The 70,355-nt window shown below is 55.5% G+C and overlaps 2 protein-coding genes across 2 annotated transcripts; both read right to left on the bottom strand.

The window, feature by feature from the left end:
• Positions 1-10,588: 10,588 nt before the first annotated feature.
• RPL13 (ribosomal protein L13) lies at positions 10,589-12,795 on the bottom strand. Its single transcript, XM_079723488.1, has 6 exons — positions 12,758-12,795; positions 12,461-12,581; positions 12,198-12,339; positions 11,824-11,997; positions 11,298-11,354; positions 10,589-10,772 (listed from the first exon to the last, which is right to left on the bottom strand). The coding sequence occupies exons 2-6, from the start codon at positions 12,562-12,564 to the stop codon at positions 10,614-10,616; spliced, it is 636 nt and encodes a 211-aa protein (XP_079579614.1). The 5' UTR covers positions 12,565-12,581; positions 12,758-12,795; the 3' UTR covers positions 10,589-10,613.
• A 5,479-nt stretch (positions 12,796-18,274) lies between these two features.
• Positions 18,275-48,766, bottom strand: SPG7 (SPG7 matrix AAA peptidase subunit, paraplegin; the record flags this gene model as incomplete). Its single annotated transcript, XM_079724170.1, is given in 18 exon segments — positions 18,275-18,445; positions 18,448-18,598; positions 20,110-20,187; positions 20,695-20,861; positions 21,387-21,543; positions 22,674-22,789; positions 24,028-24,138; positions 24,730-24,832; positions 25,963-26,087; positions 32,228-32,401; positions 32,636-32,798; positions 33,053-33,178; positions 34,285-34,387; positions 35,390-35,529; positions 37,767-38,008; positions 45,044-45,133; positions 46,302-46,404; positions 48,584-48,766. Coding segments are annotated over 18 exon segments (2,379 nt in total). The 3' UTR covers positions 18,275-18,398.
• Between the last annotated feature and the right edge of the window lie 21,589 nt (positions 48,767-70,355).

Raw genomic sequence — 70,355 nt, forward strand, 5'->3', positions numbered from 1 at the left:
GGCGCCCGAGCGCGGCTGAGAGCGTCTTCTAAGTGTGCCCTTACCTGCCCGGTCAGCTCCCAGCGCTACTCTGGGGGTCAAAGGTGACTGCGGGACCCGCCGGAAGGCTGCCCCCGAGCGGCAACATCCAAGGGGTGTTTTCCGTAGCTCCCGCGCATTTGCCAGGCAGGCTGAACTTGAACGTCTCCCCCTTCACACGGGGCACCGCCGCCCTGCCCCCACGCACCTGAAGACGAAGGGTCTCCAGGCAGCGTCCACATTTCCTTGGCCTCGATCGAGGCCCCTCGGGGTGGGGTGAGGTTTCCGGGAAGCCCGCGAGGTGCGGGCAGGACTCAGGAATCCGCCAGGAGGGCGGAAGCCGCCGCTAGCCGGCCCGGAGCTGCCCATGGCCTGTCTCCCAGTCTGCAGCCAGCTCCACGGGCGAAGAAGGCCCCAGGCGGAGCAGCGGCGGGACCCCGGGGCCTGCCCAGCACGCACGCCCCCAGTCCTCACCGCCCCCCCCACCCCCCGCCGCTGCTGGACCCTCCGGACATCGCCCGCTCACTACCCACCGCCAGCAGGGCCCTGGCCCTGCTCTGCAGGAGTCCAAGGCTGGGGAAGGGGCCGGCCTCCGAGCGGCCCAATCAGAGCCGAGTCTGGGGGTTCTGGGGTCTCACTTCATCCACAAGTCCCCGAAGACAGGGGGTTGGGGGGCGAACATGCATAAACCTGACCTCAGAGGCAGGGTCCATGCAGGAGCCCCTGCTTTGGCTGCCAATTCATTGGGTGGGGTGGGGGTGGGGGTAAAGGCCTGAGTCACTTGTCCTGGGAAAGGGATGGTTCCAGTTCCCAAAACTGATGTCACCTGTGAGATTTGGTGGCTTTCATGTGGTTCACTGTACCTTTTACCATTTAATAAAACTCAAGTTTATTAATGATATAAACTTTCAATCCCAGTTTCTTACATTCAGTCTACGAAGTTTAATATTCTGTTTATTCATCACTTTTTTTTTTTTTTTTTTTTTTTTTTTTTTTTTTTGCGGTATGCGGGCCTCTCACTGTTGTGGCCTCTCCCGCTGCGGAGCACAGTCTCCGGACGCGCAGGCTCAGCGGCCATGGCTCACGGGCCCAGCCGCTCCGCAGCACGCGGGATCCTCCCGGACCGGGGCACGAACCCGCGTCCCCTGCATCGGCAGGCGGACCCCCAACCACTGCGCCACCAGGGAAGCCCTGTTTATTCATCACTTTTAAAGTCTTTGATTCACGTTTGATTCCATTTATAAACCTAGACAAGCTCCTATAAACATGTTTAATTGCATTAATACATTCACTCCATTTGACTTTCTTTTTAGCAGTAGAGGGTGGTGGCCAGGGACTGTGGGGGAGGGGAAACGGGGAGGTGTTGGTCAAATGGCAGAAATTTCCAGTCATAAGCTCTGGGATCTGACGTACAGCATGGTGACTGCAGCTCACAATACTGTGTGTATAGCTGAAAGCTGCTCAGAGAGTAATCTTACGTCTCATCACCACACACAAAGAAGAGGTGATTGTGGGAGGTGATGCTGGTGGTAACTAGCCTTGTTGTGGGAATTGTCCCTAAATGTGTTAAGTGTATCAAATCATCACATCGCACGCCTTAAACTCACACATATTACCTGCCAGTTGCGTCTCAGTAAAGCTGGGGAAGAAGCTGCAGATTTGCTGTCAGCGCAGAACGGGGTCCTGTGAGCGCCTGGTTTGGGGCGCCCCTAGTGGAAGCCAGCGTCCTGACACCTCGCGCCCTGTGCAGCGTTGAGTGTAGGGGTGGACGGAGCTCCTGAGACACCCCAGGCCCTGGACTCCAGGAGGTGGCCGCCCCCCAGGGCCGGCAGGGCTGGGAGGGAGAGTCCGTCATAACTGGTCCACATCACAGCTCCGTGTGCCTGGTATGAGAAACTAGTGTATCAAAACAAAGTGCGGTTATGGAGTCTTTCTGTTTAAACAATAACTATTTTAGAAAATTTGAAAAATAAGACAAAACAACACATATGTCCCTCGACGCCTCTGACGCACCAAAGCCCAGGCAGCCCCTGGGTCCCCAACCTCCCCACCTCCTGGGAGCTGCTGCACAAAACCACAAGCAACAGGAGTTCACTCTTTCCCGGTCCTGGAGCCGGAAGTCCAAAACCAAGGTGTCGGGTCACGCTCCCTGCACAGCCTGCTGTGGGGGGGGGGGGGGGGGCGGGGATGGCACTTTCCTCCTCTTATGGCGACACCAATTTCTGAACTCAGGGCCCATCCCATGACCTCATTTGACCTTGATCACACCTGCAAAGATCCTATTTCCCAAGAAGGCCCCATCCGCGGGACCGGGGTTAGGACTTGAATGTGTCCCCTAAGGACGGGGGGGACGGTTGCCGGCCTTCCCCCCGAGGAGCCCAGGGCCCCCAGGACCACATGAGCTTTCTCCTCCATCTGCCCTCCCTCCCGCCTCTGTGCGGACTGAACACATTACTCCAGCACAAGCTCGAAACTCAGTGCTGTCTAAAGGCCGAGATGGACGACCCGGCCTCCACCTCCCCTGGACGTTAGACTGACACCGTCCCTGACCCTCAACCTGCTTCTTCCTAGCCTGCCCCTGGCCACCCAGCCAGGGCCTTCAGTGCTGGCCTGCACCTGGACCTGACAGTAAGAGGGGAGGCCGGCTCTGAGGACCCCACCCTCCCCACTGTCACCCATGGGAAGCTCACCCCTCATGGAACCAAGGCCGAACCTCTTTTCTGCAGGACAGGACACTGTGGCGATGTCACCTTCAAGCTCTGGGGCCACCAGTACAGCCGCGTCAGCCTGGAGGCATGTAAGGGGGAAGAGCCTTTATTCTATTATGAGTTAATCACTCTGAGGGACATTGCCAGACTTCCCTGGTGGCACAGTGGATAAGAATCCGCCTGCCAATGCAGGGGACACGGGTTCGAGCCCTGGTCCGGGAAGATCCCACATACCACAGAGCAACAAAGCCCGTGCGCTACAACTACTGAGCCTGCGCTCTAGAGCCCACGAGCCATAACTACTGAGCCCACGTGCCACAACTACTGAAGCCCGCGTGCCTAGAGCCTGTGCTCCGCAACAAGAGAAGCCACCAGAATGAGAATCCCACGCACCGCAACAGAGGGTAGCCCCAGCTCGCCGCAACTAGAGAAAGCCCGTGCACAGCAACGAAGACCCAAAGCAGCCAAAAAATATACATATAAATAAATTTATTTTAAAAAAAATAAAAGAAGGACATTGTCTATAGCTTAAATTATACATGATGGCCCATCTCAGGGAACCCTGCCTCCCAGGTAATGAGCATTAAGGTAAAATACCTTTGTTCAGCTCTCAGGAAACCTCCTGACCGGCCCACCTGTGAGGAAAGAAATTCACATCCCTCCTGAGCCTGGCCAAAACCAAGGCTTTCCCCGCTTCCCCCCCTTTTACTATAAAAGAAGCCTGAATTCTAAGTCAGGGAAGATGGTCCTTTGGGACACGAGTCCACCATCTTCTCAGGCTGCTGGCTTCTGAATAAACCCCCTATTCCTTGCCCCTCACCTCGCCTCTTGATTTACTGGCCTGTCAAGCAGCGAGCTTGGAATCAGTAACAGGAGCCATGGGGATCGGGGGTCGGGGGGGAATGGATGCTTGAACATCAGTGCCACTCCCTGTGGGCCACGCTCGCTGTCTTATTTCATCCTCGAAGCCCTGCAGGGTCAGCCCACTCATGCCACAGACAGACACGGGTGGGGGACGGTGACAGGAGATGCCCACGTTTGCACATAGAGTGAGGAAGCAGGTGAGAACCTGGAGCCTCCAAGTCCAGAGCTTGTAGCCACACCCACTCTTTCTCGCAGAATGAAAAGTGGGGTCCTGAGGGGCCCATAGTTGAAAAACCCACCGACTGGGGCGGGTGGCGGTCATGATACCACAGGTCTGCCCCACCCTGCCAGGGCTGACAGCTGGTGGCTCACACCCCAGCCCCAAGAGGCAGGTCTGCCACGTCCCTGGTTTGTGGCTGACTGCCAGGGTGGGATGGGAGCTGGGGTCCTCTCTGGGACCACCTGAGCCTGCATGTGGCCGGCTGCCCTCTCTCGGGGTCCCAGGCTTCCAGGAGCCTCCATGGAGCATCAGGCGTGAGGGCCCCTGGAAGTTAAATCCCCAGAGAGAGGCTGCCTAGGGCGCCACAGCGCGGCGTCTCCTCTGATTTTCCTGGGCGAGAATTCAGATATAGATTCCTGTCCGGCTCTGCTGGTCCAGCTGAAGTGTCAGAAGGACCAGACTGCAATGTCCGGGGATAGGGCCTGGGAGGGGGTTGGCCAGCACCCAGGGCTGGGCCGTGGCTGGCAGGGAGTGACTTCTGTTCCTTAAGAAGTAACCTGCAATTCCCTGGCTTGGTTTGACCTGGCATTGGGCTCTGTCCCGTTTCCGAAGCCAAATCCCTGGGTCTCACCTCAGCCACATGGCAAGGGAGGGAGGCAGTGCCCGTCATAAGGAGCTGAGGATGAGCTGACAGCAGCGACACATACAGGACCCTGACAGCAGCACAACCGCCTGGACGGGCAGTCCCACCCACGGCTCTGAGTGCGTCCCACTCCTCAGCCACCTGTCTCCCTGTGGACACAGTGTAGCTCTGTCTACACCTCCTGACAGGAGGGAAAGCTGGGCCCCAGGGGGGCGCCCCTCACCTTGTCATCCAGCTTCCTGGCACAGAGGGCGAGCTCCGCATGGCCGTTATTCCCAGAGATGTCCCCGGCTAGCACCTGGGCGGAGGGAGAGTGCCAAGGCTCCAGGCTGGGCAGGAGGGGCCTGACCCCACCCTTCCGTGCCCGGCTGCAGCCCAGCCTCGGGGGAGGTGTCTGGATGGACGCACCGGCCTTCCGCGAGGAAGGGGCGGGGTCTGCAGGGGGCGGGGCTGGTGGAAGGCGGGGCCTCACTGTGATGGGGGACTTGCCGGCGTTCCTGCTGACCTTCAGCAACAGGGCTGGGGTCACCTTCTTCTGGGACACGATCTGAAATCAGAGGCTCAGGGAGGGGTCCGCACCTGCTCCCCTGAGGACCCTAACCCCGCCCTGGGCCTCCCTGTCTCCTCCCCAACGCCCCCACTCACCCTCGGTGGCCAGGTTGCCCAAACCTACCACCCAGGGCACCACGCCCTTGGCGCCTGGCAGCGGCCAGCCCGTGGCCCTCTCGCTCCACCAGGCCCTCAGCTCAGCGCACCTCACCGCCTCCTGGGCCCTCCCACCGCCCGCGCATCAGGTGAGGAAAGGGAGGCTCAGGGAGGAGGGAAGCCGCCCAGAGCCACGGTGGTGAGCGTGACCTGCAGCAGAAGCCGCGCCCTGGGAAGCCGTCACCCTCCACAGGCCAGGCCGAGGACAGCACAGCCCCTACCACAGCCTAAGGCCAGAGAGCAAGCGCCATGGGGGTTCCCAGCCCCATCCAGGACCCCCAGGCTGCTCCCTCCCTGGGGTCTCAGCCCCCTGCCCAGGCCTCCCCCTCCTCTCAGCAGGCCCCCCAGGGCTGCATTCCCCATTGGGCTATGAGCCCCGGACTGGGCTAAGAGTTGACCCGGGTATGCTGTGTGCAGCCAGCAACACCGGCTCACCAGGGGCAGCTCTGAGACTGGTCTGCAAACAAGATAGAGGACCACCACCCTCGTGGCTGCTGGAGGACCAGGGACTTCGTATGTGTGGGGACTCCCCGCCTTCCACTGCCTAGCGAAGACAGAGTCCTCAGCTATGGCCGTGGTGGGTGATGGCAGTGCTGACCCTCTTCGCCTTGCTCCACACAGGCTCCTGTCTGACAAGCTGAGACACAAGGGACAGAGGACCGCCCCCCCCCCCGCCCCCAACAGGATGTGCCTGGCTAACAGCTCCGAGCACACAGGAACATTCTGTGCAGAAGAGAAACCCATCCCAGGTGGGGGAAGCGGAGGCCAAAAAGGGCCACGTGCCAGGCCCCCCAGATTCTCCCATTTGCAGACTCACTTGTGGGCTCTCCTGTTAGGAGTAATAGGATAGTTGGTTTACCTGGTTTGACAAGTGACCATGCTTCCTGTGGGTCCCTCAGCTCCCACGGAGGTGGCCTTGTCATGGTCCCCATTTCCCAAATGAGGAAGTAGAGGTTCAAGCAGAGATCAGGGACTTGCTCAAGGGTGCACCACTGGAATCTGAAGACAGGGTCCTAGCCTTTGGCCACTGACAGTAGCACCCCTGATGGCCCCACAGACCTGGGAGTCCTGGGGGGGGCCTTTCCATAATCTAAAGTTTACATGTATGTCCAGATGGGTGTCCATGGATCTGCACCCACATGTGCATGTTTGTCCGTGCATGCAGGCCGATACACGTGTGTCCGTGCATGTGTGTCCCTGTGTGTTCCTCTCCTATGCTCATGAGGGCAGGTAAGAGGCCAACACTGGGTAGAACCCTTCCCTGTTGCTTTCACATGGGGCTGTGCCCTGCCTAAATCTTGGTCCTCTTATCTGATGGAAGGCTCTACCCTGCCGGCTCCGACCCAGGCAGCGATGGGGATGAGTCACACAGGCTTCATGCTGGGTAAAAGGAGTCGGACACAAATGAGAACACGCTGTGTGATTCATGGACATGAAATTCTAGAACAGGCAAAACGACTGGGGGAGGGGACTGAGAGGAGCAGGGGACCTGCTGGATGACAAAAATGTCCTGTGTGATCTGGGTGATGGTCAGGTGTATACAACTGTCTAAGCCCATCAATCGCAACCCTCAAGGTCTACACATCTTACTGTATGTAAATTACACCTCAACAAAAAACAAGCACCCCCAGAGCACTCACGAGAATCTAATGTGTGGCACACTGAGTGTTTGGCCCAGAGCCTGCGCTAAGCAGTCTGGCTGGTGGCTGGCGGCAAGAGCTCCCGTTACACTGACGACGGGAGAGCTAACTGGGAATGACCTCACCAGAGAATGCAGTGTCCCTCAGGTGGCAGCTGGACCTCAGACCGGTCACTGCCACGGGGAGAGACAAGGGAAGGGCTCCCTTATGCCATGGAAGTGAAGAAAAGCAGACTGCAGAACAGTAGATGCCGTTTGTGTTTTTAAAAGTATATCTACAGAGAAAAAACTATGTTTCTTTGCTAAGAATAAATCTCTCCAGAAGGATGTAACGAACCTGGGAACGGGGCACGAGGGAGATATATGGTCCAGGGTGTACCTGTTATACTTGCTGAATTTAGATCCATGTGAACGTATTACCCAGTTCAAAATTACATTTTTTTAAGTAAAAAATTTTTTAAGAGAACGAGCTATGGAGTCAGAGCACCTGGTACACAGTCTGTGTGTCATCACGCTGTCCCCAGGCCACCACTGCCATCAAACCAGCCCCCAGAACCAGCTGAGGCCTCCATGCTGCCCTCCTCCCTCTCCCTCCCAAGGGGACGGGCGCCCACCTGCCCCGAGGTGCACTCCATGCCCCCCAGGAAGTCGTCATCCTGGCAGCTGAGGCTGCTGGGCCCGTGGGTGTCGTAGACCTCAAAGCACAGCTCCTGCACCTCCTCAAAGTAGTAGTCCAGTATGAAGACCTCGGAGAAGACCGGATGCAGGCTGCTCCGGACCGCCTCGGTTCCGTCCACCTGCAAGCAGCTCTGGGTGAGCAGGCCCCCGGGGTGGGGGAGGGACCTGCCCACCTGAGCGCTCCCCGAAGCCCTGTGCCCCGGCTCTAGCCCTCAGGGTCCCCCCCACCCACCCATCTGCCCTCGGGTGGTCCTGAAGGACCTGCTTCCAGGCCCTGCTGTGGGGAGACAACCCCTCCCCCTGGCCCCGCCTGCCACCTGCTGCTGCTGCTGCTGCTGCGAGGCATCTGGACACCCCAGGGGGTCATTGCCCCACCCCTGGGCACCTCCCTCCCTGAAACAAGGGCAGTCCTCTGGCCCCCACAGAGGACCTCCTCATCCCCACACCACGGATGGGCAGGCAGGCTCAGAGGGGAGGGGGTGTCCAAGGGCCTGTGTGAGGCCACTCACTCAGCAGGGGGATTCCACCTGGACCCCAGTACTCTCACCTCCCTCGACCCTCCAGGCCCCACGTGTCTCCGCACCTTTGCTGCACCAACCCCTGCTCACAAGTTGGCAGGGCCGCCCGAGCCCCTGTGAAGTCAGTCAGGACACCTGCCCAGGGCCAGATGGAACAAGGGACACTGTCCAAGTCTGCTGTCCCCCTCCTGGGTTCCCCTGACCAGGAGCCACTCTGCACAGGGCTGGCCCTGGGCACCCACTACTGCTGCTCCCAGGATGGTGGCCTGCCTCCCTGGGTGAGTGAAATCTTTCATAACCCAACCTCCGCCCACCAGCCTTCACTTCTGTTCCACTCCAGCAGAAGCAAGCTGATGGGTCCAGCCCACACTTCACGGACAGCACAAACAAGGACACAAAGGTGGGACCTCGGGCCAGGGCAGGAGGGAGAGACCACGAGGACAGCTGCCCAAAGTCCCCAAAGGGCTGGATGGCAGTGCAGCCAGGGAGGCAGGTGGCAGCAGTGTCCACCGGATGGGCCGTCCAGCTGAGGGAAGCCTGGTTCTACTCGTGCCTGGCTCATCTGGGGGCTGAGGATACCCTTGGCAGGAGCCACCTGGATGGTGCTCCCAGCCCCTCCACCCTCAGTCCCTTTCAAGAGTGACCCAGCTACACCTCCTCTGCTGGAAGCACCGTCCTTCCCGGGGAAATTTTCAAAAGGGCAGGACCTAACCACACAGTTTCATCAGTTCGTCCCCCAGCACTGTGCAACCGGGGCTTACAAAGGAGGGGAGCCCAGCGGAGGCACCACAGCTGGATGGGGGGGACCAAGGCCTAACACACACCTTCCCACCGCCCCTCAGGCTCCCCAGATGTAACCCCCGAGAAAGCTCTGAGCCCTTCCCTGGAGGGTGGGCCCAGGGATAATCTGGAAGGCCAGGCCTTCACCAGGCCCTGGACCATGGTCCTTCCTGTTGAGCAGTCCTCACTGCTACCCAAGGCTGACATACACCCAACACGCTACAATCAGAGCTAGAGGTCTTTCAAAAAGAAATCTCCACAAAGACAGCTTGTTTTGGTTACTGCCATGTCCCTGCAGCCTGTGACTGTGCCTGGCACACAGTAGATACTCAATAAATACTTGAGTACCCATTCTCTCTTCATCAATTTATTCTTGGACAATTCTCCGCACATCACTTTCCACCTTCCCTGGCCCACCCACACCTGCGCCATCATCAGCTTCCACCGTCCAGGTCCCCAGGACGGTCCATGCCAGGCAGGCCCTGGGCCAGAGGTGGGTCAGCTCATTCAGTTTCCTCTGGTCTAGTTCTAAGCAACTGAGAACTGATTCTAGCTGAGGGAGCAAAAAAGAACAAGGACACTGGGAAATTCCTGGAATTGGGCATTAACTGCTCTGGACAGAGCCCGGGGTTAGGGAGGGCAGGTCGTTGCCTCTCCTCTTCTCTGAACTTTTGTGACGCAAAGACCGTATTTTTCTCCTGTAACACCCAGAAAACATACAAGGAAAAAAAAGGAAAGTGCAACCACCTACACGAGATATCAAGAAAAGAGGATCGTTCGCACAGCTGCCCCTTGGTCTACTCTTTGGCTTTAAGTAAGTTGAGTAAAGTGGGAAAAAAACCTAAACAACCTAAAATGACTATAGTTTCCCTGTAAACTACAACAATTTGAATCAACTGGGGATTAGAATTTCAATTTTTTAAAAAATATCACAATTATCTACATTTTAACAAAGCTACAGGATACAGAATCAAATTAAAATTCATTCTGGAGGGGTGACACTCCCATGGGTAAAAATGCAGAGATGTATACCTTCCCTCCAAAATAAAAAATACCATGTAACTTGAATATTAAGCAAAAATTATTTGTAACTACCCAGACCAACACTTGTCTCCTACAAATGCCCCAGCACCCCCTGGTGGCCACTGCAGACACTGGGGGTGACACCAGCACACATACTTTGGTTATCTGTCCAGGAGATGCACCTACAACCCAAACAGTTCTGCCCAGGTGGACACTGGCACAGTGGACCGCGGCCCTGCACACGCACCCAGAGGCCTCTCTGCCCCCCAGCCTGTGAGCACCTCAGCCGGGGCTCCGGCAGACGGGCAGCTACCCTGCCCTCGGGTAGCTTCTTAACTCCTTGCCAGGTCTCTGAGCACAGAGCAAATGAACCAGCGTCTCCAGGCTGTCCAGAGGCAGCCCCCCATGTGCCCTCTCCCACAGATGGCGCATCAGGCTCCGACCCCCAGGCCTCCACACCAGCTGACCTTTCTATGGGTCATGACTTCCAAGTACACAAAGTGAGCATGGATGTCAAATCAGCACCTTATAAACTGTCTGAGAAATAAAAAAAGTGGTTTAATAGTCCTCCAAATTGCCCGAGGTAGTTGGTACCGAATGCACAGCACCTGCAGGGCTGGAGGGTTCCGACAAGGAAACTCACTAAGCACAAGCCTCCCAGGCCCCGAACCTGCTTCCCTCAGAGCAGGCCTGCTGTGACGAGGGACAAGGACGTGCTCCAGGTTCCCCTCAAGAAGGAGGCTCCCCAGGCCCCGGTTCCTTACACAACGAAGGTCACATGGACACTGCAGGTTTATCACAAGTTGCCAACAGCACTTTATTTTTTCTTTTCAACATCCTGTTCTGCAGCTTCCTTGGCCCTTTTTGCCCGGATGCCAAAGAGCCGGGCGTTGGCACGGGCCATGCGGAGACTGGCGAACGCCTTGAAGTTCTTCTCTTCCTCTGTGATGACTCTGGCTTTCTCCTTCTTGTAGACCTGGAAGGGAGCACAGGCCCAGGAGCAGCTGTCGGCAAACTGAGACGCCTTGGAGGGGCATCTGCCCACCCAAGAAAGGCTACATGGAGGCCACCAAAAGATTATAGCAATCCCGTGGATTTAAAACAACCCCAAGTCATGTGAAGGGTGGGCGGGGCACTGTGCTTGGACACGACCTGCAGAAGGGGAGGCTCAGGCCCATGCCCCACTCGCAGGAGCCTCAAGGGCCTGGTCAATTGCCACTCAGGTTACAGGATCACCAAACACGCCCAGAGTTGCCTACAACTTGGCCTTTCCAAACAGTGAGGAGAGAAAAAGGACCCAACAGAGGGAGTGGTAACAAGTAAGGGTCCACAAAGCTTCCCTCGAGAATTCCATCTGTTAAGATGCAGGAGGCTCTCCCCAGGGTGGAAGGAAGGTCCTTTCCACAAACTGTAAATCTCAGCACGGGCCCAGCCGCCAGGCTGACCCCCTCCACCCCCCAACCCGGTCAGTCAGCTGCCCCCTCCAAACACGCCCACTTACGTTCCGGATGGGCATGACTGGTCCGGTCAGCTGGGTGGCCAGTTTGAGCTCTTCAGCCTGTGTGCAGTGAGAAGGGAGTTGGGTGGGTCCAGCTCATCTCCCCAAGCCTGTAACCCCTGGCTGGGTGCCCCCGTCTGCCAATGGCAGGCACAGGCAGATGAAAAAGAGCCACCCACGTGTGAAGCAGAGACACAGGTAGGACAACTCGCAGAAGCCCATACGGATGGACTGTTAATTTCACACAAAGGTCAGTTAACAGGAAAAACACTTTCCCAATTTTAGAACAGCTGGCTCCAAGTCCCACCGCTCTAGCCCACAGTGCATCTCGGCAGTCCTAGCCATTAGTTTGTGGATTCTCAGAAGCTTTCTTCTAGTTGTCTACCACCTCTCTACTACCCTGCATACAGACCCAGTTTGGGGGGATAAAAAGCTACAGACAAATACGTGTTCTTCTCAGCCCAGCTAAACCCACAGTGAGACCTCCACGCCCTCACCCGGCTGGGCACAGAGGAACCCCGGTACTCACAGAACTGTCTCCCTTCTTGGGGGCCGAGGGCTTCCTGGGGAAGAGGATGAGCTTGGAGCGGTACTCCTTGAGCCGCTGCACGTTGGCCTGCAGGGACTCCGTGCACTTGTTCCGCCGCCTCGGGTCCACCGAGATCCCAATGGTCCGGGCCACTTTTTTGTGGATGCCGGCCACCTGCCCCGAGACAGACACAGATAAAGCCCCGAGAGCTCCCCGGTCCCCACCCCCTGCCGGGAAAGCCCAGCCGTCAGATGGAAAAGGGTTCAAGCACACTTTCATCACAGCGGTGCAGCGATTCCGGAGAATGTCATCACTTGGCTGTGGGCCACGAGGGACAACCCGTGGGACTCAGGAAGCGGGCTGGCGACACTCACCCTCAGCTCCTCCAGGCTGAAGCCCCTGCCGGCGCGCACCTTGGTGTGGTACCTGACCGTGGGGCATCTCACCACCGGCCGGAGCGGGCCGGACGCGGGTCGCGGGGCGATGCGGCGCGCCTTGGCCTGCCGGGCCTTGCGTCTGCGCAGACAGAAGCCGAGCGGCGGTCACCGGCCGCCCCTCCCGCAGCGGGCCGGGCGCGCGAGTCCCGGCCGCCCTCCGCGCGCGGGGAAAGGGGCGCGCTCGCCCCGGGGCGGCTCACCTGCGGATCTTGCGCGCCGGCTGGTTGAACCACGTGGCCACGCGCCGCTGCCAGTCCTTGTGGAAGTGGGGCTTCAGGATCATGCCATTCCGGCTGGGCGCCATGGCTGAGGCCGACTGGCCTAAGGAGCAGGGAGGACGCGGAGCGAATCAGGGCCCGGGCGCGGTGGCCCGCCGGCGCGCGCACAGAGCCCGGGCCACGGCCCGACGCCGTGCGCGTCGGGCGGACCCCGGGGACGGTAGATGGGGCCGGATGGTGTCGGATAGCAGCGATGGCGCCGCACTCCGGTGTACTCACCTCCTCCGCCGGTTCACGGACGCGGAAAGGAAAGGGCACCGCAGAGCACCCTGGGATGGTTCTGGACCCGGCCAATCAGAAGCGACGGAGCGTTCTGACCAATCAGAGCCAGGGACGCCGAGTGACGTACAGCCCCCCCTCGGCGGCCCTTGCTGCGCGAACAGACATGGCGCCGCATTTCCCGTGCTACGCTAGTCCCGCGCCGCCGCGCCCCCCGCGCCGCCCGCGCCCCCCGCAACGCCCGCGCCCCCGGCCCGCGGACGGTCTGGGTCCCGCGAAGCCCGGGCTGGCCGGCCTGCTCGTGCACCACGGTAGGCTTCCCCCTCCGCGTCCTGGTCTGCGGCCCCGGCCACCACGTGGAGCCTGCTTGCCCTCCCTGTGGGCGGAGCACACACTTAGGAGCGGGCCTTCCAGAGCGCCCTGCGCGTGTCGCACGGCGGTCGGCGGTCGGGCCGTTGGTGGCGAGTGCCCGGCAGCGAGTGTGGAACTAAGAACCGCGTGGCGGATCGCGGCTGTCCCGCACTCCGCTGTGCACACTGCCACCCACGCAGCTGAGCGTCGTAAAAACACCAAGTAGCCAGGCCACCTGGGCTCTGGCGCCTCCAGCTCCCGGGACAGCCTGGGACGACGCCAACACATCCTGCCATCTGTAAGCCTTGACACCCAGCAACCCCTTTTCTTTCCCAGCCTCACCCCAGTCACCAAGCTTCCTCCCCTGAAACCTGATCAACGTTTTATGAATTTCATGACACAAAATAAGAAATTTGGAGGCCTGTGTCCTACACTGAGTAAACAGGTAGCTGATACTGATGCTGATAGCTTTCTGCCCTGTTGAGACACCCTCGGGTATTAGAAAAATCAGGTTGGGACTCATTGAGGAATTACAGGGTTATGGTTGGGGAGACCAGAACATGTGGAAGGGCAGAGGAGGTCTTTTAACACCTAAGTGCCAAGGCCGTGTGGAAGGCTGGAGCCCTGCCATCTCGTAGGTACCCGCTCAGCTCTGAAGCAAGGGCGGTGTCAGTCCTACTTGGCCGACAGTTGTTAGCAAATGCAAGAAAGCACTTTTCGGTAAACTCGGAAGTGGTGTTTATCTGTGAAGTTAGGGTCATAAACTTTTATTTTTGAATACTTTTAGATATACAGCAAAGTTGCAAAAGTAGTACAGAGAGTTCCATTACATTCTCTACCCAGGTCCTCTTAATATCCTACGTAGCAATGGTAAGGTTGGCAAAGCTAAGAAATTAGCATTGGGACTTCCCTGGTGGCTCAGTGGCTAAGAATCCGCCTGCCAATGCAGGGGACACGGGTTTGAGCCCTGGTCCGGGAGGCTCCCACATGCCACGGAGCAACTAAGCCCGTGCGCCACAACTACTGAAGCCCATGCACCTAGAGCCCGTGCTCCGCAACAAGAGAAGCCACCACAATGAGAAGCCCCCGCACTGCAATGAAGAGCAGCCCCTGCTCGCCACAACTAGAGAAAAACCCACGCACAGCAACGAAGACCCAATGCAGCCAAAAATAAAAATTAAAAAAAAAAATCTCTGCATCCTTTCACAGACACAGATGGCTAAACCGGAAGGTCAGTGACCCACAGTTAAGTGGCTGTGGAGTTAGCTAGTATAAAATCTTTGTACTAGTTTTGAGACTTTGGGCAAGTTATTGGTGTGAAATGGGAGAAGCTGCTGTTAGGCCACAGAACACAGCGCAGTGCCCAGTGCATGTAAGTCAAGGTCACACAGCTCTGCTTCCAGGTGACAGGGAAGGGAAGGCAGTGCAGGCGAGAAGGGCAGGGGGGAGAGCAAGGGGTCATCATCTGCCTCTCAAATCACTTTGTCCACTGGAACTGAACCCACACTCACTCCACCTGGCAACCTAACTGCAGCAGAGAGGCCCTGGAGATGTCTGTTGAATAAACGGTTGCCTTGGCCTGGGACGTATTTCTTCGGACACAAACGTTAGCCCACACCTCCCATGTCTATCTCAGACACCTTTCAGTTATCCCGCCATGGACCAGGATACCTTGCTATTTTCTAATCTCAAACACATTCCTGTCCCCATCCCCCCTTTCAGACCCACAGACTCGTGCAGCTCTGTCTGCTCATAGGGTGCTGCCTGGGGTACCGGGGAGGGTTTGAAGTCTGGAGTTAGTGGTAAGAAATTGAAGCTGCAGTTCGAGGACCTCGGTCTGCTGCACACAACCCGGCAATCCGGCCACACAGTTTTTAGACGCCTGAATAGTCCATACTTACATCTTTGGAGAATATGCAGAATAGCAAGGCCAAAAGTTCCCATGTGACATTCTGCTGAGAGCTCAGTTTCCCAGCTGGGAAGATTAAAGAAGTGAACTGTTATGTAGGCATCCTTCTTGACACACAGACTTGTTGGCTCAGGGTTTTAAAAGTCTTCAGCTAGGGACTTCTGTGGTGGTGCAGTGGTTAAGAAGCCGCCTGCCAATGCAGGGGACACGGGTTCGATCCCTGGTCTGGGAAGATCCCCTGTGTGCCACAACTACTGAGCCTGTGCTCTACAGCCCACAAGCCACAACTACTGAGCCCGCATGCCTAGAGCCCATGCTCTGCAACAAGAGAAGCCACTGCAATGAAAAGCCTGCGCACCGCAATGAAGAGTAGCCCCAGCTCGCCGCAACTAGAGAAAGCCCGTGCGCAGCAACGAAGACCCAACGACGAAGACCCAACGGAGCCCCAAATAAATTAAAAATAAAAAGGTCTTCAGCTAGAGGGACAGCCCCTGCCTCACTGCTACAGAACTCGACGGCACAAGTCTGCCAAGGGGCTTTTGTCCCGGGCTGGGGCCTGCAAGGGCCCCTGAAAGGACTGGCTAACGCCACTGGACTCAGCACTCACTGGGGTCAGGGTTCCTGGAGGAGCGCCCTGGAGGGGTGGGGTACGCACAGCCTCCCAGAATTGCCTTGTAATCGTGCCCCACACCTACACCTGACTGGCCCCCTCCAAAGACAGTCAACACTAGCTCCTGGAGCCCTTTGACACACAGTCTTTATTTATGTATTTATTTGACAGCACCAGGTCTTAGCTGTGGCACACGAATTCTTAGTTGCAGCACGTGGGCTCTAGTTCCCTGACCGGGGATCGAACCCAGGCCCCCTGCATTGGGAGCACGGAGTCTTAGCCATTGGACCACCAGGGAAGTCCCTGACACACAGTCTTGTTTTTTAAAATTAATCTCAGGGAATTCCCTGGCAGTCCAGTGGTTAGGACTGTGTGCTTTCACTGCCAAAGGCCCAGGTTCAATCTCTGGTGGGGGAACTAAGATCCCACAAGCCACTGGGCACAGCCAAAAAAAATTAGTTAATAAAAAAAAATTAATCTCACAGCGGCAACGTGTTTTTATTGTGTTCTGACACACACACGTCACGTTCCTAGAGCACTTTGCAAAAATTAGCACACTAACAGTGTCATAAATACGGGCTGCTGGTTGAATTAGGAAAAGCAGGAGCCGAACAACTCAGCAGGGGACAGGATAATTTTACGGTGTTTCATCACAGAACTCAACCACCCGGCCTCTCAACTTACCTAAGTCGCAGCCAGCACGTAAACCTGATAGAGGCTGAGAGAGTCCTGTAATATGAGGGACACGTAATGTAAGTGAGCACCTGGAAGTACGTTATTATAATCACAAATATCTGAAAGTTGCTAAGAGTGGATCTTTTTAAACTAATTAATTAATCTATCTATCTTTGGCTGTGTTGGGTCCTCACTGCTGCGCACGGGCCCTCTCCAACTGAGGCGAGCAGCGGCCCCTCCTGCTGCGGAGCACAGGCTGCAGGCGCACAGGCCTCAGTAGTTGCAGCACTTGGGCTCAGCAGCTGTGGCTCGTGGGCTCCGGAGCGCTGGCCCAGCAGTTGTGGCACACGGGCCCGGCTGCTCCGCGGCATGTGGGATCTTCCCGGACCAGGGACCGAATCCGTGTCCCCTGCTTTGGCAGGTGGACCCTCAACCGCTGCACCACTAGGGAAATCCCAAGAGAGTGGATCTTAAAAGTTCTCATCACACACAAAAAAAGCTTCTGTAACTATGTGTGGTGACCAGTGTTAACTAACCGTGGTGATCATGGCACAGAACAAACAAACAGGAATCATTGTGGTGTGCACCTGAAACTAACATGATATACCTCGACAAAAATATTTAAAAAACAAACTTTTAAAAAGCGTTAACAAAAAACCCATGCTTATATGAGCATAGACGAGAGTGGAAAACAACTTGTATTATGATGTAAGAACTCTAAGTTAATTCATCTAATAGTCTTTGCTGTTCTTCTGGAGCTCTGATTGTACTAAATGTACATTTACCATCAGGCCACGATGTACCCGCTCTGCTGGGCAGGGGCAGGTTGCCCAGCGCGGTCTGGCTGCTCCAGGGGACCCCGAGCTGCTGTTGGGAGTATCCCCTTCACCTCCAGGAGCCCTGTAAGGGAGGCGTGAGAGGCAGCAGAGGTGCACAGGCCCTGTGCCCAGTGTGCCCCCCGGGTGCCATGTCTGAGGACCGGGAGGTCACGTCACCTAGAACAACTCCCTTCTGTCCATCAGAGCACCGTCCCCGCAGCCCTCCCTGCTGGGCGGCCGTGAGCCCACTCGCTGGCCAGCCCTGGGAAGCCAGGCTGCACCTTCCTCCACTATAGCAAGGCAGCCCGCTTCACACCACTTACATCCTACTCCTGGCTAAACGTCAGCAGACGTGGGCCATTTTAATGGTAAACTACGAGGGGCTGAGCACGGCACATCCGTGTGAGATTACAGAGGCGGCTGCCCCATGGCGAAGACGCCAGCCTCACCCTCTGAACCCTCGGCCGATCTTTGGGAAGGAAGCTGGGGAACTGGGGCAGATGGTGAAGCATCTCTTGGGCTGCCCCGCCCCCATGAGCTTCCTCGGGGCGCTGATGCACGGGGGAGGTGGAAGCAACGAGGAGCAGGGGGGAGCCCCCAAGTGGGTCACACTGCCGGGGACTCGGGGGCCGACTGCAACCCGTCCGTCTGTCCCACGCCCTCCCTCCCAGAGTCCTACAACAGGGAGGGGTCCCAACTGGTCACCTCGCAGCTGACATCACACCCTGTGAATACAGTATCCAGGACGGCCCTTGGGGCAGAGCTGACCACGCAAGAAACACAGGCCTCCACCCACAGCATTTATTAGTGAAGTGTCACAGTTCCCGGGTGTCCCCCCAGAGCCCCTTGTGTGCACCCGTCCACGCGGCAGCAGGTGACGGTGCTTTACTCCTCCAGGCCCAGTGCCTGTCCCTGTGACCCACTGATGAGCGAGCCCAGAACAGGGGCCCGCGGAGGACGGGCAATGAGGGGCTTGGAAGCCCTGTCATGGCGGAGCCCTGAGCATCCTGACCAAGTCACAGGAGCCGGAGGAGCCCGGCCCAGGCCCCGCACCACGAGGCCATTCAGGGCCCCCACAAGATGGGGCCGCTCCGTGCACACCGGTGACCCTCCCACAGGCGAGAACGACCCACAAACACGAATGAAACTGTACGTCTCTGCAGAGACATTTACTTGTCCCGGGCAGGGAAGTCAATAAATAGATCCCAGGGGCCTTGAGCTGAGACCTGCGAGGGCTGAGAGGAGGGACCGTCTCAGGCGGCCAGCAAGGTGGTCCAGCTACCGCGGCCAGGATGGCTCCTCCCCCTGCAGGGGCTGCTGCCGGCCGCCTCCGCCTCCCCCGCCTCCTGCTTCTCCCTCTGGGCATCGCTCCACCTCTGCGGCGCAATCCTCTTCTTGGGCCCGTGGGGGGGCGGGCCGATGAGGGCCTCGATGTCCTCATAGTTGATCACTTCCTTTTCCAGCAGGGCGTTCGCCAGCTGGAAGAACAAGAGGGCAGTGTGAGCGGCTGACGAGCGCCCGGACAAGAGCCCTTTGAGAGCAGAGCGCAGTGGAGGGAGGGCCCAGCCCCCAGACCCCCCGGCCCGGGCGGGCGGCCGAGCGCAGAATCGCTCCCTGACTCCACCTTAAAGACAAAGCCAGCTGCCAGCCTCATTAAGTTTTCTACTTCCCTTCCCAACGTGTTTATTTTGGGCAACTTCAATTTCTTTCACAAACACGTGTGAGCGTCAGCATGTGGGCAGTGGAGCTGGCGTGCGGGACCGCCTCGATGGGACCAGGGGAGGGACCCATGAAGAGCTGCCACGGCCGCTGCTGAGGGGTTCCCATCACTCCCAGGCCGGCTGCTCCGACAGCTGGCCCTGGGACAGCATGGGCTTGAACTGCGCAAGTCCGCTCCTACGCGGATTTCTTCAGTGAACGTGACTGCAGGACTATGAGACCCACAACCCGCAGACGCAGAATCGCGGGCAGGGAGGGCCGGCTGTGAAGGCGGCGCTCAGGGCCCAGCTGTATGGTGCTCAGCCCAGGCACGCCCGGACGGCGCGAGCAGGTCCCAGCGCACATGGGAGCCCCGCACAGCAGCGGGCTGGTCCCGGCGGGTTCCGCACAGCTCCCGGCTCCCGGCGGGCAGGCGCTGCTGCTCTCGGGACGCCACGACACGATGCCCACAACGTCACGCTGAAGGAAGGACAGCCCGTTCACAGAGAGCTGCCCCGCCTCCGGGTCCACGGAAGCTTCACCTCTGCGGTCGCCTCCAAACCCAACAGCCCAGGCTCGTGATAAGGACACCAGACAGAGCCCACCTGGGGGACGTTCCACACACACCAGACCAGCCCTCCTGCACTGCCATCAGCAACAGGAGGGGCGCCGTCCCAGCCAGGAGGGCCTGACGGACGTGAGGACCGACCGGAAGGCGGGGTAAGCGCTGGGCGAGGCGGCTGAAGCATGGACTGCAGTTAACGCCGCCGTGTCCGTGTCGGCTGGTCACTGTGTTGTGGAAAACGTGCCCCACTGATGGGAGGTGTTAACACGAGGGGACCAGCTGGGGGCAGAGGGCTCTGTGCTATATCTGGCGCTTCCATGGGCACCTAAAACTATGCTAAGCTTTACAATTTAAAAGTTTAAAAAGTTTAAAAGTTTAAAACTTTTAAAGTTTAAAAGTTCCAGGAGAAGTGTAAGAGCTGGAAAAGGACTAAACAACATTGACCAGACCCCACTACTGGCTGAAACTGGGTAACGGGCCCAGGAGGGTTGGCGATGTCCCTCCGTCTCCTCTGAAGGAGCTGGCCTGAGAGGTTCAATGGTACAGAGCTGAACGAGGCACGAAAGGTGCTACGCTCAGTTGAGCTGGGTGGGCCTCGCCGGTTATGTCGTTTTCTGGAGTCCTGTGCACGGGAGGGGTGAGCGGCTGCGTCAGCAGGGCAGTGACGGCAGGCCCAGCTCCTGGTGGGACAGGCAGGCGCAGGGCCCGGGGGCGGCAGGGGCTCACCGCCTGCAGCTTGTCCAGGTTGTCCCGAAGCACCTTCTCGGTGTGCCTGTAGGCCGCGGCCACCAGCAGCCTCGCTTCCTGCAAAGGGAAGAGAAGAGTCTGTGATGGGCCAGAGCGGCTGGCCACCGCACGCGGGGTCCCCTGCGGCCCGGCCCTGGCGCTAAGGTACACAGAAGAAACACAGGTTCAGGAACACGGCCTTTTGTGTCTTACAACGAACAGGAGAGCAAGGCTGTCAAGGGCCTCCTGCCCCCACCCCAGCCCCGGGAATGCCCTGTTCAAGGGGCCTGCCCAGCAGACAGCCCGCCAGCTCCTGGAGCCCCGGACCCGCATCTGTCGTCCACGCCCACGGCTGCCTACGTGCCAGCGACACTGCGGCCGTCTCCCGTGGGCGGCGGCAGGGCTCACGGGTGCTGTGGCTCCGTCACTGGAGACATGCACTTATTTGACGTCCCTCACAGTCCTGTGTCGTCCACGGTCCCACCAGGCGCCGGCAGGCCCTCGCCCAACTCCTCTGGGCACACAGCCAGCACACACGAGGCCCGTCTCCCACCCGCACGCAGCTCGGGACCAGGGAGGACTCACATGGTCCATCATCTGCTGGAGGCCCTGGCTGAAGGGACGCCGTCCGATGCCTGGGATGCCATCCTGGGCCTCGGGGAAGGAGATAGGCCCGATGCTGGGCGCCATCCCGAACTGCTTCACCATGGAGTAGGCAATGCGCGTGACCTTCCTCAGGTCGTCCTGCGCCCCTGGAGTGAGGGGTCAGAAAGGGGGGTTCTTTCCTGGAGGTGCAGGTCAGGGCACCCGGGGCCCTGCCGACCCCTGAGAGCAGAGGAGGGTACCCGGGGACAACTGTATCCTGTCACTGGTCCTTAAAACTTAAAAAAATGCTCTTTTGTTTAAAAAACAACTCCTCGGGATGCATCTCTGAATTCAGGGCACCGGCAGCGACCCGGCACCACCCAGGCCCGCGGGGCAGCTGACAGCACAGGCCCCGAGTCTCCCGGACCTCCTCCAGCTGCTGGCGGCCCAGCGAGACCACAGAGCTCCGCTCCAGTCTGCACGTGGGGAAAAGCTTTTGGAACAGCTAAGTCGTCTGGAAAGTCTTGCTTAGTTCCAAACCTCCTCTGACCACAGCTCATCTTTCAGAAACACTTAATGAAATTCAGAACTGCATCTGCACCTGCTACTCAGACCCCTCCATCGGATTCACCCCCCCGCCCCACGCAGAGTGGCTGAAGGGCGTGGAAGCCGTGTGGGCGCCAGCCCCTCACCGGAAGTAACCCTGTTGAAGGAGATGGACTCGGACGCGCGGCCGCCCAGGGCCATGCACATCCGCTCAAACAGCTGCTCCCTGGTGAAGAGGTGCTGGTCTCTTGGGAGAATCTGAGTGAAGCCCAGGGCCGCGTTGGTCCGCGGCGCGATGGACACCTGCACAACAGAGGTGGCCCCAGTTAGTGGGCAGGACGTAGGCCTCAGAGATTGGGGGGTAGAGTAAGACAGTCCTCAATCAGAGGGTTCAAAGCAGGGAGCACACGTGACCGTCCCCATGTTTCTAACAGCACCAGGGAGAAGGGCTCCCACACGGTCGGGGCGCGAGGCCCCTGCACACGAGCACGCGTCCGCGAGGGCAGGAAAGGTGACGAGGACGGGACGACCCGCCGAGGGCCCTGCGCTGCCCGCGCCCCCGCCCACAGCCCGCGCCTGCTGAGCACACGGGGCAGGGCTCTGGCAGCAGGCGGCCACCCCGAGGCTCCGAGCAGGACGCGTCCCCGCCTCGCCTGGCAGAGTGCCCAGCACGGGCACGGGGGCTTTCTCGGCCCGGCTGGTCTGCCTGACTCCCTGTCGTCGAACGGAGAACCCGAAGAACAGGCGATTGTAAATCAGGGCATGTACTTCACCGTGGGCTTTCCCACGTTAATGTTTCGAGATACTGCATGAAAGTATTTATCTTGATCACTGGCTCTTCTCGGCGGGCGGCTCCTGCACACATGGGTCTTCGCCACAGCCCTCTGCCCAGGACACAGCGGGGACCGGCCTGAGCAGCAGGACACCGGCTGACGGAGCCCGACTAGCAACGCGCTGCTGTAGCCGTCACCCCCGGGAAGCACCACACGCAGGCTGCAGCTGCCGCACAGCCCCGTCTTTGGGGGTCACGGAACAAAGCAGCTCCTCCTCAGCCGGGGGGACCAAGCCCCCGGCTCAGGCCCACGTGGAGGGCACAGTTACAACCCTCCACACGGGGCACCCACGCCCCAAACACGGGCACCGTCCACAGGGGCCACTCAGGGACCCCCGGGCACGAAAGCACACAGCTGAGGAGGTGTTACGATGGTACACCTGCCAAATACACAATGTGTGCTCACCTCACTGCTTTCTAGACTCAGGAGTCACGAAATCAGCACGTCCCGGAGCCGACGGCAACTCTGGCAATCCTCAGCTCCACGGGCGACCGCGGCCACCCCGCCCCGTGCCTGGGCCGCCGACCCTGCACCCCCTCCAAGCACAAGCGCGTGGGCCTTCCACAGCGGGCTCGGCCAGGCCCAGGCCGCCGCACCCACCTTCCCCACAGCCTCCGTGTGCTCCAGCAGCCAGCCCACCAGGGCGTGGCCTGACTCGTGCAGAGCGACCACCTTCTGCTCTTCCTTGGAAAGCACCTGGCTCTTCTTGGCGGCCCCTGAAAGAACACCCGGGAAGGTGAGCTCAGGCGCACGGCCACCCCGGATACGCGGCCAGGTGCGTGCTCGTGGCACCAAAGCGAGGCCTCGCTCGCCTCACTTGTGTAAACGCTGCCAACAGCAGCCCCTCCGGCAAGGCCCTCATGGGGCTGGGGGGCCGACGGCACGAGCTCGGGTCTCCTGCCGGCTCGACCTGGCAGGGCAGCCGCAGCCCCCGCTCTCCGGTCCTCCGGCCCGAGTAGCTGACCCCTTATCTTGCGACCTTACACGCATCCCCCTCAAGTCACTGCTGAGGTCCTGTCCGCTGTCCCCAACCATCCACACAGCCGCATGTTTCCACCTCTGCACCCTGAACAAGCTCTAGGTTCAGGGTACTTGGTAAATCACGCGACTGGGACCACCCCCAGCGCCTGCTGTGAGGGGACACGTCCTGAGACGCACTAGCTGTGGCAGTCGGGTCGCCCCACCCAGAGCCAGGCCCAGGAGCGGCCGCTGCAGCTCGGGAGTGCCCCGCTCGAGGCAGCACACACCCAGCAGGATTCTGGACGGGTTTTCTCTAGTCTTTCCTGTTCGGATACTCTCGCTGTAAGCGCATCACTTTCCACGTAGAAGAAATGGCTTACACAACACGAAATTTACAGTGAGAAACCGTGACGCTGGCTTGTGCCCAGGCGGCAGAGGCACCTGTCCTAGGTCTGAACTCAAACTGAGGGCGGCGGGCCCATGTGTGGGAGGGGCCTGCTCCTTGGGGTCACCCTCACTGACTTGGTCTAAACCCTGTGGGAGGACGAGGCGCACTGACGGCCTCTGGTGTTGCCCCCGGGCTACGGGAGCTCGTCCTGCTCTCCTCACAGAAGGCCAAGGACCCGGCGTGCAGCGGCATCAGGTGAGCACAGCCGCAGGCGCCGGCCCCAGCCCAACACAGAGCGCGCGGAGCCTCCCGCAGAGCAGGCCTCCTCCTCGCCCGGGGGGCAGCTGCCAACCCCTGGCGACGTGGGCAGGGGCCTGTCCGGCGCTCAGGCCCCGCACGTTGGCCGATGGTCTGAGGACACTCACATGTGAGCTTGTGACACCCTATTATATTTCTGTTTGCACAGTATCTTAAACTAACGAGAGTAGGTCACACTGTTAAGGCCTGACGTAAAAACGGGAACACGTGACCTGTCTTCCGTCTTGGGCAATAATTCCGTCGCGTGGCGTCTGGGTCTGCCACCCCCCCGCGAGCGGGCCCGTGTACCGGCCAAGACGCGTTCCACGGCGTAGTCCAGGCTGGACGTGTGCACGGCCGTGTGCCCCTCCCGCGCAGCGTGCAGTGCGGCCTCGTTACAGATGTTGGCGATGTCAGCGCCTGTGGGCACAGGGTGGCACTCAAGCAGACGCAGCGAGATGGGGGCGGGAGGAGGGGCCGCCCCACCCCCTCGAGCGGCCGCAGGGCTGAGCTCAGCCGCCTCTCTGGACCCCGCTGCTCCCTTCCACCCAGTGCTCCACACGCAGGTCGAGGGATGAGAAGGCTCTCTGACACCCGAGGTTCTAGTTCAGGACGTTAAAGTCCAAAGGGAAGAAAGGTATCCCACGATACAAGGGGTTTCTACTTGTATTACCCTGTAAAACGAGAGCCATACAGAAAAGGAACCAGATTTGTGACAACACGGAGACCGTGGGGGAGGGCAGTGGGAGGCCCGGGAGGAGACGCGGCCTTGCAGGTCAGCCCCCAGTGGGGAGCAGGGAACAAAGGCAGGACCACCAGGCCTAACGGGGTGGGGGGGGCGTGCACAGGCGACAGAACCTCGGGGAGGAGAGTCCTCTCACCTCTGCCTGCTGCGTGTGCACCTCACTCCCACCCCGGCTGTGCTGGCCGTGGGCCCAGAGCAGGGGTGGAAGGTCCCTGGGGAGGCCCCCTCCGCCCTCTCCAGCCCCAGACACAGACCAGTGCCCCTACCGCTGAAGCCCGGCGTCAGCTCCGCCAGCCGCTGGGAGTAAAAGCTGCTGGCCTGCGTCAGCTTCAGGCTCTTCAGGTGCTGCTCAAAGATCTCCCTCCTTTCCTGTGGGACACGGGACAGGGGACACGGGTCAAAGGACACGGGTGCAGGCTCCCGCCAGCTGACACTCGGGAGCCCACAGGCCTGCCCTGCAGGCAGGAGCCACCGGCCGTGAGGTCAGCTTCTGCTCCAAGAAACCAACTCAGGGCTGCAGGCGGCGTTTCAAAACCGGAAGGAAAAAAGGAGACAAGAGAAGATAAAGCACGTCACACATCACAGGTAGCAAAGGTTATTTTGTATCCTGTGTGACACGTCAGGAAGATGGGAATCCAGGCCTTCGGAAGCAGTGGCAGGGCACAACCTATGACAGGACAAGGCTGGGTGTTCCTGGGCCCAGCCCTGACCCCCACGTCGGTCTCTGCGGGAATGTTAACCCACCAGCCACCTGCCACGCTCACCCTCCAAGCCCTCCCATGCCTCTGCTGGGCCCTCAGCCACGCTAGGCTCCTGCTCCCTCGGGGGCCACCACGAAGGCCAAACCCCTGGAGGTGGACGTCCAAGCAGAGGCCTGAGGCAGTGGGGCCAGAGGGGCCGAGAGGTCCCTGGGGCTTTCACCCTCCACCCCATCAGGGCAGCCATGCAGCTCGTGCTCCAAAGCCACGCAGCACATGGTTCTGAGGCTCTGCAAAGACTGTGCCGCAGAACTCGGCCCAGACGTTTCAGGACAAAGAGGAAAACAACAAGGATCAAAACCAGGAGAAGAGGGACTTCCCTGGTGGTGCAGTGGTTAAGAATCCGCCTGCTAATGCAGGGGACACGGGTTCGAGCCCTGGTCCAGAAGATCCCACATGCCGCAGAGCAACTAAGCTTGTGCGCCACGACTACTGAGCCTGCGAGCCACAACTACTGCGGCCATGTGCCACAACTACTGAAGCCCGCCCATCACAACTACTGAAGCCCACGCACCTAGAGCCTGTGCTCCCCAACAAGAGAAGCCACCGCAATGAGAAGCCCGTGCACCCCACGAAGAGTAGCCCCCGCTTGCTGCAACTAGAGAAAGCCCACGCACAGCAACGAGGAACCAACGTGGCCAAAATATATATATATATATATAAACAAACAAACAAACAAAAAAAAAAAACCCAGAAGAGCAGGGAGCTGAGGCCCGGAAAGACCAGCCAGGCCGCACTGACCTGCAGTGTGGGAAGGTCGATGAACACGTGTCGGTCCAGTCGGCCTGGCCTCAGCAGAGCGTTGTCCAAAATGTCAGCTCGGTTGGTGGCCGCAAGGACAATGACATGGTCGGTGGTGCCCATTCCTGAAGGAACAGACAGCAGCTGTTAGGGTGGGGCCCCGAACCCGGCAGCTTCCCCACGGACCCCCTTGAGGGACATGGGGAGGGAGAGGCGGGGCACCTGAACGCAGAGCTGTGGACCCACCCGGGCCCGTCCCTCCTGAGCGCTTCCACCAAAACCACAAGAGCAAGAACCCACCGCTTCCTTCCCAGGCCGCGGCCCAGACGCAGAACCGGAGGTTGGAACCCGGTTCTGCCCTCCAAGGCTATCCTCCACATCCAGACAGCAGCCCTGCAGGAAGAGTGTTCCCGGGGTGCAAGGGGCACCTCCCCACACCACTGCCAGGGACATCGGGGACATGTCCCCTCCAACACTGGGACTGAGGGCCCCAGGTCTCTCATGAGAATTTAAAAGCAAGTCCAGAAACCATCACTAACGGCCCACACCTATGTGTGAACCTGGGCTGGATGCTAAGTTGAATAAAGCAATTGCAAAAATGCCCCACGAAGCAGCCGGGGGATCCGACCCCGACTGGACGTTAGACACTAGTAAGAACAAGTGTCACAATGACATGGAGGTACTTCTCCTAGTGCAGGTGCAGAACTCTGGGTCTGCTTTACCCACGGGGGAAGAGGCCGGGTGCTGGCAGACAGAACTGGCCGTAGTCACGACGGGCACCGAGGCTGGGCTGGGGCACGGCACTCAAAGCAGGCTCCCCCCTGCTTCGGAAAAGTTCCATAACACAAAGTTTAAAAAATAAAGATGCCACGATCCATCTTTTGCTAACTTAATCTGTAATAAACTGACATTGACAAATACAATTTCAAATCACCTGTACAAAGTCTTTCAACGGAAGACAAATCAGAGTCCTTCACTCCACTGCACGATCCCAGGACAGTGGCCAGGGGCCCAGCAAGCCCCGACCCAGGGAGGGCACCCACCTCGCCCAGGGGCTGACACCACCAGGACAGCCCAAACCACACCCAGCCCCAAGGAAATCACTCCAGAACTTCAAAGAAATGTCTCCCAGAGACCAGGCTCCCAGCCTGGGCTCTGCATTGTGGGACGTGGTGAGCCCAGACACCTCATGGAGCCTGGGCCCACTCACGGCTCGAGAGTGGACAGTGCAGAAAAGCATCTGCTTCCCAACACAAAGGCGGCATTTTAAAATAACTCAGACTTTTGAAATAAACTCGGACAAAAGCAAGCACCACCCAGCATACGTGATGCAGCAGGCCCTCTGCCCCGACTGCCTACGCTCAATTTTAGGAAAAGCGAAACTCTGATATGGAAATGACAGGCTTGCTGGAGGGAGGGGCCCTGGGCAGAGCTGGCCGGGTCCACTTGCCGGGACACCTGGGGATGGAGGAACCCCTCTGCCTCGAGTCCCAGAGCGCTACCTGGGACACCTGCCGGGAATCCCCACTCAGATTCCCCAAACGCCTGCCTGCCACAGGCCGGGGCTGTGAACACAGAATCCTGAGATTATACAACAGTGCGAAAACGTTGAAAAACAGTAGGAACAACAGGTGAGAAGAAAGCAGCAGCTGGGCCAGGGTGAGCGTGAGCTGGGAGCTCCAGGTGGGGACTCCCGCAGGACGGCGATCACCTCTGTGTCGGCAAGTGGCCCACAGGGCTTGTTTAGGGACTGGCATAGCTGTGGGCACACCGCAAGTGGCAGAAACTGTACAGATGTCCCCGTGGCTGCGTGTCAGGTGACTCCCTCGTGGAGCCAGAGCTGCCGCAACCCCGTCTGCCGGGCACGCATCTCTCTGTGCGGTGCCTGGCCTCCACCCCGGACTGAGGCAGATCCCACCTCCACAAAGACCTCCCTGCACAGCCCCGCCCCCTCCCCGCCACTCGCGTGTTCTCCTGCCCAGAACTGTCATTTGCACGGTCTCATATAAATGGAAGCATACAGTCTGTAGCCTTTTGAGGCTGGCCTTCTTCACACAGCATAAACCCCGAGATCCAGCCAGGCAGTCGGGCATAACAACAGCGAGTGTCCGTCTCTTCCCTGCTGCCTGGTGCTCCTGTGAGAACACGTCAGGGCGCAGCCACGCACCCACCGCAGGGCACACGGCCTCTTTCCAGGTTTCAGCCGTTACAAGTGAGTGAACACTGGCGCACGCATGTCTCGTGGACAGCGGGTCAACGTGCCGTGTGTGCTCGGCGTGTTCAGAGCCGCCCAGCTGTCTCCCGGGAGGCCGCACGTTTTCCCTCTCCCGCCGCAGGGGATCAGGTTCACTTCCCCAGCTGCTTCACTCAGGTCAGAGCCCAAGTTCACGCACAGACCTGGGATCCAGTCTCTTCACATCCTCACGTCTGCTCTTGCCACTATTTTGAATGAAGTGAGAGGAATGACTCCACCTTCAGGGCTGAGTGCACAGCTAAGTAACAGGGACGTGTGTGTGAGGGGGACAGTCGCGGGCCAGCATCCGGGGGCCGAGAACACGCTCTCCAGAGGCGCCCGGCTGGGCTCACGCAACGGTGAAGGCTCAGCGCAGGAAGGACGGCACTTCAACAAGAGGTGCTGGAGCGGCTGGACGTCCACACGCAAAGCGAGCTGTGACCACGCCTCACGCCTCACACAGACATTCACTTAACACGGGTCACAGACTAACACGGAAAAGGCCGTGTGAGCGCTACCTGCAGTTTCCTCTTTTTCCTTAATTTTTACTTTCTTAATGAAGTATAGCTTATTTATAGCGCTTCAGGTATAGCACTGAATCACAGCGCAGGGATTCAATTATGCTTACGTATATATGTATACACATTCTTTTTCAGATTCTTTTCCATCAGAGGTTGTTACAAGATACTGACTACAGTTCCCTATGCTGTCCAGGAGGTCCTTGTGGGTTAGGTACCCGGGGCTTTCTACAGGTTCCAGGCAGAATCGAGGTCACAGGGGTGTGGATGGAGACGCCCACGGCGGGGGGCAAGGAGCGAAGGCCTCCTTGCGCCCACTGGGCTGAGAGGGAGCGCAGGCGCCCCGCCCTGCCCGTGCAGTGGGCCTGCTCCCCGCCCCGGCCGGCTTCCCGCTGCGGCACCAGGTCCACGGCATGCTCTGTGCTTGGATGAGCAGACACTGCTCCTCCCAGAGGGGTGACAGAGGCTCCTCAGACGCTCAGCTGTGTCTGTGCACAAAGGCCCGCTGGCGGCGATCCAGCCCTGCCAGGGCCTCTGAGGGGGTGCTCGGGGGTCTGGGGGGCCCATGGCTGCAGCAAAGCCGGTGGAAGCTGTTTCTCTCCTTGGCACAGAGGGGCCCGTCAGAGAAGGCGCCAGCTGGGAATGCTTCCTGGGGGTGCACATCACCCGGAAGGGTGGTCTCTGACTTCAAGCGTAAAAAGCAACAGGAGCAGAGAGGGGGGGTACTGCTCCCGGGGCCCAGGTGCGCGGCCACAGCGGGCCACGAGGGAGCCCCACCGTCACGCACACAAGGTCACAACTATGGGTGAGGTCACGCTTTAGCCTCACTCGACACGTCAGGAAACTCCGGCTCGGAGGACGGGAGGGGAGGGGCGCGCACCCTGCCGCGTGCCCCCCATGGCCCACAAGCCCCCCGGGGCCAGCACTCGGGCGGCAGCTGCAGGACAACATGAGTCTGGCACCCGCCTGGGCCGTGGAGCTCGACGGCGGCTTCCAGAGATGCTCTGCCGTGTTCCACGGCATCACCAAGGTTACCTGTCCCTCTAAAGAGAACCAGACGCCACGGCTGAGACGCAGCACTTCTGACAGCAGGCTCATCAGACCCTGCGACGGGGTTTCTGGAGACTTGGAGTCTAACGTGCAGATGACCGGACGGTGCGCTCAGGGTCCAGCTGCTCACAGCCCAGCACGCGGGGAGGGGCTGGGCAGGGCGGGGGGCAGCGGGGGTGGGGGGGTGGGGGCCCAGGAGGGCCCATCTCCAGGGAGCGGCCCCCAGAGCTTCGTCTCAGGCGCACAGACACCGAGTTCCCAGGGACATGCTCGCCAGGAAGCTTGCTCCTCAGACCCTGACCACGGGTCAGAGTCCCCGAGCCGTCCTGACGGACACCCGGACGAGAGGGAGATGCAGGTCTCCAGGGGCAGCTCCAGACGCAAACCATTCTCAGGACCTAACGAGGAGGCCCTTTCCTCTGCCGTGAGAAATCACACTTTGATCTTCAACCTGCAGAGCTTTCAGATGACGAAATGCCTCCCCTGCATCAGCCCCCGACCTGCCCAGCGCTGCAGGACTGCGTCCCAGCACCAGAGTCGGGGCACGGGGGTACCGCCGTGCACAGTGACGCCACCAAGGCTGCTGCGCGGCTCCTGCCACACGTGCGGGGCTCAACCTCACTCGGAGGACGCAGTAGCCTCACAGGGGACGTCCTTCCCCGGGCCTGGCCTGGAAGAAGTGCCACAGTCACGAGGACAAGGACATAGAGACAGGCCCAGGCTGGAGGAGACCAAGGAGACAGGACAGGTAAGCAACATGAGGCTGGACTGGACCCTGGCCCAGAAAGGGCGCGTCTGCAGGTCAGAGGCACCTGCTGGACACCTGCGTCAGGCCTCACCCACGTCGGCCTCTGGGCTGCGTGGAGTAAGGGAATAGACTGCTTCTCCATTGCTTTTGTAAGTCTGAAACTATTTGAAAATGAGAGGCTAAATAAAAAAGTTTCACCCTTAGCCACATACAAGCAGATTCCACTGTCCACACACTGGCCACCAGATCCACCATCCCAAACACTGAGAATACTTTAAAGAGGAACATAAATACACAAATAGGGACTTCCTTGGCGGTCTAGTGGGTAAGACTCCGCGCTCCCAATGCAGGCGGCCTGGGTTCAATCCCTGGTCAGAGAACTAGATCCCTCACGCACGCCACAACTAAGAGCCCACATGCCACAACTAAAGATCCCACATGCTGCAACTAAGACTGGCACAGCCAAAATAAAAGATAAATATTAAAAAAAACACAACAAATAAATGGTTCTCTTAGACCAAAACTACTTTGAGAAAAAAAGTGTCTTCCTTATCTACAATACCTAAAAACAACACCAGAATTCTGATTAAAGAAAAATTAAAAATGGATCCTACACAGCTGGGACTTGAAAAGATATCTGTGTGCCCACGTTCACAGCACATTATTCACAACAGCCAGAAGAGTCCATCGAGAGATGAGTGGATAAGCCAACTGTGGTCCATCCACACCTGGGAACATTACTCAACCTTAAAAAGGAAGGGAATTCTGAGACTTCCTGGTGGTCCAGTGGTTAAGACACTGTGCTTCCAATGCAGGGGGTGTGGGTTCGATCCCTGGTCAGGGAACTAAGACCCTATGAACCTTGAGGACATGATGCTGAGTGAAATAAGCCAGTCACAACAGGACAAACACTGTACATTCCCACTTAAATCAGACACAGACAGTAGGGTGGTGGGGGCCAGGGGCTGGGGGAGGGAAGAATGCCGAGTTGTTATTTAATGGGGACAATTTGTGTTTGGGAAGATGAGAAAGGTCTGGAGGCGGATGGTGGTGATGGTCATACAACAATGGTAATGTACTTACTGCCACTAAACACTGCATTTAAAAATGGTTAAAACCGTAAAATTTATGTTTCGTATATTTTACCACAATGAAAACAAACACAATATCTACACACACACACACACACACACACACACACACACACACACACACACACACACACACACACACACACACACACACACACACACACACACACACACACACACACACACACACACACACACACACACACACACACACACACACACACACACACCCCAAAAGAGGATCTTACAGGAGTAGCTCAAAAAAAACAATTCCATTAAAAAGAAAAAAATTGTGTGGAAGCCAGTCCAGAGGTCATCTCAAGGGCAGCAGACACAGCACCCCCAGCTGTGCATCTGAGGCACCAGCTGCACCCACGCCGGACACAGAGACTCTCACAGCAGCACGACTCCCTGGGCTCCTCTGAGACTGACCACCACCATCGTGACCCAACCCGACACGGTATTCCCACCTTTTCTTCCTTTTTCTTTTTGTACTACTGCCCTAACTTTGGGAAAGTGAAAGCTGTGTTTCTGGTTATCACCTGCCGGAGAAAGAGTTCCCAGTGCTGACAAACCCTCAGGGCCCACGAGCATCCCTGCCAACCCGGCCCCGAGCAGCGCTCACCGTCCATCTCTACCAGCAGCTGGTTGAGCGTCTGCTCCTCCTCCGTGTTGGAGAAGCCGGACACGGTGGTAGAGCGCTTCTTGCCCACGGCGTCGATCTCATCGATGTACACAATGCAGGGGGCCCGGGCGCGGGCTTCCTTGAAGAGGCTCCGCACGCGGGCCGCGCCGAGGCCTGAGGACACAGGGGATGGGGAAGCGGGCGGGTCAGGGGCACGGACCCTGCTCTCGGGGAAACCCCAGCAGGCGGACCCTGCTGCACGTGTGCCAGCCCACTCCCTCCTGGACCCCCCAGACCACGGCTCCCCAGAACGTCAGCGCCCCGTTCCCTCCACGCCCACGACTCCCTAAGGCAACCCAGCCACTGCAGAAGGATCGCGCCCCGGACACGTGGTCGGGGGGGGCCCACCTCCAATGACCTCTACGAACTCCGGGCCAGCCATCGCCAGGAAGGGCACCTGGGCCTCTGTGGCCACTGCCTTGGCCAGCAGCGTCTTCCCGCAGCCGGGGGGGCCGAGCAGCAGTGCGCCCTTCGGGACCTTGGCTCCGAGCTGAAGGAAGCGCTCTGGGCTCTAGAAAAGCAGCAGAGGACACGCACTGACCCCCGGCGCTCCAGAGAACCTTCGGGACATGACTCTTGGGGGCCCTGGGTCACGTCCACGTGGCTCTGGGAAAGCAGAGTGCTCTGTGGTGACGGGGCACAGGCAGCGCAGGGCACCGTGGTCACGGAAGCCACCACTTAGGTGCCGGCCAAGCAGGGGGCTCACCGTGTAGCGTGGCACCGGCCGGGCAGTCCGCCCCGCCCCCTGCGCCGCCCCCCGCTCACCTTCAGATAATCCACAAACTCCTTGACCTCCAGCTTGGCCTCGTGCATTCCTGCCACATCTTTGAAGCTGACTCCTTTCCCCGTCTTGCCATCCACAATCGTGAAGCGAGCCATTTTAAGCTGATTCTGGGCAGAAAGACAAAGGGCAGAGGAGCCCTGTGCAGCCCAGTAGGGCAGGGCGGAGGAGCCCTGGGTGCCGGCTCACCTGCACGTCCTGCCCCACCGTCCCCATTCACTCAGATGGCAGCTAAGGGCACGGTCCAGACACACGAGGGCGTTGACAGCTAGAAAGCTGCCCGGCGTCCAGCAATCTGCCTTAAAGGAAAACACTCCCCATGTCAAATAGGTGAATCAATGTCTTTGTGTGAGCCATCTTATTTCTCTGTGTGACCTTCCCCACTATCGTGTGATTTCTTTTTCTGATTATAAAAGTTATGTAACAACACGCAGTGCTGGGGAGTGTTGGTAAAAAAGTTACTTGGTCAATTTCTGGAGCGCAATCTGGCTGGACAGACAAGCTCTTGGTGAGGGGCTCAACCTCAGCCACGATCTCCTTCAGGACAGTCTCTCAAAAGATGCAGCTGCGTGGGATTCGCCCCAGTATTATTTAAATACAACAATAAACAGCCCAAAGTGTCCAAGAACTATGAAACTGGCTGAGCCGGGTACGGCACACCCCACGAGACACCACGCTGCCACTGACACTGTGCGTGCACGTCCTGAGCTACCGAGGGCCCCAGTCCGGGGGAAAACTGGGGCGCTCTGTCCCCCCGGCCGGTCCCCAGGAGGGGCTCCTCCACGGCCCTCTGCTGATGTGGCTGACAGGCCAGGTACGACTTGAGGGGGAGGGAAAGTGCACGTTACAATGAATGCCATGACAGCAGCAGAAGACTTCTAAAGTCCACAAAGGTCGTCCTTTTAAAGACAACCTTTAAAGCTGTCTCAGCTAGCAGGGAAACCCCCCAAATAGTCACGTCCAGCTGAGAGTGCAAAATGCAGAACACAGGGCAGCGTAAACCCCTTGGCTCAGCCATCCACATGCCAGGAGAGGGGCCTCGGCTGGAGCCAGTGCTGTGCCCCCCAGGTCAGCCAAGCGGAAGGAAAGAAGAGCTGCCAGACGACGTCCAGGCTGACGTCCACTGTGCACTCATCCCGCAGGTGACGGGAAAGGGTCAGCACAAACAGACGAATCCCAGGACCACAAGCTCGGGGAGACGATAAGTACAACTTACAAAAGCACTGAATCCGCCTTCCCGTCCTGTCATTCCAGCCAGACGGAAAACATACCACAGGATGGCCAGGCCCACGGCTGTCATCCCCAGGGCATAGAGGGCGCTAGCATGAGAGAGAAAGGTGGGCACAGCCTCAGGCCTGGCCGCCGGGCAGCCGACACACACGCCTCACACAGGCTGGGGCCCGCAGACGCTCCCAAGATGAGAAGGGCTCCCTCACTCTGAGATCAACCTGTGGAACCAGCGCTGAAAAGGGGTTTCCTTGTCCCATTCTCACCAACTACCCCTCCTGCATCAAGTGCTCCCGAAGTCTCAGATCTGGAGCACAGCAGCGCTGGGCACGCAGAACCCGACCGTGGCATGAAGCCAGAATGTCACCCGCCATCCAGAGCCCTGGGGTAACTCATGCCTGCCAAGAGCAGCTCTTCACCTTCCACGTATTTTGTTTTCAAAAGTAGGCCATCAATTTTGGTCACTAAGGCAAAATCGGTGTAACAGTAAAAAGAGAAAACCGTAGGGCATCACCCCCCAGATGAAGAGGGGGACTCATCCAGGTGTGCCCCCCCAGTCCCTACAACAAGCAGAGGTGCAGCCTAGGGGCCCTGCACCCTCAGGAGACAGAGGCTGTGGGACAGACACACAGCACTTCACAGACGCTGCTGGTCACCACGAGGGGACGCAGACCTCTGCACACAGTAGCACCCAGATACATGGCCCGTGACCCGCTGGTGAACGTGCCCCCACCAAGGAGGCTGCAGGCCCTGCCGCCCACAGGCCCTGCACGGTCTGTGTGTCTCTCTTCAGCACAGAACCAAGAAGTTCCACTGGACACCCTGCTTCTCCCTTTCCCGCCTCATCTTCCTGTTTGCAGGCGACAGCAAACCCAACCTGGGCTGAATTCGGAAACACCACAGACAGCGGAAGTGGTGCCTAAAAGTGACTCCAAGCTGGCCCACCTCATGCCGCCCCGCACGCGCCCGCCTCCCACGAGGGGCTCTAGCTCACTGCAGGCACGGCCAGTGTGAGATTTTTATTGGGGTTTGTTTCTCACATTACAAAGTCAAGCCTGGTTTAGTTTAGAGGCACACAGAAATGACCAACCTACTTTCCAAAGAATCCCGTCCGCTTATAGGAAACCGGAATCCTGTCCTTGCCTTCGATGTTCAGCTCATCCTCAGCTGCTCGAAGCTTCTCTTCAAATTTGTCGATATTTGCCACCTGCATTCGGTACATCAAGGCCAGCCGCTGGGGGCAGAAAGCAGAGGGACCGTGAGAGTGATGAACAGGTCAGACCGCTGACCCTGAGGACAGAGAACGGTGCCCCGGCCACAGCGTGTGGACGACGGCGGGGCTTCAGAGGCAGAGGCCTGCCGCTCAGAAACCCCCTCACGTCTCGGGAGTTTTCGTTCTCCCGAACACAATCACGGTGACACGTTCACGAAAAAACATTGTAAGCAAACGAAGGGCAGCAGGTGCGTCCTGAGCTCGGCGCCCGGGTCGCGCTGACCTCGGCGCCCGGATCGCGCTGAACTCGGCGCCCGGGTCGCACCCCGCCGTGAGGGCGCAGCAGAGCCTCGGCAAGGAACCCGCGGTGCTGGACCACACCTACAGTCACCCTGAGAAGGTTCCCTGTTCAACCACCGGCTGGATCTGACAGTCAACCGAGTGGGCTCCTCCGTCCTCAGGCAGACGAGAGACTAAGGAAGAGGGACCAGGCGGCGTCTCCCGGAAGCTGGTGGGACAGTCCCGTCACCTCCACCCCAATCCCACGTCAGTCATCGTTCTGGCAGCCAGGCCCATGCTTTCCAGGGTTAAACTGTTCCAGGCTCCGATTCTAAGCACACTCCTGGAATCTAAATGGAGCAACCAGACTTCCCCCTGCTCTGGATGACCATCATTATGAGTGGCCAGTCAGGCTCCACTTTGTGGGCTAAGAAGCCCAGATGGAGGGGCACACAGGGGACCCACCAGTCACAACCAAGCTTTGCACTGGAACGCCTCTTGGCCTTAGTGGCTGGATTAACCTAACAGACCCCAAACGCTTGGTCTGAACTTCATCAATCCTCGATCACTCAAACACCTGCCCTGGCCAATTTGGATGGAAGGGAAAAACGTAGAAAGGACCCTCTTTCTATTTCAATATCCAAAGGCAAAACGTATGATTCCAGAAGCCCCTTCAACCCCGCGTCTTGTGAAGCCTTCTCTGATCCCCTGGGCCCAAATTAGCCGCTTCAGCAGCAGCCACCAGGCCCCTCACCCTTGGGCCGGCAGCGGCTACCATTGCCCCTGGCCTCTCAAGCGCACTGGAATTTAACTTCTACTATCTGCCCAGCTGTGAAGAAGGAGAGGCTCGCAGGGCTGGGCTGTGCCCACGGCCGCGCCTGCTCGGGCAGGATGAGCCCCCTCACCCCAGCACCCAACCAGCCCAGAAGTAGAGCAGCGCCCGGGGTGCCCACGGGGCATGCTCTGGGGCCCCATGGGAGTGAGCCGTCAGGGAGGAAGCGCTCCGCCCACAGGAGCAAACCTGCGCTCCAGCGAGCAGAGCCAGTCCAGCCAGAAAGCCCTCTGTCTCCCGGTGTGGAAAAAGGGGCCTGGTTTTCCCACTGTCTAAACTTTTAACAGAAGATGAGAAGGATGCTAAAGAAACACAACAATTAAGTATAACTCATGATCCTTGATTGGATCCTGGATTAAAAGTATTAACACAAAAGGCTCTCAGGCCAGTATAGAGGCACCTGGGAAACACAAACAGGATAAGTGTGTTAGAAAATATGCTGGGGGACTTCCCTGGTGGTGCAGTGGATAAGACTCCACACTCCCAATGCAGGGGGCCCGGGTTCAATCCCTGGTCGGGGAACTAGAGCCCACATGCATGCTGCAAATAAGAGTTCACATGCCGCAACTAAGGAGCCCGCCTGCCGCAACTAAGACCAGGTACAACCAGATAAATAAATAAAATATTAAAGGAAAAAAAGAAAATATTCTGGTATCGATGTCACCTTTCCAGGGCCTCAGGCTGGCGTCGTGTTCCTGGGGGTAAATGAGAGGGGTCGGAGATGGGAAGGCAGGCTGGACAGTGACTCATCCTCACAGGAGGGTCTGCAGAGCCGCTCTCCGTGCACCCACCCACCTGCTTCGCAGCAGCGCTGTCACTGGGCGTCTCTCCCCTCCCTGACGCCCAAACCCTCTACCTGGCACGAAGCCTGCAGCCTCCCCTCCCCCTCGCAGGGCCCCTCTCCTCCGTCCCCTCTTTCCCGCTCCTGCCCAGGGCCGGCCCTTGCCCACCCGTCTCTCAGCCACCTGCTCCGGCCCCAAGGGGTTTCCACCCGGACAGCCCCATCCCCTCCCTCCCCCGCCTGCTGGGCTCCAGCCAGCCCCATGCCAGGCAGAGCCTGGACGCCCGCTGCCCCCTCTCCCTCAGCCCAGAGCCCCTGCCGCCCTCCCACCTCCTCTCTGCACAGTCCCCGCCGGGCCGCACTCACAGGCCGCCCGAACACCACGGCGCCGGGGTGCAGGTACACCTCCACCACGTCGCTCTCGGGCACCACCTGCACCCGCTGCACCTCGCCCTTGGCCAGCATCTCGTGCACGAAGTCGCTCCAGGAGATGCTGCCGCCGCTGGAGCCGAGCGCGTTGAGCAGGCTCATGACCACAGCGATGACAAAGAGCGTGCGAAGCCGCTCGCGGTACATCTGGTCCTCGCGTTCCCGGCGCCGCCGCGCCTCTGCGGGGAGGGGGGAGCGGGCGTGAGACCAGGGCGGAGCCCCGCCCCTGCCCCGCCCCCCACGTCAGGGGGGCTCGATGTCCTGCGCCGGCGTCTGTCTCCGGTATGATCCTGCATCTTAGCCGATGCTTCAACACAGTGACTGCTTACACACCACGCCGTTCAAGGGCACCAACATCCCATTCCCTGAGGCCCCACCTGCTCGGATAACATGAAACCATTTTTAAAGTCAAAAGCCTCCCAGGACCAGCGCAGCTCCACAGTGACGCCGCATCTCACTGACAGCACATCTGCCCAACTACGACCCTCGCGGGCCCTCCAGGCTCGACCAGATAGCGACCCATCCCCAGTGCCTGTGGCACACGCCCAGGTCCCTGATAACAACAGCCTCTCCACCACCACCTGCCCTTCCCCCACACAACACCTGGGACTGACACTCAAGCGAGCTGCACAGCACTCATCACAGAAACACTGGAAAAATAGCACACTTAGAAGTGTAAAACAGAGTCTGGAGACCGGTTCTTTATCTGAACCATCAGGTAAATTCCCCCGATTCACACCTGACATAGGAGCTCCTGGGGGCGTCACCTCCCTCCGGCCCACAGCACAGATGGGAAAGAGTCCCAGCAAAGGCAAGGCCAAGTGCTCCTCCCACCAACCACATGGGGGCAGCGGCTGCTGTCCACCCAGCACTTCACATGGTCTCGCTAGCCCACTGCCCCCAGGAGCCCACCTCCCCAGTCCCTGCACCCACCGGACACCTCATCCACACCCCAGGAGGCCCTGGAACAACCAGCCTCGCTCACCTGTGCAGGGTGGGCCCATCCTTCATAACACTCCATGCAGCTTTTGCAAGACCTGCGGTTAACAACGCCTCTTGAGAAATGCGTGTACAATTCTTCACCAGCTCTGCTCAAGACAGGCCTGTCTCAGCAACCAAAGCTTCCACCGTGCACTCACCCTCCCCAGAGGCCACGCCGGCACACACAGCAGGGCTGGCCGTGGTCATCTCTCCAAGGACAGACTGTGGAGGGGCTCAGGGCGCCTGCCCTCGGCACAGCCTGGAGGTGCAGCCACCCCCCCACACACCACCTGCTCCTCCAACGGTGGCCTGGAGGAATCCGAAAGCATTTTAAATCGGTTTAGAAACCTGAAGCCTGAGGGACTTCCCTGGTGGTCCAACGGTTAAGACTCCGAGCTCCCAACGCAGGGGACCCGGATTCGATCCTGGTCAGGGAATTCGATCCCACGTGCTGCAACGGAAGATCCCGTGTGTCGCAACTGAGACCCGACGCAGCCAAATAAATAAATATTTAAAAAATAAAAAGTAAATAAAAGGAAAAACCTGAAGCCTGAGAAGACTGTCACAGCAGCCATTTTGAAAACACGAAGGTACATTTTAGGTATCACCCTGTCTTATTACAATAGATTCTAACAGTGTATCTGATATTTCAGTGTATCTGATATTATAGATTCTAACAGTGTATCTGATATTTCAGTGTATCTGATATTATAAATTATAACAGTGTATCTGATATTTCAAGCTCATAAAGGCGACCACTTACTGTGACTGTGGACAGCAGATTCATGTTCTCACGTGAGAAGCCATCTCTCTCAAATATTTAACCTTCAGCCTCGCTAACAACCCTGTGGGGGGCAATCAACCCTGGCAGCCGCACTGCCCAACAGCCCTGCCACGCCAGCCTGAACTGGTTGAACTAGTTCTATTTCTGAAACTTTAACATAAGGAAACCAAATGTAACAAAACATACATCCATAGTACTGATCAGGTATAAAATCATGCGGGCCGCTCCAAGAAAGACAACGGGAAAACAGTAAGGGAAGATACAAAAGTGAAACACAGGATCGGCTAAACAGACGGAAGATTCTTGAGGTGTAAGAGACGAAACAAGATCTGACCCTGAGACTCTACATAGAAACGGCATGTGAACGCCCTGGGCAGAAAGGACATTCCCTCCACTCGGAAGGCCCCCGTCTCCTCCCCACCAAGTCCGTCATTCCTCCAGACTCGGGGACACGAGGCTGCCGACTGGCGCCTCTGCCCGGGTCCTGTCTGCGGGGGGTGAACCCGCCTTCGTGAGCACAGCTCCTCCCTCCGGCTGCTCCTCGTATATCCAGTTCCCGGAGAGCTGAGGGTCACCCCAAAATCTCTACTGCCCGGGGCACCCAGGAGAGGCTGCTGTCTCCTAAGCCGTTAGACTGTCTACCCGCTGGACCGCTGGAAAACTATGGTCCCACGAGTCCTTCTTGGGGGTCGGAGGATGTCAACTGCTGTGGTGAGTCACCTGAACCAGCCGCCTGAAGACAAATGAACCAGTTACGACGCTGCTGAACGTGCAGGAGACCGCTGCAGGGGCCCTCCACGTGTCCCCCCCAGCCATGAGCTCTGTGCCGTGAACACAGGGAGGATGCAGCGATACCCTGGCTCTCGTTAATACCACCACGGGGCTGGTCCTGACCCACAGCCCGGAGAGAAACCTGAGGATGGAGACGAGGTGCACCGCACAGAGGATAAAGGGGCACCGTCCACAAAACGTGTTCTGGAAATGCCAGCCATCGCTGTTTGTTAACCTTTCACAACAAGGTAACTGTAGGTGCCACGTACTCGTGAGAAGTAACAGAGGCCCCTCTTCCGCGTTTACTGGGCTCAGGGCCTTCCAACAGTCAATGTGACAAAACCGGGAACAACATCACAACCAAAACGTGGACAATACTGACACAGCCACCCCTTGTGACCCGCGCTCCTGTGTGGCTTCAGTTTTGTGCGATTTCATCACAGGTCAACGTCTGCGTATCCATCACCAGTCAAGACACGACAACTCCATCACTCCAACCACTGATCTGTTCTCCAGCTCTGTAATCTTGTGTTTGGAGAATCGAACGGTATATAATCTTTCAGGACTGGCCTTTCTCATTCAAGGCTCTCAGAGGTCAGGTCTGAGTGGGACGCTGGGCTGTGCTGCCTGCATGCAGTCCACAGAGCTGAGAGCTCACGGGCCAGTCAACTCCCTCACAGTCCAGAAAACACCCTCATGGAAAAAAAAACTTGCTTAAGCAAGCAATTATCGTCTAATTTAAATATAATGGACATGAACTTTATCCCGTTTTCTCAAGGCAAGCTACGGTTCAGCCCAAAATGAACAAATATACAACCACCCCAGGAAGGAGGCGGGGAGGCACAGCCCCAGCCCAGGGCCGCCGCCTCATCGGGTGTGCACCAGGTGTGCAGGCGGCACGGGCGGAGGGAAGGAGCCGCCGCGACCCTTTCCCCAGACTGACTCTGCCTCTGGTCCCCGGCGCTATAGTGCCCGACGGTTACCTGCGATGGGCTTAGCGGGGGGGAGCACGTGTCCGCAGCCACGTCAGGTCAGGAGCTGCAGAAAGAAAGCGGCCATGGCCACTCCTCCCAGAAATCAGTATCCGCAGGACCACGCACCAGCTTGAGCGACGCGACACCGGCCAGGCAGACGCAGAAGCTGCTCCGGCCCACTTACCTTCTCCTTCTAAAGGCTTTGACCGTTTCAAGTTAAGGAATGGTCCCCTCTATTTTCTCCTAATTCTTTTCCGGTTTTGCTTTTTAAATTTAACGATTCAATCCACTCAGAATTTATGTTGGCAAATGAAATGAGAGTCCAATTTAATCTCCTTCCAAACAACTAAGCAACGGTTCCAAACCATTTCTATACAATCCACCCTTTCTGACACTGTGTGAAATGCCACTTTAGTTACTTGCTAATTCTTAGACAAACTAGACTCTGCTTCTGGATTTCCTACTTTGTTCCATTAAACTATGTGTTACTGGACCCAGCACTGACTTGTTGGGAGGAAACAATGTTCACATCTGCCAGTATCAGCCTCCTCAGGGTTTGTTTTCCGTAACCCTGCATATTTTCTCATGAAACAAGCCCTTACCTTCCTCCTCCAGCTCAGAATGTCTCTGAAATGAATGACACACATGAAGACACATCACATATCTCAGAACATGAAGACACACGTGTTCAAACAATCAGCTTTAAAGGAAAACTATGATCTCGGTGATAAACTACAAGTTATTACTATTAAAGTGCTACCTGCCAAACGCCGAGCAGAGGGCTCCTGACTGGGATCTCCTTCAACAGTCAGGTGCTTACAAACCTCGGGGAAAACTGGGATTGCCAGCGCTACACCCCAGGAAGGTAGAAGAAGTATAATCTGCCAAGTAATTTCACACGGAAACGTGTGGAGTAAGACACCTGGAATTGCTGACAAAACCAATGAAACTGTAGGAAAAATATAAAAAAATAATATCAAAAAAATTGTAGGAGGGAATTCCCTGGCCCTCCCAGTGCAGGGGCCACTGGTTCGATCCCTGGTCTGGAAACTAAGATCTCACATGCCGCACGGTGCGGCCTGGGGAAAAAAAAAAAGTAGGAAAAATAAAGAAAAATACCCACGGTCAAAGGTCATGCAGTGAAATGCTTAAAAATGCATGGGGGGACTTCCCTGGTGTCACAATGGTTAAGAATCCACCTGCCAATGCAGGGGACACGGGTTCAATCCACGGTCCGGGAAGATCACACATGCCGTGGAGCAACTAAGCCCATGTGCCACAACTACCTAGCCTGTGCTCTAGAGCCCGCAAGCCACAACTACTGAGCCCATGAGCCACAACTACTGAAGCCCGCACGCCTAGAGCTCATGCTCCGCAACTAGAGAAGCCACCGCAATAAGAAGCCCACGCACTGCCATGAAGAGTAGGCCCTGCTGGGCTTCCTTGGTGGCGCAGTGGTTGAGAGTCTGCCTGCCGATGCAGGGGACACGGGCTCGTGCCCCGGTCCGGGAAGATCCCACATGCCACGGAGCGGCTGGGCCCGTGAGCCATGGCCGCTGGGCCTGCGCGTCTGGAGCCTGTGCTCTGCAACAGGAGAGGCCACAACAGTGAGAGGCCCGTGTACCACAAAAAAAAAAAAAAAAAAAAAAAAAGAGTAGCCCCTGCTCGCCGCAACTAGTGAAAAGCCCGTGCACAGCAATAAAGACCCAATGCAGCCAAAAATAAACAAATAAATAAAACAAAATAAAGAAAAATACCCATGGTCAAAGGTCATGCAGTGAAATGCTTAGGAATGCATGGGGGTGGGGTGGGGAACTTTCCTGGTGGTCTAGTGGTTATGACTCTGCATTCCCAATGCAGGGGACCCAGGTTCGATCCCTGGTCAGGGAACTAAATCCCGCATGCCGCAACTAAAAGATCCCACATGCCGCAACTAAGACTCGGCACAGCCAAAAAGACAAATAAATTAAAAGAAAAGGAAAAAAAAAAGAATGCATGGGGGTACTTACCTGGTGGCGCAGTGGTTAAGAATCCACCTGCCAATGCAGGGGACATGGGTTCGATCTCTGATCTGGGAAGATCCCAGATGCCACGGAGCAACTAAGCCCATGAGCCACAACTACTGAGCCTGCACTCTAGAGCCCGTGAGCCACAACTGCTGAGCCCACGTGACACAACTCCTGAAACCCGCGGGCCTAGAGCCTGTGCTCCACAGCAGGAGAGGCCACCTCAACGAGAAGCCCGCTCGCCGCAACTAGAGAAAGCCTGCGCGCGGCAATGAAGACCCAACACAGCCAAAAATAAATAAATAAATAAATTTCTAAAAAGAAAAAAAAAAAGAAGAGCCAAGTCCCCTGGGGGCTTTCCCCCGGGGGTGATGATGAAGGAAGCCTGCAGCACCCACACTGCCTGAGCCTGTGGCCAGGAGGTAGACAACCAGAAACATCTAATCTGAACCCAACCAAGGGCACTATGCGAGTTGAGACCAATGGAAAGTTACAGCTCCTCTCAAGGTAAACGAAGGGGCCGCCAGCGAAGGGTGGACGTGAGCATCGGGAAAACGCAGCCCCTCCTTGAAAGTCGAGCACAAGGGGCTTCACCCCATAACCAGTGGGCTCTGGGGCCGAACCTCCAGACCCCCAGCTCCTGAAGACGTTTCTGGACCAGACCAGGGAGGAAGGTCCTCCCCACGGTTACCAAAACTTGGTCGGGAAGCCGTCTTGTCCCAACTAAGCTGCCAGGGTGGCTGCGCCCTTCTGGAAAGATGAGGCCTGGGGAACGGGACCAGTCTGTGTGCAGTTCTGGTGACAGGCCCGGGGTCCGATAAAGAAAGCGTTTCTCAGGCTGCCGTCCCCCCTGAGGCGTCTGGGGCTCACAGGAGCCTGGTTCTGAGCATGGCTGGCCTTTGGGTAAAGTACCTCCTCCAGGGCCCCCGGGCCTCGGGTCCCACACCACAAACCTCCGCAGCCACGTCAAAATCAGCGCCACTTCCCCACGCGTGTGTCCCTCTCTGGACCCGGCAAAGAGCAGGCACCCAGCGTCCTCGTATGTAGAAAGGGCCAGTGACAGGGTCACTCTGAAGAGAGCGCACACAAGTCACTGAGCACAGTGCTGGGCGCGCTCCAACCACTCCTAAGGCCTAGCGAGTTCCACGTGCATCAGCTCCCCGCAGCCAGCTGGCATCTTAGAGGTCAATTCAGTCCAAAGTTCCCTTTTCATTTCCCTCCCCTTCACACAATCATCGAGTCCTAATTCCAGAGTCGAGAGGAGACTTGCAAGTGAGTTCGCTGTGCCCCGGGGCTTGGGGCCCCACTCCTTCCCCAAGCCCATGCCCCGTACCATCCTGTCCTCTGGGGCTGCTCCTCAGGCCTGGAGGCAGTGCCAACACCAGTCAGGTGTGCACGAGAGCGGGGCTTCGGCCGGGGAGTCCTGGAGCCTTCCTCCCCCAGAGCTCTGAGTCCAGGGCAGATCCGAGGTCCACCCTCTCCACACAGAGCACAGCAACCCCACCCGCCTTCAGGCACTCTGAACAAGGGACACAGGTGCTGATGAAGCCGTCCCTAAAAGGATGCGCAGGAAGAATCCAACAATTGCATTAGGGACGGGGGCAGGTGTGATCCTAGGATGGGCTTCCTATTCCTTAGACTAGAGCACACACGTGCAGACAACCAAGGCAGCCATCGCTTAAGATCTGATGGATATACCTTCGTCATCTTCAGGGCTCCTCCCCTTGGCTTTATCGCTGCCTTTCGTCTTCTGCTTCCACCTTGAGGTGTTAAAGTAGTACGTGCCTCCTACAAGGAATAGGGAAAGTGTTTAATAACAATCAGGCTTGCAACTACAGGGGAACCCTCAGGAGAAGAGCGTATTCCCAGACAACCAAAACAAAACAGAAGCTATCTGAAAGCTACGTGCACAGGATCTAGACGCTGGGGTAATCATTCTTACTCTAATATCTACTCATTATAAATAATGAACCACTTCAACTGAAGTAAGTGTTTCTGTAATTTAAATTAGCCAACGTGAGGGAATAAAAATGATGAACACAAACTTGAGAAAGTGTCATGAAATTGTTGGAAAACAGCCCTTTCAAGACACGCAGTCACTTTAAATGAATTTAAACAAATGAACAGCGGCGAGTGGCTTCCACAGGGTGCAGCAACAGCAGCCCGGGGCCACCACCTTCACCCAGACGCGCCCCCGGACCACTCCTCACACCAAAGGATCTGACTTGTCCAAGGTCTGAACCAACCACTGCTTAAAACGGGGGAAAGCGTCTCACAACGTGACTGGGCTCACCCTTCTTCACACACATTAAGAGAATCACAAATAAAACTGCTTCGATGTCCACCTGACACGGGGGTGTCTGGAGGTGACGGCTCTGCCACTGGGGGCACGTGTAGGCTGCCATGACCAGGGTGGGTACGTATGTAGCAGTGGGAGATTTTGCTTTTTCCCTGTTCCAACTGAATAAAGGGGGGAGTAAAAGTACAGGTGTCAACCCTTATGGTCCTTTGACCTAAGATCAAAAGAGACAGCAGGATGTCACAAGATCTCATTAATTGGTGCAACTCCAGTGTAAAAGCACATTATCTGTAGGCTGTGTTTACGTGCCTTCTGCACGTAAGACACACACAGCCAGTTTGCAGCTCCTTACTAAACGTCCCTGGAGTTGGCTACAGCACATGAAAACCTTTGTCAAGCAGCCCAATTATTACCAGAATTAAAAACAAAAAAAAGAGAGACAACTCAAAAGAAGCAAAAATGGCTTGTTCAGACCTTAGACAAATTTCCTCCTCATAAACTTCATTTCAGAGCATCTGGGGGCTCACAATGAGTAGCAGCCGAAGGTCCTCTTCGTGATTTCGTTTGTCTGATGATGTCAAACAAGCAACATTCTCTGAATTTATTCACAAATGCCACAGGCTCTGCCTGTCACCTCTGTCTTCAAAAGATACACACCTAGAAGTTTCCAGAGTCCGACTGGATTCTGGACGAGATGCTGTTTCACCAACAATGTGCTGATCCCTTCAAACGTAGGGGTCAGCAGTCGCAACTGGAAACTCTGAAAAGAGCGATACAGAGAATCAATCGCACCAACACCACAGCACACCCAGGCAATGCAGACTAACTCCCTGCTGCAAAAGTTTTCCTAAAAGCTCTGATATTTATTTACTTGTAACATTAACACTGTCCTGAAATATGAAGCAATAGTCTGAGCATTACGGCAAAGTTTTAACATAACATCAAAAGAAAAAAACAAACAACAGCATCAAAACCTTAAAAGCAGTGCTCGCTTCGGCAGCACATACACTAAGGTTGGAACGATCCAGAGAAGACTAGCATGGCCCCTGCGCAAGGATGACATGCAAATTCGTGAAGTGTTCCATATTTTTTGGACTTGAGGACACGGGGAGGGGGAAGGGTTAGGTGGGACGAAGTCAGAGAGTGGCACTGACATATATACACTACCAGATGTAAAACAGATAGCTAGTGAAGCAGCCACATAGCACAGGGAGATCAGCTCAGTGCTTTGTGGCCACCTAGAGGGTGGGAGGGAGACGCAAGAGGGAGGGGATATGGCGATATGTGTGTACATATAGCTGATTCACTTTGTTATACAGCAGCAACTAACACAACAATGTAAAGCACTATACTCCAATAAAGATGTTAAAAAAAAGTAAAAAAAATAACTAAATACAATAAAATGGGGATGTTGATAAAAAAACAACAACAACAAAAAACCCTTAAAAGCAAGCGAGCAAGTCAAAGAAACGCTGACCCCACGGTGCAGAACACCGGCTGCCATCCTGTGAGCCAAGGCTCACAGCTCTCCTGCAGGACCCGAGGAGCAAAGGCCACAGCGGCTGCCCAGACCCTTTGCTCCCCACAACTCCAGACGACTATTCCTTGTAGAACATTCCCAGGTAGTCCACCAGTGTCCCGCTTGAATGTGTTTTATGTTATGGTCAATGGTACATCTTAATTTCTTCTATCTCTGGGGTGGCAATTCCTTCATTTCTGTTTTATTTACTTATTTATTTTTAATTTTTTCCCCCTTAGTTCATCCCTGGTCTGCTGTTATTATGGAGAAAAGTAACTCCTTACCAAAGAAGTATGTTACATGTAATTTCCTGTTAGCAGCAGGTTAAAAATTCCTCGTCCATACAATCATTGTCCCATTTAATTAATACTACTTTTCTTGGCTCAGGGATGACCAGGAGGCATATAAGGGAGGACCACAGAGTGTGGACTGGGCCCAATAACTGAGAAACATCAGCGTGTTAGATATAGTGGGGGGAAAAAAGTCATTCTTCAAAGTCAGCCCTAAACACTGCTTGTTTAAACCAGATGACTTTGTTTTATTACTATTATAGCCACTGGTGAGGTTATCTGTTTAGACTTCACAAGTATGTGTGAATTGCCTACTTCAGTCCTTATTTATTTACATAGAATAATCAAAGAATCTGATTAAAAATAATAATGATTTTCCTTCTCAGTAGAACTAAACAGCAAAAACAGAAACAAGTGTAATGCAGCCATAGCTGCCCTCAGATTCAGGAAAGGTGGCCAGGAATCTAGAATAGGATTATGATATGAAATTGGTCCTCAAGTTATGGTAAAATACAATAACAATAATACATTATAACCTAAAATCTGAGAGTCGAGGTCCTAAGAGAGGACTAAAAAAAATCAGCGAAAAAGGCTGATTTTTCAGCTTAGAACTTAGGGTCTTTGTTTTCAGAGTGAAATGTTAACGTTAACAGTGCCTGGAACACACCCTTCACACATAGGGTCTGTGAATTTGAATCCATAACATGTCAAGCTACACGACAAAAGCAAAACACAGTTACAAGGTACTTTGCTCACACAAAAAACTTTCTGACAGCCCACTTAGAGCATCTGGAAGGTGCTGGAATTCATCTGGGTGGGATCTGATCTATATGAGCCAATAGTTCTCTGCCAGAAATTGATGAAACTCTTACTCGATTCAATTTCAAAACGCCAGGAAGACGGGCAGAAAATACCAACACACGAAACAAGGACTAGAAAAGTCCAAGCAGGAACTGTGCGGCCTCGCCCCCCGCCCCTCCCTCGGGCTGCCCGCCCGTCTCGCCCCCCGCCCCTCCCCAGGCTGCCCGCCCGCCCGCCTCGGCCCCCGTTCCTCCCCCGGGCTGCCGGCCGGAGCGGCCTCTCGGACGACGAAGACCCGGCGGCGGGAGGGCATCTTCCCCGCACATTACCTGCAGGACTCGGCCTCCAGGCCCGACGACACCCGTGAGAGGCCTGTGGACAACATACGGCCACCTCCACCCGGTCTTGGCGGAGCTGCCTGGGGTCCAGCCAGAGTAGCGGCCCCGCAGCCGCCCCGGCCCTGGCCCCGGTCCCAGGCGGAGAGCGCGCAGCAGCAGATACACGGCCGCCATGTTGACCCGGAAGCGGCGCCTGCGCGGTCGGGGCCTCTTCGGGGCGCCTGCGCGGTCGGGGGCGGGGGGGGGGGTGGTTTCCTCGGAGCGCCTGCGCTGTCCGGGGCTTGTTGGGGCACCTGCGCGGTCAGGCTCGCGGATTCCGGCGCCGCCCACGGCGTCAGCTGCACCCCTAATCCTACTGGAGTTCTCTAGCGGTTTGAGGTGCCACCTTATGCGGAGCGCCTCGAGTAGAGCTGCAGCCAAGGAGGGCATCGGAACGCCGCGCCGAGCCGCCGCTCCCGTAGGGACTTGGCGCAGCGGGTCCCGGGAGTTCAGAGCGAGCGAGGGAGCCCGAGGGGCGCGGAGCGTGCGCAGATGGCAGGGCCGCCCGCGGCCCTGACCCCGACTTCGACCCTCAGACCCGGATCCTGACCCCGACTCCGACCCTCAGACCTGGACCCTAACCCCTACTCCGACCCTTGGACCCCGGCGCGGTCTTGGCGCGAAGAGGGTGCTGCCGACGGGAGGAGGGCTTCGCTGGTCCGGGCTCTGGCCGCAGAGCCTGCCCGGGTGGTGCCCGGAGGGTCCTGCGGACGGAGCGGACGAGGAAGGGGCTTAGGGTAAGAGCAACGACTTCAGGAGAGGGGAGCTGAGCCCCCCGGCGCAGGCGGCTGGCAATCTTGGCCTACAGATGCTTAGTTTTGGAGACGTAACCATCTCGTCCACTGTTATTTTCTCCTGGAGGCAGGCTGACTCCCTCTGGAAGTCGTGCCCAGCTCTGGAGACCAGGATGACACCCCGGGGGACGTAGTCCGCTCGATCCCTGGGAGGCGGAGGGGAGTCTGTGGTTTTATCCCTGGGATTCCGGACCCCAGGGTCCCCGCCTCTTTCCCAGCCCCCCGGAGGTCTGGTGCTTGAACCCTTAGCGCTGAGACTGCTGATTGTGTTATGGTGACTTAAGTTTGTTTGTGTGTTTTTCTGTAATCTCCAAATTCCTACGGTCATTAGACGATAACCAGTCTGACTGAGTGCCAGCTAGTGCCTGGCTGTGTGTCAAACATTCTTTTAATCTTCACAAGTGTGCGAAGTAAATGCTTTTACATCTACTTTACAGATAAGGAAACAGACTCAGAACACTTTAAAGTAGTAACTTTTCTACGGTCACAGCTAAGCATTAATGGCGCAGAGTTTTCGAGATGGTCTGACTGGCTTCAGGGCCTGTACTCTTCTCCGTATGGCTGTAAAGGTCATATGTGCTCCCCCGCTCGGTCCTGAAGCTGCAAAGGTTTAGAGACTTTTTTTTTTTTTGCGGTAAGCGGGCCTCTCACTGTTGTGGCCTCTCCCGTTGCGGAGCACAGGCTCCGGACGCGCAGGCTCAGCGGCCATGGCTCACGGGCCCAGCCGCTCCGCGGCATGTGGGATCTTCCCGGACCGGAGCACGAACCCGTGTCTGCTGCATCGGCAGGCGGACTCTCAACCACTGCGCCACCGGGGAAGCCCTAGAGACTTTTTTTTTTAATGCAGCATCCTGGTTATAGGTCCCCGCTCTGGCAGCCAGGTTCTTGAGTGTGGTTGATTGTGGAGAGGGGGCTGCCCCTGACCTGCACAGCTGGACTGCCTGCCTTCTCGCTTTCTCTCTGAACAATCCATCCATCCTCCCCGGTGTCCTCCTTCACTGTTTTTCTTTCACTGGTTAAACTGTCCCACCCACATTCTGCTGTCCACTCTAGCCAGACCAGTCCCGTAACCATGACCAGGCTTCCAAGTAGTTTCTTGCCCCCTTGCACCCTATCAAAGCTTGTACAACGCCGCCCTAACAGGAAGTGGCTGAGCCCCACCCTCACCCGGTTCCCTTCTCACTCAGCACAGAGAATTTGTGACTCACAGCCTCTAACAAATTTGAACGTGTTTCAGGAGAGTGTAAGATGCAGTCCTATTAACGTCGTTTGAAGTAAAAAGTGTTGTTGGGATCTAAGCTCTTTGCAGGAGGTTCATTTGGAAGCAGTGCAGGGTGATAGCAGGAGCTGGGCTTTGGGAAAGGAGTGCTGGCTTCTGTCCTTCTGAGTCTGTGGCCTTGAGCAACTGCTTACCTTCTCCAAGCCTCAATTTTCTCATCAGTAAAATGGGGATAAAGTTATCTGCAGAGTGAGGCTGATATTGGGTGTCCCACGGGGTTGTTGTAAAGATAAAATGCAATAAGAATACATGAAAGCAGCTCATCAGCTGGGAGGCCGTCCACATCCAGGATGTCGTGGGAAATGAGGTTCTGGGAAATATTAATTCACTCATCCAAACACATTTACTGAACAACTGTGCTTTGAGAGCTGGCTGCAACCCAGGCCTCAGGTGAGAGGTGGACCTTGACTCTGAACCCCGCCCTGCTCAGTCCCACCACAGCAGTGGCCTCGGGCGATGGGGGTTCAGTTAGAGAATTCAGGTGCCCAGTGGCCTGGACCCTGGCAGAGAGGGACCTGAGGTGGGGGTGGGGGGTGGCCTTAGCAGCCCCGGCTCCTCCCGGGCCCCACTCCGGAGGCACCGCCTTCACTTTCCTGAGCCACTCCTCTCCGTCACCTGCTCTCTGTTCTTTCTGTACCTTGTGACTTGTGTTTACTCACTTCTACTTCCTCAGCTCTTGGAACCCCGTGCACATCAGGACCTTTGGGCTTGGCTTCCCTTAACTGTGTCAGAGGCCATCGTGGTGAACTGGCTGCGGCCCAGGCTTGTCTAGGCCTCTGTATCGCCTCCCTGACACCAGGCGGGAGGGGCGCCTCGTCCTGCTGCCGTCCCTCTGACCCTTGCTGGGCTCCTGTGCCGCCAGCTGTCCGCCGAGGGGCTTCAGGCAAGCTGCTCTGAGGACATCTGTCCGTCCGCTTGTCTGTAAAATAGGAGTAACACTTTAGCAGTCTGGGACAGAGGTTGATCTTTTGGGTCATCTTTGGTTTTAAGATATAAGCTCCGTTATTAATATCAGAGCAAATAATTATTTGCTTCTTCACAAATTAGGCAGCTTGGCTGCAACTAAAGTGCTAAACCTTTTTAAAAAAAATCACAGTTCCAATAAGGAACTACTGTATAGCACAGGGAACTATATTCAGTAACTCGTAATAGCCTATAATGGAAAAGAATCTAAAAAAAGGATAGGGACTTCCTTGGTGGTCTAGTGGTTTAGAATCCACCTTCCAATGCAGGGGATGGGGGTTTGATCCCTGGTTGGGGAACTAGATCCCGCATGCCTCGGGGCAACTAAGCCTGCGGGCTCTGGAGCCTGAGTGCCACAACGAAGACTAAGACCCGACGCAGCCAAATAAATAAATATTAAAAAAATAGAAAATATATATATATATATATATATATATATACACACAAACATATGTATGTATAAGTGAATCACTTTCCTGTGTACCTGAAACTAACACAACATTGTAAATCAACTATATTTCAATAAAAATTTTTTAAAAGCATAGTGACTCCACACTTGGGCCTGGTCTTTGGAACCCTTTGGCTGTTGCAAAGGGTAATGACTAGCTGTACCCATAATGGTGAGCTGCTGGGCTGAGGCTGTCTTGCAGCTTTGAATGACCTGGTCTCTACCTAGATCTTTGCCCAATATTACGTTGTCATCTATAAAATACACTCCCCTGTGGAATGTTTGAATAAAGTCATCATCTGAATTTTGGTAAATTTTGTTTCTGGACTGCACATCTTTCTTAGGAAACGATTTCTTCTCGTATGGCTCACTAATTGGCTTTTACTCACACGTACAACAAGATTTCATAATATCAGATTTGTTCTTGAAAGGGGAAAAGTCCATTATTACTAGCAAAAAACCTGTCCAGGAACTCGCACATGACTAAGTAGCTATGTATTCCTCAATAGTTCTCCAGACGTGGGCGTGGGATTCTGAACAGACATTTAGGAGGGGCCTGGAAAGGGCAGGTCTGTGTTAACACCCAGAGTTCTGGACAGCACATGCCAAAGTCATTAATTTAACCACTTGCTCTGTTGATTATATCAGTTATCCATTGCTGTGTAACAAATTACCCTAAACTCAGCAAGTTAGAACAACCAGTGTTTATTGCCACATGGTTCCTGAGTGCTTGGCCTCTCACCAGGCTGCAGTGCAGGTGATGCCTGGGGTTGTGGTCACCTGAAACTTGCCAAGTGTCCAAGGTGACGCCCTTGCCTGGCTCCTGGCACGTGGCAGCAGCTCCTCACCGTGTGACTCCATGGGCTTCTCATGTAATGTGGTGCCACGTGGCAGGGACAACCCAAGGGTATGAATCCCAGGGGGCAGGGGTCATCGAGGGCCGGCTTGGAGGCTGCTGCCCGTAGTGATGGTTGGAGAAGATGTCTGCTGTCCATACCTGCTCAGTAAAGCCCATCCGCTGGGTTCCTCACTACCCATCGTGTGGCCCTAGCCCTTGGTAGCGTCACACTAGTCACCACATTGGGTAGTTCAGGGAGAGGACAGTCATCCCCCAAGTCCTTCCTTAGGACTCATAGTTTTTTTGTTTTTTTTTTGGCCGAGCCACATGGCTTGCGGGATCTTAGTTCCCCAACCGGGGATTGAACCTGGGCCCCGGCAGTGGAAGCTCCGAGTCCTAACCACTGGACCATGAGGGAGTTCCTAGGACTCGTGTTTGCAAACGGGGAGAGGACTTTGCCTTTGGGTTCACGGAGTAGAGGCGTGAATTGACAGTGCTGCCGGCACCCTCCGAGCTGTGGTTGGAGTGGGCACGCCCACAGCAAAGGGGGAGGCTGCAAGGGAGCCTCCAGACAGCCCGGTGTGCGTCCCAGATCCAGTCACAGTGAGTGGGCACCCCCATCGTTCCCTTGTCAGGGGCCAACCCCTTTCCTACAGTGCGAGTTTGCAGTGGGTTTTCAGTCTGTTCAAATTGGGGTTTGCCTGTCCAGGTCCTTTAGCCACTGGGGAGCCACAGCCAGACACCCAAGGTTCACCTCCATGCCCTGGCACCTGTTCAGAAGCCTTGTCTGGGTCCCGCTGGCAGGAAAGAGGGATCGTGTCTGGATGTCCATGTTATAGACAGTATCTGAAAGTTACAGGCTTGATATGTCTCTGGTCCCTCAGGTTACCTGTTGGGGGATGATAGGATAAGGAAAGAAGCAAGGCTTTGCTGTTCTGTGTTTTGTCTCCCGGGAGCTCCCCATTGGACGTGCCCTGTAGCCAACAGGATGCTCTGGGATCCTGTAGCCACTAGTCAGATTGTGTGCCCATAACACACAGCTAGCAGCTTTCACAGAGAGGCTCCGTTTCACCCGCTGGACAGAGCATGCCGTCTCCCGGAAGGAGGACGGTCCTAGGCCTTTGTGCTTTTCCATATTAAGACACAGAGTGGCCACCGGCTGGCTGTTTCTGGACCCCAGAGGTCTGTGGCTGTTAACAGTTTATCAGCACATCAGTGGTGGGCCTGCCTCTGCAGATGTTCCACAAACCACATTGAAGTTGGACAGTCACAGCAAAATGGGGAAAAGACAGTGACAAGCAAGTGCTTGCAGAGGTCCTGGCCTTTCCTGCCAGCCCACTGAGGAAAACCTGCCTTCCTCCGACCTCCTGTCCCGTTCCCTCAAACTCAGAGGTGGCTGGCCCATTCTCGATATTCTGTACGGCAGAACAGAAAGACAAAGGACAAAAATAGCTCAAAAGAAAGGATGAAAGAGGCAGAGGATGGGGACACACCAGTGCTGTTACTGGTCCAAAGCAAAGCTGGTGGGGAGACGGGGTAGGAGGCTGGAGTTTCTGGGGGCAGGTTTGGGGGAGATTGGTGAGAAGCCTCCAAAGCAGTTGCAGAGAAGGAAGGAACTGGAGAGAAAGGGAGATTTTTGTGGTATAAACTGAAAGTGCCTTTGACAGATGTTCGCTGCATGGCTGTGTCCTGGGTGCTGAGGACACAGCCGTGAACAAAGTGATGGCTGGTCTCAGTGGCCTCCCGTTCTAGTGACAAACCCTGAGGCGGGGTGATCAGGCTCCACAGAGAAGGGAACATCTGAAAAATTGTGGTGAAATATGCATAACATAAAATCTTCTCTCTTGGAAGGGGAAGGGAAGGCAGAAGCTGGGAATGTGCAGGTGGGAGATGCTCTGTGGCCGGGTTGGGTGGAGGGAGGAGGAGGGAGGCAGGGCTGGGCTCAGGCCAGGGCCAGAATGCCCAGTGGTCAGGACCCTTCCTCTGTGCTGGAGGGGCTGGAGGGTTTTGAGCCCAGGACCAATTGCTCTGTTTTATGAGCATGATTTGGACCGCTTTGTGGAGAGCAGACTCTAGACAGATGCGAGGTGGGGACGGGGAGGGCAGGAGGACCCTGCGTGGGGGGAGGGGAGGTGCGGTGACAGGGGCTGGTCTGCAGGAGGCCCTGGAAACCTGGAGAGCTTCCAGTTTCCCCCAGTGGCTGGCCGCTTGGCTTGCCTCACGGTCCCAGGGAGGCCAGGGTGGCCGAGCACAGGGTCAGCACACAGGACAGCCTCAGCGCAGATGCCGTGCAAGGCGAGGGCTGAGTGCTCAGACAGGCCTCCCTCCAGGACAAGCTGCTGCGGCAGCGGCCACGAGGCTGCCTTTTCTCTGTGATTGACGGGGTTGATTTTACAGAGGAAGAGGTGGCCGCTTCTACATAGAATTTCAACCATGGCTCACATACCCCCCTCCTCCGTGGACCGTTGAAAAGATAGACCAGCACAGGAGGCTGGGCACCAGCATCTCCCAGCAGCTTCCCCCGAGGGGTCCTGTGTTTCTGGAATTCCTCTTGTGCCCCCTCCAGCCAGCCCTGGTTGGAGAGGGCACAAGAGTTGATCAGGTCAAGTTGGAGATTACTTGGAGACAGGAGGGTACTTTGCCTTCACAGATGCCTCCGATCGCAGTGTGCAATTTGGGTTTTGCCGTCTCCACCCCCGCTGCTTTATGTTTTATTTCGTTTGACAGTTTATTTGTTACTTGGGCCCTAAGGCAATCCTATATGAGGTCACAGTTTAATAAACAGAATAAACAAAACAAACCCCGTAGACTGTGTTTACAATCCGTCTCTACTGGCAGAAGGGAAGAACTGAAGGACCCTGAGGGTGGACGGGGAGAAGCTGGCCTGGCCGGACCTCGCGGATGCAAGAGGGGTCACAGCCCCGAACACAGGAGCCCAGGGGCGGCCAGAGCACTTCTACGTGCACATCTGTCCTTTTAGAATCCCCTTTAAAGTTGTGAAGTAAATCTGGGTTTCAGTGACAAACTGTATTAATTCCTGTAACACCGAATGCCCATGCTGTCCCCAGATTACCATATCGTGGGAGTTAGGTGCATGAGCACAGCACCCGCCCAGGACCCCGAGAAGCAGGCACAGGCCGGTTCTTAGGCTGAGGTCAGGGCAGGAGCTGGGCGGCTGGCGTCCAGGCCCTGCAGCCCGGGCCTGGGCAGGGCACGTCCTCCACAGCACACCCATCGGCAGGTGCATGAGTGACACGCGGGACAGCTCCGGGGCCATGTGCAAAAGCCCACAAGCCACTGAGGCTGGGCTGAGCTCCATCCTTATGCGCTGCTTCACCGTTTCCCATCTCCCCGTGATCTCCAGGGCCGAGCCTCCTCTCTCCCTCCTTCTTGTGCCTCCGCCTGCCCATCTGGTGGCACACAGCTCCGTCTTCTGGACCCCAGGACTCTGAGAACAGCTGTCCCCACAGCCCAGTCACGGCCCCCAGGCTGCCAAGCATCTGTGCACCCTGCTCGCTCCTGTGGGCATTTGAGAACTGGAGCTTGATGCAGGGTAACTCTAGAAATCACATACGGAAGGACGCTCCCAGCACTAATGTGAGCATTTCCTTAGGTTTGTGGTCATAGTTAACAGGTGTCGGCTGAGTTGTGTGAACCGTGCTGGGTGGGTTGTTCTTTTTTTTTTTTTTTTGCGGTACACGGGCCTCTCACTGCTGCAGCCTCTCCCGTTGCGGAGCACAGGCTCCGGACGCGCAGGCTCAGTGGCCATGGCTCACGGGCCCAGCCGCTCCGCGGCACGTGGGATCCTCCCGGACCGGGGCACGAACCCGCGTCCCCTGCATCGGCAAGCGGACTCTCAACCACTGCGCCACCAGGGAAGCCCCTGAGTGGGTTATTCTTCGTGAGAATCCGGCCAGGTAGGTGCTCTCATCCCCCATTGCAGGTGGGGAAACCGAGGCCCTGAGTGAACGCGCTGCCCCGGGTCACAGTTAATAGGGGGCAGAGCTGGGGTCTGAACCCAAGCAGTCTGGGGCCAGAGTGTGTGCTCTTAACGACTGCTGTCGTGGGAGAGGGATCCGTGGGAGCTTGTCTACAAAAGACAGAGCACACGCCCGCAGTCACGGTCATCTTGCCGTTCACGTATTACATACACATTATGCATTATTTTATTTCATTTATTTATTTATTTATTTTTGGCTGCGTTGTGTCTTCGTTGCTGCGCCCGGGCTTTCTCTAGTTGTGGCGAGCAGGGGCTACTCTTCGTTGAGGTGCGCGGGCTTCTCATTGCGGTGGCTTCTCTCATGGAGCACAGGCTCTAGGTGCACGGGCTTCAGTAGTTGTGGCACGTGGGCTCGGTAGTTGTGGCACACGGGCTTAGTTGCTCCATGGCATGTGCGATCATCATCCCGGACCATGGCTCGAACTTGTGTCCCCTAGAGATTATCATATTAAGTGAAGTAAGTCAAACAGAGAAAGACAAACATCTTGTGATATCACTTATATGTGAAATCTAAAAAATGATACAAATAAACTTGTTTACAAAACGAAAAAACAAGACTCCTAGACATAGAAGACAAACTTACGGTTACCAAAGGGCCTGGGGGGGAGGGAGAGATAAATTAGGAGTTTGGGATTAACACATACACACTACTGTATATAAAATATCTTGTAATAACCTTTAATGGCAGAGAATCTGAAAAAGAATATGTATATGTATATATATGTATACCGAATTACTCTGCTGTACACTTGAGACTAACACAACATTGTAAATTAACTATACTTCAATTAAAAAAAAAAGACCATTAAAAAAAAGAAAGATTATTCCTTTTGGGCCCTTCTTCAGCTAAGACAACTTCAAGTACCAAGGGACAATTTGGGGAGTTTGTTTTTAATATAAAGTCTTTACTGAATTCACCATTACTAAAAGCTTCTGAATTTACCATCCTGGAAAATAAGCACTGTAGTTAGTTGCAGAACTGGTACCAGCCAGAGGGCTGCTGTCCCATCCACCATCAGCAGCAGAGCTCAGCTGCATCTCCAAGGGCTGCTTTCCAGGGATGGCGAGGAACATGGCCTCCCTGAAGGGACGTCTGTGGCTCTTTCACAAATCCAAGGAGAGGGGCTGCAGGCGGTGTCATGTCACTTACTTGAATGTGTCTGCCTAGCAAAGCTTCTGGCGTATTCTACTCCAGTTACGTTATCACAAAACGGTGCTTCAAGTCCTGACTGACTGTGAAACTGTTAAGAGATTTCCGTGTTTTGTTGTGGCTGTAACACTGTCCAGCACATAGCAGGCATCCAATCATTTTCTGGATGAGTTCAAGTTCGTCTCCCAGCTGAGCAAGGCCCCCCCGCCTTCTGCAGGCTGAAATTCATCACATAAAACACATTGTGCACGTGTGGGACAGCCTTACTAGGAAAAAAGTCTTAGGAAGACATTTTTACTCTCAAGCTTCCTACTTGGATTTGTGATGAATTCATTAAAGAAAAGAATACATCATGACATTTTGACTCTAACATGACATCAAAACAGGTAGGACTACAGGAAAAGTACTGGGTACAGAGTTTTAAAAACTGGTGGGTGGTTCTGGTGGTCCCAAGGTCAGGGGCCCCAGGAATATCTGAATCCTGCTTTCTGCCACAGTTCCTCCTCCTCTTGAGGTTTTGGGGAAAACACACCAAAGAGCTATGGTAACTGGAAAGCAAAACGCATAATAATTTACTGTGAAATGAGCTTGGGTTCCAGATTCTAATGCTGAGAATGCTGGCAAGCTGGGGTCGAGCACAGGGCTGAGGCTGGGCCAGCTGGGCCCAAACCCAGATGTCAGTTCTTATCACATGGCCGCAGGGAAGAGAAAGAAGGGAGGTGCCAGACTGTGGGCCTGCTCTGGCCACTCGTCAAGGGAGAGAGGAGCCCAGCAGGTGCAGCAGCCCCGCGGCTCTCCCAGGCCACGGCACAGGGGTGTGGGTGGGCAGGGGAGCGTGGAGAGGTGATCTGTGCCATCGCCCGGGGGGGGACCAGGTAGGACGCATCATTTCTAATGCGGGAGGGCATCCAGCATCACTGGGCCTTTCTGGAGCCATGAATGGCTTGTGTCTGGTCAACAATTAGCTCCTTTTGGTTCCAGGGGCACAGACATGCTGGAGCGTGCGTGCCTTTGGCAGGAACCTGGTTTTGTTCATGGCTACATCCAGAGCACCCAGGTCAGTGCCTGGCAAACAGTAGGCCCTGTACGAGCGTTTGCAAGATGAATCCAGGAGCTTTGGGTGGGGTGTGGATGGGCTGTGATGAATCCAGTCGAGGAGCAGTATCAGAGATGTCCAAGCACAGGCACTGTCGGGGCCAGGCCTTCCTGACTGGGCTGGGGGACGCTCTGGAGACGGAGGATGGCCCCTGGACTACGTGGGTGCACGCTCTGGGTTTCACTCCAGAGCTTCCGAGTCAGAATCTTTGGATGTGCTCAGGTAACTGCATTAAGTAAAGCAGGCTTCCCAGGCAAGGGCTGGAGAATACCTCTTTAGGGATCAAAATCAGGAATTTGTAGATCTAATGTTTTGCTTGGCCACACGATGTTTGGCAAATTAATTCCTTTTGTTGAAATGTCCAATAAAAATTTAATTTCCAATAAAAAACTGGAAGACATGGCAATGCTGGCTCTGGCAGCCCCCTTCCGTCCCCATGCCCCAGCAGGTGGTTGGCCCCTGACCCCGTCCCACCACCCTGCCATCGTCCGCCTTCACTAGGTCCCTGTCATTCTTCCTGTGCCTCTTTTCTCTGGAATTACTATGACAGCTTCCCTGTTGGCCTCCTGTCCTGTTCACACTGTTTCAGCAGTGCTGCTCCTGAGCCCTTCACTGCAGGGGCCGCTTCCAGGCTAAGACACACCCCTGTGCCCGGACGCCTTGCAGGCCCTGGCCACCTCTCTGCTGCTGTCCCCCTAGAGCCCCACAAGGAGGCCCAAGCATCTCAGACTTAACTGTACAAAACTAAGCTCTACCCCGCCACGTTTTTCCAGCCAATGTCGATTCCATCCCAGACACCTCTCTTTCTCTCACAGCCCACAAAACCTTGCCTACTCTATCTTCAAAACACATGCCAGGTCACACTGTCTCGCCACTCCAGATGTCACTGCCACCTCTTGCCAGCTCCTCTGTGCTCCCATCGTCTCCAGAGAGACCCTTTCTTTCCTTCTTTGGCTGCGCCAGGTCTTAGCTATGGCCCGCACGATCTTCGTTGCAGCACGTGGGCGTCTTAGTTGCGGCATGCGGGATACAGTTCCCTGACCAGAGATGGAACCCGGACCCCTGCATTGGGAGCGCGGAGCCTTACCCACTGGACCACAGGGACGTCCGGCGACCCTTTCAACAGTAGGTCCCTTCACCTCCCTGGGACCTGCTGTGGCTTACTTTTCATTCAGAGTGAAACCCTAACTTTGAACTGGGAGCCTCACCAGCCACTTCCCTCATCTCATTTGATCCAACTTTGCTCTGTGCTTGTCGGGGCTCCTTCCTGCCCCCTCCTGGAGTGCTCTTCCTCAGTCCACTTGCCTTGCTTCCTCACTCTGTGATTCAGCTCAAAGGTCATCGTATCTGAGTCCTTCCCCAGCCCCCATTACTCCACATTTAATACAGGCCTTAGAATGGCGCCAGGCACATAGTAGGCACTTAAAAGCCCTCAATGTGTTCTGAACCAATGAGTGCTATCCTTCCAGACACCACGAGAGGAGAGGTGCTGTCCCTCTCTCCACCTTCAGGACACGGGTTAGGCTGCCCCTTTGCCCAGGGCTGTCCAACAGAAAGAGTGCAGCCAGGGTATGATTTAAAATTTCCCAGTGGCCACAATTAAAAAGAAAAAAGAAACAGGTAAAATTAATTTCAACACTATATTTTATTTAATGCAACTGTCTCAAATACTATCATTTCCACACGTTGTAAATACAAAAAATTTACTTTTTTAAAAAAAATTTATTTATTTATTTTTGGCTGCGTTGGGTCTTCGTTGCTGTACACGGGCTTTCTCTAGTTGCAGCGAGCGGGAGCTACTCTTTGTTGATGTGCGCGGGCTTCTCATTGCAGTGGCTTCTCGTTGTGATGCATGAGCTCTAGAGCGCAGGCTCAGTAGTTGTGCCCCACGGGCTTAGTTGCTCCGTGGCATGTGGGATCTTCCCGGACCAGGGGTTGAACCCGTGTTCCCTGCACTGGCAGACAGATTCTTAACGACTGTGCCACCAGGGAAGTCCCCAAAATTTACTTTTTTACATTTTACATTCTTTTCTTCTTAGTACTAAGTCTTCCACATCCAGTATTTTATATTCACAGCCCATGTCAACCTGGACTTGTCACATGTGGCTGGGGCGGCCTCACTGGATGTTCTCCACCACATCTTACTTGGTAGTTCTTCGTTAACCTTCTGTCAGCACCTTGAGTGTCAATACTTAAGTAGGGAAACCTGCAAGCCTCTCCCCAGACAAGGCCTGATTTTCACTCAGTATTCTTAACTCCCTACACTTCTCTTTCAAAGCACTTATCACAGCCTGTAATTAGATACTTGTATGGCTATTTGATGAACTACCTGCTGTTCCAGGTCGTTCTCAGTGCCTGATTTAGTGCCTGGCCCACAGCAGACACTCAGTAAACATTTGTGAATTAATGTATTCAGTGGCTTGATTCTTTCCTTTCCTCTACTGTATATTTTTACCCATAGGTTCTGCTTCTGTGGAACTTCGCTTTGCTTTTGCCTTAGAATGTTTTCAGATTATTTCAAGGCAAATTGCCTCCTTATTCGTATTTCCTACTTTCAATTCTCTATTTGGTTGAGGTCAGTGTTTTTGTTTTTTAGGCCGCGCCGCGCGGCTTGCAGATCTTAGTTTCCTGTAAGGAAGCAAGTCTGAGAGCTGACTCGGTTGGCGGACGGTTGGTCCAGCACCCCTTGGACAGCGGCAGGTGCAGCCAACGCAGGACGGATTCGCTGTGAGCGGACAGAGCACAGAAGGCCCCAACCCCGGGCCCTGTCCTCGCAGGCGCGCCTCCGGACCAGCTGGCGCCGCGGCCGCACCGCAACACCGCGCCTTCCAGCGCCTTCCGCCCAGACCCGCTCCCGACCGTTCCCCTCGCCGCTTCCGGCACTTGGGAAGGCCAATCGTCACGCCCGAGAACAAAAGACCCGCCTCCTCCGCGACGCAGGTAGCCAATCCAGCTGCTCGCTACCCCAGCGTCCCGTGCGCCTGGACGCACGACCTTGCCCAATCCGTCCCCGGACGTGCTTCTGGTCCCGCCCCGGCCTGTACTAGAAGCTGTCAATCTCGCCGTCCCCCGTGGCCCCGCGCGCACTTCCTTCCCGACGCTGTGACGTGCGCAGCCCTGTACCCGACGGCGGCGGGCCAATGGTGGTGGTGGATACGGCGGGCCAATGGGAGGTAACGTCTCATGCGGCCCGCGCCGCCGCAGCCGCCGCCGGGTCCCGGAGCCAGAGGCCGCCCGAGCCGGAGCGCGATGGAGCGAGGGCCCCAGGCGGGGAGGCGCGGCCCGACGCCCCCTCAGTGAGCGCCCGACCGCCGCGGCGCAGCCCGAGGGCGGGCTCGCGTCTGCCCGCCGCGCCGGCGCTCGGAGCCCGCGCCGCCTTCCCGCTCGGGCCGCGGGCCGGGGACGGCCCGGGGCTGCATGGCCTCGCCCGCGCGCCGCCGCTGAGCCCTGGGCCGGAGCCGGAGCCGGAGCCGGTGAGAGCCGCGGCCGCGCGGGGGTTGGGGCGGGCGCGGGGCGCGGGGCGGCCTTGCGGCCTGCAGGCCTTCCGCGCCGGGCGGAGCAGCGCATCGGGCTTCGGCGGGCCTGGGGTCCGGGGTCCGGGGCAGCCGTGACGGGCCTCCGGGGCCTCCGGGCGGGCTTGTGTGGGGGGGGTCCGGGTGGGCCTGAGGGCGTGAGGGCCTGGGTGGTAGCCGGGAGGGACGACGGCGGGCTTCGGACGGGCTTGGGGGCCGGGGGCAGACGGGGCTTTCAGGCTGGACTGGGGGGCAGACAGGGGCTGAGGGTGGGCTCTGGGTGGGCCTGGGAGGCCCAGAGGGCCGACGGGGGGCTCCGGGTGGGCCTCGGGCCCTGAGGGCCCTACCGGGGTCCTGGGACAGCCTTGAGGGGCAGAGGGAGGGCTCTGGACGGGCGGGGGCCGACGGGGGTCTTCGAGGGGCCTGAGGAGCCGACGGGGGCTCTGGGCAGGCCTGGGGGGCCGACACGGGGCTGAGGGTGGGTTCTGGGTGAGCCTGGGGAGCCGGAGGGGCCGACGGGGCGCTCCGGGTGGGCGTGGGGACCTTGGGGTCCCGGGGCAGCAGTGAGGGGCAGACGGCGGGCCGCTGGGGCTCCGGGCGGGCCTGGGGGGCCCGGGCAGCCTTGAGAGGCCGGCCGTGGGCTGTGGAGGGCCCCGGGCACCTGGGGAGCAGGGCGCCGACCTCTGACCCGCGGGAGGGGCGCCTTCGCCGTGTAGGCTGTAGTTGTTATTCCCAGCGTCCTATTATTATCGCTGTTTTGAAATGGGAGCAGGCGGCTTCGGGCTCCAAGCCGGAGGGGGAGGGCGAGCCGGGGCCCTGGAGGGAGAGGGGGCGTTGGGGCCGCAGGAGGCGCGTGGGCCCGCGGAGGGGCAGGAATGCGGGGCAGCGGTGCGGGGGTGTTTCGGGGGGAGGGTAGGCGGGACTGGGGGGCGGGTGGGAGGGAAGCGGCGGCGGCGGCTGCAACAGCAGCCCTTGGCCTCAAGGAACAATGTGAGACGTTGCCTGAAATGTTAATTTCCGTTCCTCATTTCATCATCCCCTGGCAGGGCGGTAGCTGTGAGAGCGCGTGCGTGTGTGTGGTGTGTGTGTGTGTGTGTGGTGTGTGTGTGGTGTGGTGTGGTGCGTGTGTGTGTGTGTGTGTAGGGTTGGCCCTGCCACATGGATTCAGTCCCCTTTCAAAGAGGGATTGTGTCGTTGAATCTTGTATCTCTGCCCTTTTGGGGGGACTCTTAATTTTTCTTGAGGCCTGCTCTTTTCCTGGTGTCCCATCAAGGTTTCCTGCTTCTGTTGTGTTGTGAAAGCTAGTCTTGTATCCCAACTTCCGAAGAGTTTTGGAAGAGGCTTTGGGAGATTAAGCTGTCCTAAGAGGGCCCCGTGCTTTCAAACCCGTTTTCTTTCTAACAGTTCAGATGCAGCAGGCTTAGGTTTCATGGTTTCTGTAGGTCATGAGAAGTTTTATGTTCGTTTGCAAGAACAGGATTTCTCAGCAGAGAAGTCAAATTTCAGGCTCTCTTAACTGGTGAGAGAGTATTCTGAAGTGAATTTGCACAATGTTCTTAACATTCCTTTTGCACTGAGCAGTGAGAGTGCGCGCAGTTGTTGAATTGGGGGGGTGATGAAATGCTCTCAGCCAAAAGATGTAAGATGATACTGCTTGTAGAAGAAGTGCCATTGAAACAGTTACTATTTTTGGTTTGTGCAAACCCAGTCAATGGCATAACTTGGATAGTTCTAAATCAGAGACCCTGAGACTGTTTGATGCCTTTAGGACCTTGATTGCGCTTACTCAGTGTCGCTGTCCTGGAAGACCTGGAGTTCTGTTTGTGTTTTTTAGAACGATTGCACAAGTACTCTGGTATTACTTTGAAACTGTAGTTAGAAAGGAAAAAGGGAACACATCTTGCTCAACTTAGATTGTGACCCTTCATCCCCCGCCCTCCATTCAGCTGTTGTCCTCCCTCTGCGGTGTCACGCTCAGGAGCGGGCTCGCCTTTGATAGGCTGGCTCTCTGAACGGAGGAAACAAAGACCAAGTTGCTGTGACATTTTCCTCTGTCCTTTGTGTGTGCCTCTTGAGTTAGTTAAAAAGCTACCCACACATAGTGCCAAATTTGACCCAGCTTTGAAACTTTGAAAAGATCTTTTTCTTCTAAAGGTTTTTTTTTTTATCGTGGGAAAATATACATAACAAAATTTACCAGAAGTTTGTTTTTAAAGGTGTCACATAGTCTTGAATTCCTCCTTTGCAGTTGTACCTTTGTGCTGCCACTGTTGGATGTTTTCCTCTGGGCGTGCTGTGGGCCAGCCATGATAATCACACTGCACAGCAGGCCTTTCATCTCTCCAAACCAGATGGGCTGCTTGTGACTAGTGGCTGTCATCTTAGCTCTAATTACAGTGTTGATACAGTGACAAGTAGAACTTTCTACAAATAGAGTTAAAGAAGCTGTGCTATTTGTACTGGAGAATATTTTTCAAGAGGCGTTGCGTTGCGTGCCTTGAGTTTTTAAGTACATTTGACACAGTAAGTTTACGTTTCATCCAGTATGAGAGGAGAGTACTTTGCATAGGATGGCAATGAGCCCATCATCAACTAAATAACATAATTAGAGAGCGTCGGTAAATGCTGGTTCAGAGCACGGTCTGCATTTGTTGCCAAAATAAGTGTTTTGATCTGTCCATTAGTCCATGTAAGTCCCTTCATCTCTCATACGTAAGTATAATGGATGAGCTTCCTTGAATAGCAAGATACTTGCTAGTTAATAGGTGCGAATGACGCTGCACTGCTTGCCTGGCTGTGCGCTGGGTCAGTTCACTATTGCTGTTCAGTCAGTGCTCTGTGGGGACTGAGTTTGGCCTGTTTGATAAACTTTGTACAAAAATCGAATGAATGCAAATAAAAGTTACTGTCTTGAAATGTTTTCATGTGTGTTCTGTTAATTAGAATTTCAAATGGAATTTCTGTGCAATTCAACTTTTTCAGTTTTATCTTAAACTCTGTGAAAGATGGCGTCAATTCCCAGCACCTGGAACGCAGGCAGTTAGAGATAATCGGTATAGAAAGCCTCTTTAAAAAGGCTTAGGAAATGATCCACTTCAACAACTCTCTGTTAATTCCTTTTTTTTTTCTGTTAATTCTTATAGAGATGTTTCTCTTTCTAAGCGGTTCTTTTTTTTGTTGTTGTTTGATGCATCTTATTCTTGATATCTTTTAAGCCAGAATCAGACTCAGCTGTGTATGTAAGTATGTTTTTGTTAGTGTTCTGTGCTTTTCTTAACTCGTGCTCCTCCCTCCCCATATTTAAAATTTTCTTTAAATTCACTTTTCAACCAAATAGTGTTTTATATATATGCTAGAACTACAAGTATTATTATTATTATTATTATTTTTTGTGGTACGCGGGCCTCTCACTGCTGTGGCCTCTCACGTTGCGGAGCACAGGCTCCGGACGCGCAGGCTCGGCGGCCATGGCTCACGGGCCCAGCCGCTCCGCGGCACGTGGGATCTTCCCGGACCGGGGCACGAACCCGTGTCTGCTGCATCGGCAGGCGGACTCTCAACCACTGCGCCACCAGGGGAGCCCTACAAGTATTATTTTTATGAAAGTGTCCCAAAGGATTATTAACTGGCCTAACCCTCATTGTGTGACCCCCCCCCGCCATGTCCTTCACTCAAGCCCTCTCAACTCCTCATGCTCTGGTTCCGTTGGCCTTTCATTTCCTAGGTGACCCTCTGCCTGGACCAGGGTCTTGCTGAATATCCATCATTGTCTCCCTTGCACATCCTCACCCCCGCCCCCACCCCACATCAACACAGTTGATCAAATGTGTGATCGCAGGGCTCTAAGCTGAATGAAGAGAGGCACGGTCCCTTTGTCACCCAGGGCCCAACCTAGGCATGACCCTGGGCTTAGAATTGGCTCAGGAAGTATTTGTTGAATTGTTTAAAGGCAATGTATGGAAGTGTTTGAGAAATTTTGAAAGGACATACTTAGTATCATGAACATTTATTTGATCGACTAGGAATTACACTATGTACATTTTAGCCATTTTCCTATTTGTTTTTATTACAAGTTTACTTGCGAAAGGTGTGGGGCATAGCTTTTAAAATTGGCACAGAACAGGAAATAAAGTAACAGTTGTCTTTGTGGAAGAAGAAGAATGCTTTCTGTGAAAGCAGCTTTAGTAGGACTGCCGTGTGGGGGCCACAGTCAGAGGCTCGCCAGGTGTGGTTTGCTACTGCTGCTCATGGTGATGAGAACTTCAGGCACCTGCTGGCCGCGTGTCATGTGAACAGTGTGGAGTCTTTTGAACGGTTTAGCATTTTTTGGTTTATGTTTTTTTTTTTTTTTTGTGGTATGTGGGCCTCTCACTGTTGTGGCCTCTCCCGTTGCGGAGCACAGGCTCCGGACGCGCAGGCTCAGCGGCCATAGCTCACGGGCCCAGCCGCTCCGCGGCATGTGGGATCCTCCCAGACCGGGGCACGAACCCGCGTCCCCTGCATCGGCAGGCGGACTCTCAACCTCTGCGCCACCAGGGAAGCCTGGTTTATGTTTTTTATTTCCTAAGCGGTTGTAATAAAAAAGGCCAAAGCAATATAAAATCTCCAGAATGGAGGCAGGCCCCTTAACATTTTTGCCTCTCCCCTGCCCAGTTTTGGCATTTTAAAAATTCATTTATTTATTTTTGGCTGCATTGGGTCTTTGTTGCTGTGCGTGGGCTTTACGTTGGGGAGAGCGGGGGCTACTCTTTATTGCGGTGCGCGGGCTTCTTTTTATGGTTGTTTCTCTTGTTGTGGAGTGCTGACTCTAGGCACGCAGGCTTCTGTAGTTGTGGTGCATGGGCTCAGTCGTTGTGGCTCGCGGGCTCTAGAGCACAGGCGCAGTAGTTGTGGCACACGGGCTTAGTTGCTCCGCGGCATGTGGGATCTTCCCGGACCAGGGCTCGAACCCGGGTCCCCTGCGTTGGCAGGCGGATTCTTAACAACTGCGCCACCAGGGAAGTCCCTAGTTTTGGCATTTTAGTGAAGAAAAAAAAATCTCTTTGGGGGGAATACACTAAAATGGAGTTGTGTGTTATTTTTTCCCCCCTTATGTTTCTGTTTTCTAAAATTTTAAAAATGTAACTTACGTATTTGGGAAAAGGTTATTGAAAAGCCTAATCATGGGTATAATTTGGGTGATAAAGTCTTGAGTTCTTGGTTTAGATAAGAGTAGATTTGTGTGGTTTTAACATTTTAGGTGGTAAGGGGTGAGAGGAATTGGTGGTTGTTGGAAACATTCAAAGACATCATTCTAGAACTTGAGAAATCCTGCAGTTCAAACTCTGGTCCTTCGAATAAAGAGTTAAGTGGGCTTTCAGTGTGCAAATAGAAGAAGTCTGGCCGATTAATACAGCTCAGATTTGTCCAAGGCTGAAAGGACTGAAAATCCTTCTGTGATGCCCCCTTCGCCGCCAGGATGGAAGTAGGTGGCCGTCGGGAGCGGTGCTGAGTTAGAGCGTCCTTGCGGCTGGCTGAGGGCGAGACCCACGTGTCCAGTCCTGCCTTTGGCATCTGTGCATTGAATTATTTATTATCCTGAAAATCTGTAGGTGCTCTTTTTCCACTTGCAAAGAAACCAGTGTGCACCTCTTCACAAAATAAGAATGTTGGCCTTTGCTCAACTTAAAACAATTTTGATCACTTAGGTCAAAGAAAAGTATTTTGTCAAGGTTAAATAAAATTCATAAAATCTCCCCTTTTTTAGTTACCTGTTTTAAAAAAAAAGTGACCTTTAAGAATGGCTGGGATTGAAATTTAACTTGTAAATGCTTAATAACTTTGTGATATCAGAGATTACTTTTCATCTCAAATGTAGCAAGTAGACTTTTCTCAGCTCATTAGTAAAGTGGCCCTTCCTCTCCCCCTTCCAGTGGCAGTCTTCAGACCCAGAATGCGAATGTCCTGGAATAATGAACGTTTCTAAATAATGAGAACATTTCGGGAAGGCGCTTTGTTCATAAGGTTTGGGCTAAAGTTATGAATAGTGGGTTTTTTTTTTTAACTGCATTCATATCCAGTAAAATAAAAAAGACTTTCATTTAATTCTCGGTGATAATGTAGACTTGAGAATATTATGGCTGTACTGTGTAAACTTATCTAAAATAGAGAGCATGAGAAGAGCAGAGAAGAACCTTATTACTCTTTAGAAATTAAGCCTTGCTGGTATGTACCATGTTTCTAAATGCGGTTTTACATCCTGTAAAACAGGAAGTAAAAATAAAAAAACAACAAAACCCCAAAGCAGCACTCTTGAAGGAATTAACTTTAAAACAAAGTTACTAAAACACTGGACTAATTAAAGGATGTGCAGAGCGCTGTAAGAAATCTTGCCTTTTTGGATGCTTACAGAGGAGAAAAGCCAGTCTTTTTAAAAAAAAAACAAAAACCAACTTTATTTATTTATTTATTTTTAGCTGCATTGGGTCTTCATTGTTGCGCACGGGCTTTCTCTAGTTGAAGCGAGCGGGGGCTACTCTTCGTTGCGGTGCGCGGGCTTCTCATTGCGATGGCTTCTCCTTGTGGAGCACAGGCTCTAGGCGCGTGGGCTTCAGTAGTTGTGGCTCGTGGGCTCTATAGAGCGCAGGCTCAGTATTCAGTAGTTGTGGCACATGGGCTTAGTTGCTCCGAAGCATGTGGGATCTTTCCGGACCAGGGCTCAAACCCATGTCCCCTGCATTGGCAGCAGGATTCTTAACTACTGTGCCACCAGGGAAGTCCCGAAAAGCCAGTCTTTAGGGGGTCTGAAACTGTAGCCCTCTGGTGATTCTGATTTCAAAGAATTTATAGACTTTGTGAATTCTTTCTTTGCTGAGGTGTATGATTTGTTCCGTTTAGCTTTAGCTTACCTACATAGGTATTTCCATTACTTTGAGAAGAGTCCATCTGGAATTTGAAGTGTTTTAGTCTAGAAGTTAATATATTAAATATGCTAAAGCTCAGAATGTTTTCTTAAGGGAAAAATTTCCCCTAAATACTTGGGAAAGGTGATCTTTGAATTGTGTCTCTTATCTTTTAGTATGAAGTTTAGAAGAGTGATATGTGCTTTCACTCACAGCTGAAGTAATTTTCAGCAGATATAACCTTAATGAGATTTACATGTGAACTTTGTTTTTCTTTGGTGAAGTGATTAGATCTGATTCTGCTGAACCTGGGTTCTCATCAGATGACTAACTTTTTAAAGAAGACTGTTTAAGCAATAACTCTTAATGTTTAAAAAAAAAAGATATTTAAGCAAAGAATAAGGGCACAGTGAAGTTTCAGAACACTGGGGAGGGAATCTCTTAGAGTTTAACCCACAGCATCTCGTTTTCCTCGCCTTGATAGTTTTCTTCTAGGCTCCAAATATGTTGTCTAGAGGGAGATGGGAAACAGAAGGGAGATGGAGGATTTGAAGAGGTACCACAGGAGGCTGTGAAGGTTGGAAGGAAGGCATGCTCTCACAATCTGGAGAAACCCTTGTGGTTTTTATATTTCAGTGCTGTCACTGTTTTCTATGGCTGCTGTAACAAATGACCAGAAATTTAAAGGCTTACAACTATACAGATTTTTTCTTATTTACAGTCCTGCAGTTTAGAAGCCTGGCATGGACCGTGCTAGGCTGAA

Source organism: Hyperoodon ampullatus (genome assembly GCF_949752795.1).
Source record: "Hyperoodon ampullatus genome assembly, chromosome: 18".
Lineage (NCBI taxonomy): Eukaryota > Metazoa > Chordata > Mammalia > Artiodactyla > Ziphiidae > Hyperoodon > Hyperoodon ampullatus.

Excerpts from the sequence above, each read along its gene's own strand:
- RPL13 (XM_079723488.1), bottom strand. The coding sequence starts at position 12,564 with ATGGCGCCCAGCCGGAATGGCATGATCCTGAAGCCCCACTTCCACAAG. Across the intron at positions 12,340-12,460 it reads CCGGCGCGCAAGATCCGCAG|ACGCAAGGCCCGGCAGGCCA; the intron begins GTGAGCCGCCCC and ends CTGTCTGCGCAG. Across the intron at positions 10,773-11,297 it reads CAGTCATGCCCATCCGGAAC|GTCTACAAGAAGGAGAAAGC; the intron begins GTAAGTGGGCGT and ends GCTCCCTTCCAG.